At 43.7% G+C, this 70,885-nt stretch overlaps 3 protein-coding genes across 12 annotated transcripts in view; 2 read left to right on the top strand and 1 right to left on the bottom strand.

The window, feature by feature from the left end:
• Positions 1-343: 343 nt before the first annotated feature.
• Positions 344-41,922, top strand: TMC5 (transmembrane channel like 5). 3 transcript variants are annotated; one of them, XM_059038017.1, is made up of 20 exons: positions 344-1,128; positions 3,361-3,533; positions 6,740-6,829; positions 11,428-11,527; positions 14,127-14,214; positions 14,661-14,909; positions 17,079-17,230; positions 18,893-19,037; positions 20,172-20,327; positions 23,083-23,234; positions 27,951-28,029; positions 28,801-28,898; positions 30,316-30,411; positions 34,158-34,233; positions 34,418-34,551; positions 36,141-36,314; positions 38,358-38,436; positions 39,522-39,626; positions 41,100-41,142; positions 41,876-41,922. In XM_059038017.1, the coding sequence occupies exons 1-20, from the start codon at positions 344-346 to the stop codon at positions 41,920-41,922; spliced, it is 3,021 nt and encodes a 1,006-aa protein (XP_058894000.1). The 3 variants fall into 3 exon arrangements, with proteins under 3 accessions (XP_058894000.1, XP_058894002.1, XP_058894001.1); XM_059038019.1 differs by lacking the exon at positions 36,141-36,314; XM_059038018.1 differs by lacking the exon at positions 20,172-20,327.
• A 7,564-nt stretch (positions 41,923-49,486) lies between these two features.
• On the bottom strand, positions 49,487-68,864 carry GDE1 (glycerophosphodiester phosphodiesterase 1). Of its 3 annotated transcripts, none has more exons than XM_059037033.2 (6): positions 68,423-68,864; positions 60,910-61,085; positions 58,751-58,856; positions 55,649-55,741; positions 51,390-51,601; positions 49,487-50,123 (listed from the first exon to the last, which is right to left on the bottom strand). In XM_059037033.2, exons 1-6 carry the CDS (start codon positions 68,681-68,683, stop codon positions 49,976-49,978), a joined length of 996 nt encoding a protein of 331 aa, XP_058893016.1. In that variant the 5' UTR covers positions 68,684-68,864; the 3' UTR covers positions 49,487-49,975. The 3 variants fall into 3 exon arrangements, with proteins under 3 accessions (XP_058893016.1, XP_066868313.1, XP_066868312.1); XM_067012212.1 differs by having other exon boundaries at positions 60,910-61,081; positions 68,423-68,838; XM_067012211.1 differs by lacking the exon at positions 68,423-68,864 and adding an exon at positions 63,238-63,415 and having other exon boundaries at positions 60,910-61,081.
• Positions 68,865-70,646: 1,782 nt separating this feature from the next.
• CCP110 (centriolar coiled-coil protein 110) overlaps positions 70,647-70,885 on the top strand; it is a 27,363-nt gene continuing 27,124 nt past the window's right edge. For 4 of the 6 annotated variants that reach the window (XM_059036953.2, XM_067012285.1, XM_059036949.2 and 1 more), the window contains exon 1: positions 70,647-70,883. The gene's annotated coding sequence lies outside the window, so the exon portion shown is untranslated. The remainder of the gene's footprint in view (positions 70,884-70,885) is intronic. The other 2 variants (XM_067012284.1, XM_067012283.1) reach the window with 1 other exon arrangement.

Below are 70,885 nucleotides of genomic sequence, written 5' to 3' on the forward strand. Positions count from 1 at the left end.
CCCAGAGCGGGGCACAAACCCGCGTCCCCTGCATCGGCAGGCGGATTCTCAACCACTGTACCAGCAGGGAAGCCCGTGTATATCGCTTCTGCTCACATCTCGTTGACCACTCTCACGGCTGTACCTAGATGCATAGGAGGCTGGGAAACATAGTTTTTATTTTGGGCAGCTGTGTACCTAACTATGAGAGAAAAAAAGAACAGATACTGGAAAATAACTATCAATCTTTGCAGAGAAGAAAGGGGAGAAAATTCTGACCTTTCCTTCCTTTTTGTTTTTCAGATAAAGAAAGAGATCCCTGAAGAACTGCAGAGGCGGGAACATTTTAATACTCCAGGGTAACATGTCTGCCTACAGGAATAATGCTTATGAGGAGGATCCAGGTTACCCTGACTATTATGGATCTCAGAACCATACTCGGGGGTATTTGAAAACTCAGGATTATCCAGATTCGCTAGGCCCTCTGAACAACTCAGATGACCCCAGCACCAGGAGCAACCCATACTCTGAAGACTCCAGAACAAGTCCAGACTATCCTGGGTCTCTAGCAGAACCAAATTATCCTGGATCTTGGAGTAATCCATACTACCCTGGCATCAGGAGCAATCCATACTCTGCAGGGTCCAGAAGTCCAGACAATCCCAAATCTTTGGCAGAGCCAGATTATATTGGATCTTGGAGCAATCCACATCACCCAGGCTCACCCAGAGAGCCAGACTACTCTGAATCTCAACGAAATGCTGATTTTGCAGGTTCCAAAGGCAGTGGAAACTATGCAGGCTCCAGAACAAATCCAGATTATCTTGACTCCTTGGGAGAACCAGACTACGCTGGAGCTCAGGGAAACTCTGACTATTCTGGCTCCAGAGCCAATTCCAACCATCCAGACTCCAGAAGGAATCCAGAATATGCTGGTTCCAGAATCAGTCCATACATAGACACTCTGAGAGAGACTGATTATCCAGATGCTGAGAATCAATCTAACTCTCCAAACTTTTTTGGGGAACCAGACTATCCTGGCGCTGAGGACTATAGGAACTCTACAAAGTTTTGGGGGGAGCCTGATTACCCAGGCGCTGAGAATGGTCATGATCATGGCTCTTCAGAGAACCCGGAAATGACCAGGGAGTAAGTGCTGGAATCTCCCCGCACTGGGGATGGAGGATGAAGGCTAGATCATTAAGTCAATTGAACTTGGTTGGCGATGTTTGGGATAAGGACACATATGATTATTACCATGACATGAATTTATGGTGAAACTTTCATGCCTACCTGTATACCGTACCTGGTCCTTGGACTCTCAGCCTGAGGCTTCAAGCCCTTACCTGAACATAATCTTTCATCACTTCTTGCTCAAATAACATCCTTCCCAGTCTCCTATTTCTTCCTGTCTAATCCCTGCAAGACATTTAGATCACCACTGTTTTGACACTGCTACTTCGCCAATGAGGTTAGGATTAAGATGATAGTTATGAACCCAAACATTTTAACCAGAATTCTATCAACAGGAAGTCATTTTAATCAAGAAAGTCTTTTGAAGATCTAACTCCGTGAAATCCATTCAACTCCTCAATTTTTTTATACAAGATGATGGAGCCACTCCTGATTTTTTTCCACTTTCATCTTTATTTTACTGAAATTATTGTCAGAATTGATCCCTTTTTATGTTTAGAGTAGATTTGGCTCATTGATCTTCTGCATTGTTGTTTTCATCAAGTTTTATTGATTAGTTTTTGCCGTGGTTGGTATTCCTCTAAGAAGTTTTGTTTGTTTGTTTGTTTGTTTAAGTCCAGTTTTTCCTGGTTCAGATTTGATAGATCTAAATTTTGTCAAAAAGATTTTAATCTTCCATCAATTTTGGTCATTGACAAATTTTACTAGGTACAGTTTGGGTCATTGAGTGTTAGTCTTGGGTGACAGTTTGGCCAAACTTCGTTTTTCCTCGGTTAAATTTCTTAATGTTCATGTTGCCAACAAGATGTGATTCTTTATTTATTTTTCAGGTTATTCTTAACCTATAACAAATTTACCATGTGAAATTTCAACCAATACAAGTTTTATTTTTTTCATTTTTTTAACTTTTTTGGCGGTACGCGGTCCTGTCACTGTTGTGGCCTCTCCCGTTGCGGAGCACAGGCTCCGGATGCGCAGGCTCAGCGGCCATGGCTCACGGGCCCAGCCGCGCCGCGGCACGTGGGATCTTCCCGGACCGGGGCACGAACCCGTGTCCCCTACATCGGCAGGCGGACTCTCAACCACTGCGCCACCAGGGAAGCCCACAAGTTTTATTTTGTATGTACTATTTCTACTAGTAATAATTATGCATTCAACAAAGACTAATGGCTTTTATTTACCTCTAGGAACAAGGATATGGGATTTGGGTGCACAGTGAGGTCAAATGCCTACAGGAATAACGCTAAATACAACCTAAATAGGTGGATTAATAGGACCATGTCAAAATGTCCTCCTTGGTCTTATCCCCCACTGCCTGGCTCATCATTAAAAATATACCTTTGACCTTGTCACTCCCTTGTTTCTCATCTTCCATTGTTCTTCATAACCTTTGGGAGAAAGACTACACCACTTCACTTGTGAGAACATTGAAGAATGAGGGTGCGCTGAGCTAATGTAAGACGCCAGCCAAAGCCCAGCCTGACTGACCTCCTCCCAACTCTGCTATCCTGTCCCTACCTGAACCCTATACTCTAGGTCAGTGGTTCTTGACCTTGGCTGATGCTTAGAATTATCTGATTACCTGGGGAGACTTAAAAATCATACAAATGCCTGGGCCCAACTTTCAGAGATTCTATTTAGTTGTCTGGGGTGTGGCCTGGGAATAGGTATATACATAAAATTGAGAATCATTGCTCCAGGTTAATTGATCTTCATAGCATTCCTTTTATATATTCAACACTTTCTGGTCTCACATGTTTATTTGTGCTGTTCTTCATCCTTGGAATGCCCTCCTCCTAACTATGTATTAATGTATCCTTCCAATCCCAGCTCAGATGTCTCTTTTCCATGTAGATTCTCCTTCAGACTCCCAGCCCAAATTCTCTTCTCTTTCCTCGGAACTCCTTGGGCCTGTCTTCTTATATTCATCAGTCGCTACTTGTATTATCATTGCTTATGGCTGTGGTTAATAAGCTTGGCCAGACTGCATTGAGAGTTCCTTGAGGGTAGACAACCCATGTCTTTAACTTTGTGTTCTCACCCCATCGCCCATGCCTGATACATGGTTGGCATTCAGTCAGCATTTGTGGGATGAATGAATTGATGGAGGGATGGATGGATGGATGGATGGATGGCTCTCCTTACTATGTATTGGATGACTATTGATCCATCATTTTGGAATTTCAGAATGCTCAGCAGAGCATCTTCAGTCCAGCCCTCATTTCACCGTGAGGGTGACAGCCCCTTGGGCATCCTTGGGAGACAGGATGGAGATTATCCTGAAAGCATTGAAATGAAATCCAGGGAGATGGCAAATCCGTACAGCCCCTCTGTGCCAGGTGCTCCTGGCGATGGCTATGGTAAGCATTTGTTAAGAAGAGAATCATATCCTGGGAAGAAAGTAAAATTCAGTGGGCTTTGGGACCAATCATTAAAGGTCAGCAAGAGAAGAATTGGTTTATTCCTCCTCCTTCAAACACCCACCTTACAAGGGTTGAACATTCAGGGTCTAGAGAAGACAAGCAGTGTCATCAATGATCAAAGCAGGTTGGGCAGGGGTTGTGCCTGTGTGAGGTGACTGATGGTCAGGTTCAGTCCATCGCCGTGATGTGGGAAGATGGGCTTAGTGTGGCCAGATCCTCAGATTTTTCTAAAGAAGCCAGAAATCTGGGTTTTTACATGCTCCAAAATAATTTTTTGAATAAATAAATAAAATCCCTGAGCTGGGCAAACAAAACCACTGGGGGACTAGATTCAGTTTGTGTGGCTGCCAGAGTCCAGCTTTAGTTCAGCACGTTCTGAAGGTGTTCAGATGGTCAGCACTTGTATCTTTGGAACCTACTGGGGGCGCAGGGAGTTAGAAGTAACTCTGTCCTCACGGTTTGTAAAGCCTAAGTGAGTAGGTGACACCAGCACATCAAGACTAAAGAAAATTAGCAAACAGACTGACAATGCGTGAAAAATCACGTCGTTCTCAGAATCCGCTGTGTGTGAAGGTTTAGCTCTAGGAGGTAAAAGACATTCTACCAGTTCTCATCTTCCCGAAGAAAAAAGGGACTTCTTGTCTGATAGAAGAAGCCAGCTCATGGCACAAGTCAATGTTATAGGAATTCAGAGCCCATGAGAGCTGGAAAAAGGAGTGTTCAGTCATGAACAGAGTGAGGGACCCAAGTGTTGGTTGGTGCAAATGGAAGACTGCTCAGCCCTGAGGGTGGGGGTGGGGAAGGGATGGAAGAAGGCAGGGAGGAGGGGGAGGGGTGCATCGCTGGCACTAAGGAAAAACGCGGACTCTTACACATTTGCATAGAGAACATTAACTTGGGCTATGCTGAACCTTCATGCCAGGCATGCTCAGTGGGGCATATCAATCCCAAGGGGCAAACATTTATTGAAAGGCCAGGAAAAAACCTTCCTCTTTTTATGTATAAAGCAGATATGCATACAGTATATGTACATAGTTATACGTATATCTGTGGTATTAAAATATCATGGGGGAGGGCAATAAGGAAGAAATGTCTAAAAAGACTACTTAGGTGGCCAGTAATGAAAAAAAAAAAAAAGATTGAGAAACACTGCCCCACCCCAATGTAAGCAGAGCTAATAACGCCCAGCAGGTTTTGAGTGTTTCCCATGCCCTGGAGACCCTGCCAAGCATTTTACTTTTACAGTCTTCTTTCATCTGTGGCCACCTTTCAGACAGACACTGCAGCTCTCCATGTTACAGAGGGGAAAACTGTGGCTCCGAGAGAAATGTGCCCAAGGTCACCCAGCTACTAAATCAAAAGAGCCAGTATCAGAATCTAGTCTCTCTGACCCCACATTACTTCGGGTAGGATCAGGGCAAATGCGGATTCCTGACCACCAAGCTCCATAGAACACTGGAATTAGAAAGCTATTTTAAAAAGTGGTCACGTAAAGTGTGGCTTCCTTCTCTGGGCTCCTTTTAGGACCAAGGTCGTTGTGCTGCATTCACTTGTCCAGTGCTATGCCATCCTGTTAGACTATGCACTCCTTAAGGAGAAGCCATTTCATCCATGTATCCTCCAAGGCTCTATGTGATTTTCCTAGTGCCTAGCATACAGCTGGTGCTTGAGCAATGCTAACTGAATTAATAGCACAACTGTAAGGGATGTATCAGTTGGCTATTGCCACAGGAATGCTTCATAACAAACAACTCCAAAACACAATGTTGTACAATAAACATCTTTATTTCTCACCCACACATCTATGGGTTGGCTTGGAGTTTGACTGAACCAGGCTGGGTTTGGCTGTGCCTGATTTGAGGTCACAGATTCTATTTAGGTCTAGTGTCCTTCTTGACCCAGTGAGCTAAACTGGCCCATTTTCTTCCCATGGCATAAGCTGGAAGCAGAAACATACGATGTCTCTGAGTCCTTGACTTGGAACTAGCAAACTGTCACTTCTACCATGTTCCACTGGTTAAAGCAAGTCACATGGGCAAGCCCAACTTCAATGGAGGTTTCCAAGATGGAGGAAGTGTAATATTTGCTGAAAAACAATTAATTTACCACAATAGTTAATATATATTAAGAATTTGCTATGTTCCAGGATAATTTTAAGCACTTTACATGTATTAACTGATTCAATTTCCCCCACAATCCTATGCAAAGGTCTTATTATTATCCCTGATTTACAGACTCTGAAGCTCAGAGATGTTAAGTAACATTCCAGAGAGCACGCAGCTAGTAAGCAGCAAAGCCAGGAGCTGATCCTTGGCAAGAAGTTCCAGAACCTCCTACAGTATAATTTTGTACATCTCCATCAAAATGTGCTCCATTTTCTCTGTTGAGGAGTTTAGCCTTCATTGTTTACCATGAGTTGAATATATTGAATATATTGAAATGTGACACTGTCGTGTAGATGCTGAAAGTGGACTCTGTCCCTAAGAAAATCATGCCAAATAGAGTGTCACTTTGATGTATCGTGCCCACATCTAGGAAATGCCTGGCATATAGTAGGTACTCATAAATAGTCATTCATTTATGAATGAATGAATGAATGAGTGATACATCAAATTTATTCATGTGTCATCATAAAATGCTAAAACTAGAAGGAAGCTTTGTAATCACCTAGAAAAGCTTTTTTTTAAACTCAATTTTTAGAAGACTTATTTTTTTACAGAAGTTTTAGGTTCACTGTAAAATTGAGGGAAAGGTAACAGAGATTTCCCACATATCCCTTGCCCCACATGTGCATGCCTACCCTGTTATGAGAGTCCCCCACCAGAGTGGGACATTTGTTACAATTGAACCTACATTCACACATCATTATCACCCAAAGTCCATAGTTTACATTAGGGTTCACCTTGGGTTGTGCATTCTATGGGTTTGGACAAATATATCATGACATGTAGCCATCATTATGGTATCTTACAGAGTATTTTCACTGTCCTAAAACCCTCTGAGCTCCATCTATGCATCCTCCCCCTCCAGACAAGTATTTTTCGAACTCTGATTTGTGACCCATTAACAAGTCTTACTGACCACTGTGTGCTCAGTAACATCTAGTGTGGTGGGATTAATTGTCTCTTGTCTCTTCGTTCCAGTGAACCCTGCTTATGTGGGTGACAATGGCCTCAGCCAAGCTTATGGAGACCCACACTTGTCTGGACATGATTGGCACAAGTCACCCCAAGGTAAGGCTTAAATGGACAGTGACCAAAAATATCAACCTTAAAGAAGGAATGTGTTCAAGGTTGGCCTCTGGTGTGGTAACTGATGCAGTACTTCCTTAATTTATCATAATGGGGTTTTCTTTTAAACATGCAGTTTTTTCTCTTTTGGATATCAGGGTGTCTTCACTAGGACTCTTCTGGTTGCAAGTGACAGAAACCCAACTCAACCAGGCCCAAGGCTTGTGTGGTGGGAAGGATATGGGGAAACAAAGAATTGAAGGTTGAATTACCTTCCAGAACCTAGGACAGTGCCTGGCACAGAGTAGGTGCTCAGAGATATTTGTTGTATGAGTCACAGGAACCAGGACCTCTGAGTCTGAAGCCAGGGGCTCAGGGCCACCTGGATTCTTTTTCTCCATCTATTTTGCCTCTTTGCTTGATGCAGCTTCTCTTTAAGCTTCACGTCATTCATCTCAACCAGCCAGGCTTTCCCTGCAGGCCAGGGAGCATGATAGCAGCAGGCCTGGACACATACACAGCTCAGCAATGTCATGGAAAGTCTTCCTTTCTTTCTAGGCCTGTGAGTCAGTGCTGAGGAGACTCTCTCCAGCCCCATTTGGGACACATGCCTACACATGAACCAATCATTTTTACATAGGAAAGAAGACTGGGTCACATGTCCATCCCGTGCCTAATACAGGTGCTGGTGAGGTGGCAGTGCCTTGAGCCAAATTTTTCTGAATAATCATAGAATTATTATGACAGTGGAGGGTAGGAGTAATCAGATTGGAGAAGGCTTTTTGTTGTTTTTTTTTTTTTTTTTTTTTTTTGAGAAGGCTTTGAAATCAGTTAGGAAGCGCTATAAGGATCACTGTGTGCTGTGGTGAAGGTCTGAGCAGAGGCAGAGGCTGAGAAATAAAAAAGCATGGGGCTTCCCTGGTGGCGCAGTGGTTGGGAGTCCGCCTGCCGATGCGGGGGACGCGGGTTCGTGCCCCGGTCCGGGAGGATCCCGCGTGCCGCGGAGCGGCTGGGCCCGTGAGCCATGGCTGCCGGGCCTGCGCGTCCGGAGCCTGTGCTCCGCGGCGGGAGGGGCCACAGCAGTGAGGGGCCCGCATACCGCAAAAAAAAAAAAAAAAAAAAAAAAAAAAGCATTACAGGAGAGAGGCCAGGGAATCCTGGAAGTTAAAGGCAAACCTGTGAAAAACGAGGAGTAAACCGAAGACGTCCTCTGAGTAACAACGCAAGTTGCGGGGCCCCATGACTTAAAACCATCCCTCACCTTCTGGCCCTCTAGGGTGGATGATATCCTGCAGCCTCATTCTTTTTTTTTTTTTGAAGTAAATTTATTTAGTTTTTGTTTATTTTTTTTTGGTTGCATTGAGTCTTCGTTGCTGCTTGCGGGCTTTCTCTAGTTGTGGCGAGCAGGGGCTACTCTTCGTGGTGGTGTGTGGGCTTCTCATTGCGGTGGCTTCTCTTGTTGTGGAGCACAGGCTCTAGGCGCATGGGCTTCAGTAGGTGTGGCATGTGGGCTCAGTAGTTGTGGCGCACGGGCTTGGCTGTTCTGCAGCATGTGGGATCTTCCCGGACCAGGGCTCAAACCCGTGTCCCCTTCATTGGTAGATGGATTCTTAACCACTGTGCCACCGGGGAAGTCCCGTAGCCTCATTCTTTAAGAGCCTTCTCAAGGAGGCCTGTATCTTTCAAGGGGTAGGTGTTGCTACTTGGGAGAGAAAACCATGGGGATATAAACAGTCATGCTCTCCGTTTGGTTCCCACAAGAGCAGGGAATGGCTTTAACTACTGGGGAAAAAGAAATGCCTTTAAACCTCCTAAGATGCTCTCTCTGGCCAGCATGAAGATTAGGGCCTCTGGGTGGAAGAGGAGTCCCCAGGAGGCAGAGAGAAGTAAAGAAATAGAGGACCCAGAGATGAACCTGGCTTTCTTCACCATTTTGCTTTGCACCAGTTCTGATTCTCAAATCATTTGTAATTAATTGGTGGACAGTCTCCTGATAGAGTGTCACTCTGATGTGTCATGCCCGCATCTAGGAAGTGCCTGGCACACAGTAGGTACTCATAAATATTCATTCATTTATGAATGAATGAATGAATGAGTGATACATCAGCATCTTGTTACAGGAGACGACCAGGGTGAAGTGATTAAAAGGCCCTGCTTTGGGACCAGACAGACCTGGGTTTGATCCCTAGCTCTGCTACTTGCTGGTTTTGTGACCTTAGGCAAATTACCTTTTGGGGCCTCAGTTTTCTTATAAAATGGGGTTTATTATAGTACTTATTTCATAGGGTGATTGTGGAAATTAAATAATATACTCTATTTAAAGTAGTTGGCCTGCAGTAATAGCAGGTATTGTTACTGGTAATTATCGTTGGTGTGGGGAGAAGGTAGAGTTCTAGTCCAATCCTGCCTTTTTTTTTTTTTTTGAGTTACGCGGGCCTCTCACTGTTGTGGCCTCTCCCGTTGCGGAGCACAGGCTTCGGACGCGCAGGCTCAGCGGTCACGGCTCACGGGCCCAGCCGCTCCGCGGCATGTGGGATCTTCCCAGACCGGGGCACGAGCCCGTGTCCCCTGCATCGGCAGGCGGACTCTCAACCACTGCGCCACCACGGAAGCCCCAATCCTGCCATTTAATGAGAGTGTGATGAGGATGGGGGTCAGTTCATTCCTCTGCACCTCAATTTCTCCAACTATTAAATAAACAGCTTGGCCAAGGTGATTTCTAGATCAGGTCTATTGGGTAGGAATTGTGTCCAGGTGCCCAGCACTGAAACAGGACAGTGGTTTAGCAATAAAGGGATTTATTTTCCTCTTGTAGCAAGAAGTATGCAAGGAGGCAGTCCAAAGTTTATATGGCACCTCTGCCCATGATGATCTCAAGGCCTAAGGCTCCTTCTAGAACTTCTTTTCCCACCATGCTTAGAGGGTGAACATTTAACCTCTTGTTTTCAAAGTGGCAGCCTCTGGTCAGGAAGAAGGTGAAATGGTGAAGCGATAAAGCTTCAAATGCTTGGCTTTTTAAAAAATTAATTAATTAGGGGGCTTCCCTGGTGGCGCAGTGGTTGAGAGTCTGCCTGCCGATGCAGAGGACACGGGTTCGAGCCCTGGTCTGGGAAGATCCCACAGGCCACGGAGCGACTGGTACCGTGAGTCTCGGTTGCTGAGCCTGCGCGTCCGGAGCCTGTGCTCCGCAACGGATGAGGCCGCGATGGTGGGAGTCCCGCGCACCGCGATGAGGAGTGGCCCCCACTTGCCAAGACTGGAGAGGGTCCTCGCACAGAAACGGGGACCCAGTGCAGCCATAGATAAATAAATTAATTAATTAATTTAAAAATTTAATTATTAATTAATTTAGTTTTGGCTGTGTTGGGTCTTCGTTTCTGTGCGAGGGCTTTGTCTAGTTGTGGCGAGTGGGGACCACTCCTCATCGCGGTGCGCGGGCCTCTCACCACCGCGGCCTCTCTCGTTGCGGAGCACAGGCTCCGGACGCTCAGGCTCAGTAGTTGTGGCTCACGGGCTTAGTAGCTCCGCGGCATGTGGGATCTTCCCAGACCAGGGCTCGAACCCGTGTCCCCTGCATTAACAGGCAGATTCTCAACCACTGCGCCACCAGGGAAGCCCGAGTCTTGCTTTTTTGAGAGGGAAGAAACTTTTCCAAGAAACTCCTCAGCAGACCACCCCTCACAGGACATTGGCCAACGTGTCACATGCCTGGGCCTGAACAGGTCACCTGCAAGGGGGCTGGGACCATCAAGATAGGCTTGGATTCACTGGGATCTGTCCCCTGTGCCTGGAGATGGGTCCCACCCTGCAGAAGCCCAGGCCCATGGGAGAGAGGGCCGAGGATTTCTGAACCAGATTGGGATTCTGTCAAAAAGGAGAGCTGGGGCTTCCCTGGTGGCGCAGTGGTTGCGAGTCCACCTGCCGATGCAGGGGACGCGGGTTCGTGCCCCGGTCCAGGAAGATCCCACATGCCGCGGAGCGGCTGGGCCCGTGAGCCATGGCCGCTGAGCCTGCACGTCTGGAGCCTTTGCTCCGCAACAGGAGAGGCCACAGTAGTGAGAGGCCCACGTACTGGAAAAAAAGAAAAAAAAAAAAAGGAGAGCTGACTGCAGGATAGAGGACCAGCAGTATCTGCCACGCTGACGCAAAGTGGGAATTTGAGTTCTTGGGAGAGGAGGGGGGAGTCCTCATCTTCCAGGGGATGGGGGAGCACAGGACAACAGTCAAGAAAAGTCAAGAAGATGCTTGGGCCTGGAGTGCAGGGAGCAAGAGAAAGCCATGCGGGAAATTACAGAGGGAGGAGAGCCAGGCTGACCGAACATTCTGGGTCTCATCAGCTTTGCTGACTGTTCCTTGTCATGGGAAAAAGGAAAGCACTGAGTTAGAATTGCGTGCAAACTGTCATTTGCTTTGGCTTCGAGATTTCACATGTGTACGTGCCGTCTTCTTGTTTTTTTTGTAACTTTGGGGATCACTGAGCACATATATTATTCTTTCTTTGTGCTCTTGTAAAAACATGCTCTATCTTCAGCACCATATTTTCATATGCTATTATTCTGTTAAAGGAGAAAAAAATTAAATTCCATTTTTTTTTTCTGCAGGACAAATGTTAATCGCATCTCTGATACCCATGACGTTTAGAGACAGAATTAAAGCCATTAGGAATCAGCCAAGGACCATGGAAGAGAAAAGGAACCTTAGGTATGGACCAAAAGCTTTTCTTCTTGCCGAGATTTCATGGAAACCTCAATCTTCTGCTTTTGTCCCATGTTGGAAAGATAAGAAATAAATAAATGCAAGAGAAGAGACAATCTTCCTACCAAAGAATGCCACACAATCTGTGTTGGTTGCCTGGAGTGTGGGCTGTGCTTCATGACCTGCTTCCTGAGAGCAGAGCATGGAAAGAGGGAAGTAGCTTCCCAGGGGTGAAGTCAGGCTAATTCTACCAGGTGGTCAAGGTTAACATTCCCAGGGAAAGTCATGTGATCAGAAGGAGTTCCCCTCTGCGGTGCTCTCTCCTAAAACCAGCAACCCTAGTCTAACCAGACAAAATAATCAGACAAACCCCAATCGAGGGACATTCTTCGAAATACCTGTGGAGTATTGCTCAAAACTCTCAAGGTCGTCAAAAAGAAGGCAAGTCTGAGAAACGGTCATAGGCTAAAGTGTTCTAAAGAGACATGACAATTAATGCACTGTGGTTTCCTGCATGGGTCCTGGAATAGAAAATGGGCACCTGTGGAAAAACTAGTAAAATTGGAATAGTCTGGAGTTTAGGTAAAAGTTAGACACCAGTGTTGGTTTCTTAGTTGTGACAGACCTACCATGGAAATGTAAGATGTTAAAGGGGGGAAATGGTGGGTAGTAGATGGGAATTTTCTGTTCTCTTTTTGTAATTTCTCTGTAAATCTCAAACTACTGTTTAAAAAAAAAAACAAAGGTGGGGGGGTGAGGGGAGGGAGTTCCCTGGTGGTCCAGTGGTTAGGACTTGGGTGCTTTCACTGCTTCGACCCAGGTTCAGTCCCTGGTCAGGGAGCTAAGATCCTGCAAGCCACAAGGCACCGGGGCGGGGGAGCACAAAACCCAAACAAACAAAACCTCAGAAGCTTTCTAAGCCCAGGAATTCAAAAACAAAAGCAAGGGGCTTCCCTGGTGGCGCAGTGGTTGAGAGTCTGCCTGCTGATGCAGGGGATGCAGGTTCGTGCCCCGGTCTGGGAAGATCCCACGTGCCGCGGAGTGGCTGGGCCCGTGAGCCATGGCCGCTGAGCCTGTGCTTCCGGAGCCTGTGCTCTGCAGCAGGAGAGGCCACAACAGTGAGAGGCCCGTGTACAGCAAAAAAAAAAAAAAAAAAAAAAAAAAAAAACCAGGAAGAGCGAGGGCTGTTTAAGCCTTCAGCCCTTCTTACATTTTACCATTCCTCAGCCTTTTTCTTTCTCTTTTTGCAATTTGTAGTAGTTGGCAGAAACTAGTAGAGCGGATGCAATTGCTAAAAAATAATTCAATGACACAATTGTTCTGAGGTTCCGAGTATGGCAGGGGAGATAGATTGGTCAACAAGTAACTTATAAATGACAGAAAGAAAATCAGGCCAAATCAAGGTGGAAGGAGTTTGCAGGGGGAGGATTAGAAGGAGAGATATAGTTCCCTTGGGCAAAGCAGGGGGCATCTGTGAGCTGAGCCTTGGAAGATGGTGATGTGGTGGTGGACCTTTGGGATGGACAAAAGAGAGCCAGGAAGGGGCCAGAGCAAAGGCGATGCCATGAGTTCATGGAGAAGTAAAGAGAAAACTGAGGCTGGATCTTTTTGAAAACACTCTTCCATTTCAAACTCTGCGTGGCCTCCTCTGTCACAGAGGGCGGGCCTTGTATGGCCCGAAAGACTTCACAGCAGGATTTTCAACCTGACATTTGGGTCTGGATCATTCTCTGTTGTGGGAGGCTGTCCTGTTCACTGTAGGGTGTATAGCAGCATCCCTGGTCTCTACCCACTAGATGTCAGTGCCCTCCCTACCCCCAGTTTGACAACCGCAAAAGTCTCCAGACTTACCCAAATGTCCCTTGGGGGCAAAATCTCCTAGGTTGAGAACCACTGACTTATAGGACCTCACCCACCTACCTACGGTTATCACTCACACCCTTCACCCTTCCCCCGCTCATTCCATTCCAGCTGTCCTGGACTCCCTGGGGCTTTGCACTGGCTGTTCCTCATATTCAGACACTCCCTTATCCATAGACTAACCCCTCTTCTCCTTCAAGACTTGGCGCAAACACTTTGCACTATTCAAATTGTACCACGGTCTTCACCCCAGCATTTCCCACCTCCTTACTCTGTTTTTCCTTTTTCTTTCCCATAGTACAACTCACCTTCTATTATCCTATATCATTTATCCACCCTATTATTATTTATTTTGCGGTACGCGGGCCTCTCACTGTTGTGGCCTCTCCCGTTGCGGAGCACAGGCTCCGGACGCGCAGGCCCAGCGGCCATGGCTCACGGGCCCAGCCGCTCCGCGGCACGTGGGATCCTCCCGGACCGGGGCACGAACCCGTGTCCCCTGCATCAGCAGGCGGATTCTCAACCGCTGCGCCACCAGGGAAGCCCATCCACTCTATTTTTATATTTCTTGTTTATTTTCTTTCTCTTCCAACTAGGATGTCTGCTCCATGAGCTGGGGAAATCCGTCTCTACCTCACCACCTGGGACCATGCCTGGCACATCACAGGCACTCAGGAAATAATATTTGGGGGATGATTGCAATACAACATTGGTGTCTCTCACGTTCTTCTGCCCTTTCCCACAGGAAAATGGTTGACAAAGAGAAAAGTAAGCAGCCCCGTCGTATCCTGGAGCTCAACGGCTGTGCTCAGTGTCTGAATTCCATTTCATTGGTAAATCGGTCTTTACTGCGGTCAGTAAATGGGCACAGAGTAGGGTGAAACCAGGGAGGTGGGGGAGTAAGGATGAGAAGGGACCCACAGGGAGGAGGAACCAAAGTTCAGGGCTGTTTCCTTGGAAGACATAGAAACCGGGTCTGTCTAGGTGTGGGGAAAACAGGCAGGCGTGGGAAGGTCTAAGACGTTGCTGAGTTATCTGGGCAGCTTAGCCACTGTGAATGTCACCTTCAATAGCAAACCTGGGAAGGTAATAAATCATAGCACTCACCTTAGGGGGTGGTCCTGCGGATTAAGTGAGATAACGTTTGCTAATGCGTTTAGCGTGGCGCCTGGCACGTCGTACCGCTCTAGAAACAGTGGCCATTGTCGCTATTATGGAGCCTGCTCAGTAGATATTTGTTGAGGGACGGTCTAGCCGCGCACATTGTGTCTACCCACAGGCATACCGGAGATCCAAGAACAGTCTGTTGGAACTGTTCAATTCCATCAGCCTGTGGCAGAAGACGCTCAAGGTCATCGGGGGCAAGTTCGGCACCAGCGTCCTCTCCTATTTCAACTTTCTGAGGTGGCTTTTGAAATTCAACATTTTCTTGTTCATTGTGACCTTCAGTTTCATCATAATCCCTCAGTTAACCATGGCCGAGAAGAACCGCCTCCGATTCACTGGACTGGAACTTTTAACTGGGACTGTAAGTGCTCCATCCCCTGCCCGGAGTCCACACCTTGGAGACCCAGGGACAGGTCTGCCCGTCACCCTTCCAGGCCTCTCATTTTGCCTGGGAGTCAACTGATGCGGAAAGAGTGTGTTTAAAATGATTTCTTTTTTTCCTCAAAGTAACATATACACAGCCTAGTAGAATTTCTGTCTCCTGAGGTGAGCATGTTAACAGTTTTTGTTGTCCAGAATCCTCTTCTCTGCACACAGATGGACACTTTGTGCGTGGACGTATGCATCTTTTTTTGTAACGGAAGATGAATTATTCCTATAGACTGCCTACGACTTGCTTTCTTCCATCTAATATGTGGTGGACATCTCATATTGGTGTTCACAGATCTACCTTTTCTTTCTTTTTTTCTTTCTACAAAATACAGTCCTCCTTAAAAAAAAATTCCTAGAATAGAAGAGAGCAAACTAAGAGAAAGTCTATTTTACCCTCCTTCTTTTGTCTGACTCTCCACTTTGGAGGGTACCTCTGTCCACCATTTTTCTTTCTATACAGTCATAGATACATAGATACATCAGTAGATAGATAAACTTTTTTTTGTTTTAATAAAAGAAGATGAGATACTACAAATCTTGTTTTGCAGCTTTTTTTTTTTTTTGCATTACTATGAATCTTGAGCATGGATATACATCCATATTATTCTTTTTATTAACAACCACGGTATATCTACCCAGCTTCCTACCTTCCCTGCCTTGTGAGTTTACCTTCTAGAAGCGATTTCTGCCACTGAGATCCTGTGGATAGACAAACTACAGCCCAAGAACCAAATCTATATAGCCTGCAGAATAAGATTGGTTTCCATGTTTTTAAATGGTTGGAAAAAAATGAAAAGAAGGATAACATTTTGTGAAACATAAAATTTATATGAAATTCAAATTTCGGTGTCTTTTCAGTTAAGTTCTTTTGGAACACAGCCACAACCATTTGTTTCTGTGTCTGTGCTGCTTTCCTGCTACAGTAGCAGAGGTGAGCAGTTATGGGCTGTCCAAGCCCCAGATATTTACTATCTAGCTCTTTACAGAGTTTGCTTACTCTTGTAGTAGAGCATTCACAATAAGGTTCCTCCATTCGCCTTTCTTTTTTCTTTTTCTGTTAAAATTTTTTTTCCTTGGGATAGACACATTCAAATGGAATTATTGTGTCAACTTATCCTTCACTTTTTTCTCATTATTCTGTATATTTGTATATATGAACATTTTATTATGAAAAATTTCAAACTTACAGGAAAATAAAGAGTAGTAAAATAAACACCCAAAGACCCACTACGTAGATTTTAAATTGCTACCATTTTCCCAAATTTGTTTTATCTTATTGTTTTTTGAAGTATTTTACAGTAAATCACAGACATCAGCTGAATTTCTTCAACATGCATCTCTGGACAATAAGGACATTTTCCTGCAGGCATATACATTATCACACCTAGTAATATTAAAAGTTAATATCATCTAAAATCCAGACCATATTCAACTTTTCCCAGTTGTCCCCCAAATGTCTTTCATAGCTTTTCGTTCAGGCCAGGATCCAAGCAAAGACCACACTCTCTTTGCGTTCAGTTGTTTTTCTCTGAAGTCTTTATTAATCTAGAATGATATCCTCAGTCCCTTCCTCCTTTTTTCTTGACATGGGCTTATTGCAGAAACCAGGCCAGTTGTCATGCAGATTCCAATGTTCTACCTTCTGCAATTGTCAGATTGTTTCCTCCTGGTCTCTCTAATTTGTTCCTCTAATTTATACAGACTTCTTATTTCCTGTAAATTGAAATTTAGACCTAAAGGCTTGATTTGTTTCGTTTTAAACCTGTTTGACCGTAATACTTGATAGAGGACAGAGCCACATAATGGCTGGCTGTCCTGCTTTTAGTCATGCTTGGCTTGGTCACTGGGTCTGGGTGGTGATCGCTGGGTCCCTCTATTGTAAAGTTATGTTGGTTTGAGATTCCTTTCCACCTCTGAGAGCCTAGTGATACGACGTCTAGGTTCTCAGTGGCCTTGGGTACCTCTTTCCTGGCAAACAAAATATCTATGCTGACCAGTGCAGGCTTCTTGCATATGGAAGAGGTCAACTGTGCAGACCATAGTCATTCATTGTTTTTTCAAGAGATCTACCTGACCTGTGGTTTATTGTCCTTTTCAGGGTTATTTTAGGGACACAGTGATGTACTACGGCTTTTACACCAATACTACAATCCGGCATGGGAGTAGTGGGATCTCCTACAACATGCAGTTGGCCTACATCTTCACAGTCGGAGTGTGCTTGGTTGTCTGCTTTTTCAGTTTGCTCTTCAGGTATAGAATGTTTGCATTTTCTGATTCTAAGCTCCTTTTAGATTTAGGCAAAATTCAAGAGACTCAAAAGTTACTGGAGAAGCAGTTTCTCTGCAATTTCAACTTTCTATTGCTGTCTGATCATTCCTTTATGTTCCTTGAACATAAAGTATAAGTTTGGATAGAGGAAGAGAAATTTTCATGTGCTTTTAAAGAAATTGGTCAGTCTGAAAATAAGGATGCAATGACTCAAGGAGTTTTGACTGACCGTTGTCAATTGACAATTGTCAAAGAGGAGGTACAGATGTTCAATCTGTTAAACCTATTGTTTACTAGGTCTTTGAAACAAAGTACCACAGACTGGGGGGCTTAAACAACAAAAGTTTTTCTTCTCAGATTCTGGAGGCTAGAAGTCCAAGTTCAAGGTGTCAGCAGGTTTGGTTTCTCCTGGGCCTCTCTCCTTGGCTTGCAGACAACTGCCTTCTCACTGTGTCCTCATGTGATCTGCCCTTGGTGCATATCTGAGTCCTAATATGCCCTTCTTATAAGGGCACTAGCCATACTGGATTAGGGCTCACCTAAATGATCTCACTTTAACTTCATTACCTCTGTAAAGACCCTATCTCCAAATACAGTCAATTTCTCAGGTACTAGCGTTAGTAAGTCAACATATTAATTTTTAGAGGATACAATTCATCCCAAACAACCTCACTGCCAGCACGATAATCCAAAATAAAACAAGATTCTGTTTTTGTCCTGTCAAACTAGGAAATGTTTCTGTTTCTTAAGCTGTTATTACTCAGTGGTGGCAAATTTTGGAAAGGTAGTGTTCGTTTTACTCAGCATTTTTTTACATGCCAGGCTTAGTGCTAAGTGCTTCCTGGGCCCGATTTCACTGAATCCTACTGACATCTCCATGATAATAACAGCTGCCTTTATCCTGTGCTTACTGCCCTAAGGGCTACATTGACTCTTGTGGTGGGCTGAATAATGCTCCCCCTTTCAAAGATGTCCATGTCCTAATCCCCAGAACCTGTGAATGTGTTGTTACCTTATCTGGCAAAAGGGATTTTGATTGATGAAATTAAGGATCTTAAAATGGGCTAATGTAATCCCAAAGTCCTTGAAAGTGGGAGGCAGGAGGGTGAAAGTCAGAGAGAAAGTGGAATATGCTATTCTTCTGGCTTTGAAGATGAAGGTGCCACAAGCCAGGGAATGTAGGCAGCCTCTAGATGCTGGAAAAAGGCAGGGAAACATATTCTCCCTTAAAGTCTCCAATACCTTGATTTTAGACCCATTTTCTGATTTCTGACCTCCAGTAAGAATAAATAAGTGCCGTTTTAAGCCAGTAAGTTTGGGGCAATTTGTTATAGCAGAAACTAATACAACTCCCATAATAACTCTGTGAGGTGTGAACTATTATTCTCCCCATTATATAGAGGTGGGTCAGAACAGTTAAAATGACAAAATCCCCCAGCTGGCAATCTAGGATTACAAAGTCAGATCCCAAAGCCAGCACTCCTGACTTTTCTGTTTGCTGTTGCCCCGTTCCAGAAGAACTTGGGGCTAACTCTTCCATGTTGCCTTTCACCATTAATGATGGGACTTTTCTTTGTTATACTCCCTGCACCCCCAATGCCTGTCCTAATAACCTCTGGGTATTTTGGTTTCTGCCTCCCCTAGCATGGCCAGGTATTTCCGGAACAACTTCATTAACCCACACATTTACTCCAGAGGGATTGCTAAACTCATCTTTTGCTGGGATTTCACCGTCACTCATGAAAGCGCTGTGAAGCTGAAACAGAAGAATCTGAGCACTGAGATAAGGGTAAGGCAAGCTCGCTTTACACCCCTCCCCATGGCCAGTCATCTTTCCTCCTTCAATATGTCTGTAACTTTTCTTTTTTTTTTTTTTTTTTTTTTTTTTTTTGCGTTACGCGGGCCTCTCACCGCTGTGGCCTCTCCCGTTGCGGAGCACAGGCTCCGGACGCGCAGGCTCAGCGGCCACGGCTCACGGGCCCAGCCGCTCCGCGGCATGTGGGATCTTCCCGGACCGGGGCACGACCCCGTGTCCCCTGCATCGGCAGGCGGACTCTCAACCACTGCGCCACCAGGGAAGCCCTGTAACTTTTCTTAAAGTACTAATGAATTATTTTTTATTTTCCATGATATTGGCAAGAAAACCCTAAAACTATTTTAAATGCCCAGGGCTGGTGACGGTGTAGGGAAGTGGACATTTTCACACAACCTGATGGCTTTGTTATTGATAGAAGCTTGCCGGAGGGCAGTTTAACAATTTATAACAAAGGTCTAAATGTAAACACTTCTTGACCTCACAGTTCCAGGTTTAAATTTTTATCCAGCGGTTTTCAAGTCGGGGTGGTTTTGCCCTGGGGACACATGGCAATGTCTGGAGGCTTCTTTGGTTGTTGCAGCCGGGGAGTGTGTACTCCTGACACCTCGTGAGTAGAGGACAGGGATGCTGCTCAACATTCTGCAGTGCACAGGACAGGCCCCCCGTCACAGAATTATGAGACTCTGAATGACAATAGCGCTAAGGTTGACAAACCCCGGTTTATAGAAAAAAATATCCAAAAAAACCCCAAAAAACAAAAGAGCAAGCAGAATTTATAAACGAAGGGGCTTTGACAAGAGGGTTCCCTGGCGTAGACACACAACCTTATTCTTCAAGGAGGTTCTGTGCCTCAATGTATTTTCCCAAGATCGTGGTCCCAATCTCTGTTTCTCTGAGATGGAAAATGTATTTAATGAAGTGATGGGGGTCTTGCCCATTAGAGATTTTCCCACAGGTCTCCTAATCCAAGTTCATTGTGCACTTTCCCCCTCTTTCCTGTGGATCTGGGGTGGGTTTGTGTCACTAGGGGCAGCAAGACCTTTTGGGGGAGTCTTTGCTGACAGTGGAGGGGGTCTGCGGGTGAACTTGACTTCCTTGTGTTTACAGGAGAACCTGTCAGAAATCCATCAGGAGAATGTCAAGTTAACACTCAATCAGCGGTTGATTCGCTTCTCTGCCCACCTGGCAGCCTGGGTTGTCTCTACTGGAGCGGCCATTGCCTGCTGTATAGCCGTTTATTACCTGGCTGAGAACAACTCAGAGGTAACCAGAGGGGCAGGAACTCCATGGTCCAGAGCCCAGAGAAGCAGGTGAAGGGACAGGATGCAGGAGGGGGAGGGGAGGGGAGAGCCCGCCACTCAGGCTGGGGTCGTGGCCAGCAGCATCCAGCAGCATCGGCACCAGCGGGAAGTTTGCTACAAAATGCAGAATCCTGGGTCCCTCCCTTGACCCACAATCTGCATTATAAGAACATCCCCAGGTGAGGTGTGTGCACAACTCGGAGTGGGAAGCTGGGCTAGTGGAGAGTTGGGAACTTTGGCTGCAGGCCTGGGAGCAGGTTCTGGTTTCCTCCTTTATTATTATATCCCTAATGTCTCTCATAGCCCCTGGCACTAAGTAGACACTCAATAAGTATTGTGAACCGATGGAATCTGGCAAGTGATTTACTCTTTCCAAGCCCCGGATTCCTTACCTGTAAACTGGGAATACCTGCTTTGTAGGTGTGTGGTCAGGACTAGAGAAAAGTTTTGTGGAGAGTCTACTTAGTGCCTGGTACCGTGGGTGATTGAAGGAATGTTAGCTTTTTCTTTTTTTTTTTTTTTGCGGTACGCGGGCCTCTCACTGTTGTGGCCTCTCCCGTTGTGGAGCACAGGCTCCAGACACGCAGGCTCAGCGGCCATGGCTCACGGGTCCAGCCACTCTGCGGCATGTGGGATCCTCCCGGACCGGGGCACGAACCCATGTCCCCTGCATCGGCAGGCGGACTCTCAACCACTGCGCCACCAGGGAAGCCCCTTTTTTTTTTTGATGATATGAACTCTGAGACTAATTGGCTGGGTGGACAAAGTACTGTTTTTCTGTAGATCTCAGTCTTCTGGAAAATGGGGCTAATTTTAGCCCATTTTGCCAACCCCTAGAATTGTGGTGCAGGTTGGTCTGATTGTGTCACTTTCTTTAATGGCTTCCCATTACTCTAAATATGAAATCTATCCTCCATGGCATGATTGATAGATCTTTTGTGATGTGACCCCTGCCCACATCTCTAGCCTCAACACCCCACAGCCACCCATATCTCACACCAGCGACACTAAATGGTGTGTCCATAGCTCCCTGAACACACCATGTTTTTCCTCATCTCTGGCTGGGAAACATTCATCCTGCACTGCCCTCCCCCACTTCCCTTCATCTGGCAAACTCCTCCTTTTCTTCCTCTAGACCTCAGCGTGAGTGACACTTCCTCCAGGAAGTCTTTTCTCAGAATCACCACCCTTACTAGATTGAGTTAGGTGTGCCTGACTCTGCAGTCTTTCCCTGTGTTCTGGTCACATGCAGCATTGAAAATGCTTGTTTATGCATCTGTCTCTTCAAAAGAATAGCCAGGCACCTGGCCCAATACCTGATACATAGTAGGTGCTCAACCCAATGGATGAAAAACCCAAGGAGCCAGCAAGAAAATGGGTGTGAGATGATGTAAACCTAAGGCTTTGTCATTAACCGTATTAAAGATTGCCCTGAAAGAGACAAAATTGAATCACAGTCCTCTGGGGTCTGGCACTGCCTACCTAGGGTGGAAGCCGTGACAGGGCAGTTGTAGGTATAAAGGAGACTTCTGAGTTTCTCCTTGACCTGGAAGGTTTTCTTCACACTCACCTGAAGTGAAGGAGGGCAACTAAGGAGGAGACGAGGTAGAAGTGGAATCATTCCCATTGTTTGAACATCTGCCTGTATCAGGCAGGATCAACCCTCTGCACAACTCCGGGGGTCGCATTCACTGGCAGCTACAGTTTCTCGTGAATGGTGCCCCCAGCTGTGTCGTTTAGCAGCCCTGCGGCTAGACGGTCCCTTATTTGGTCTCACTTAATTCTTACAATGTCTTTGTGGGTTACATGATAATGTGATAATCTCCCTATCACGCAGACGCAGACGGGGACAGAGGCTCAGAGAAGCTATGCATCTGGTTCGAAACCTGCAGTTTATAAGCATGGGGCGGGGGGCAGCATTTGACCCTAGGTTACTGTGGCTCCAAAGATACTGCCAGAAGTACATGTGGTGCTTTCAGAACCATCCAGAGGTAGATAGAGGCAGAGTCAGGCCTGGGGGTGGGGAATGGGAAATTGTCAGACATGAGATAAATCCACTGGAATCCCTTACCCCAAGGGCATCTGGCAGAGGGGCAGCCCAGGCTTCCCTCCAGCCAAACTCGTGAAGGCAGGGGCGCCCCTCTGACCCTCATACAAATGTGCAGCATGTGCTAGCAGAGGCTCCCCTTGCCCCTAATTCAGCAGCACCTGAGGACAGGCGAAGCCTGGTGAAATGAACAAGGGCATGCAGGAGAGGGGAGGAGAAATTCCCTTGTTTGGTAGCTTCAGTGACTCAAGCTTTTGCTCCAAAGGCCAGGAGCACATTCTTATTCTTCCAAACCTCTTGGTAAGGAAAGTAAAGTCACAGAATGGCTGTTGGAACTCAGGTCCCTGAGTCTGATAGACCAGGGTTTGAACCTGCCACTTCCTAGCTGGGTGACCCTGGGCAAGTATCTTCACCTCTCTGAGCCTCAGGTTGTCCATCAGTTAAGTCTATTAACACCCACCTGCTGGGCTGTAGTGGGAATTGTCATGTGGGTAATTCTCAGCCCAGGGTAAGTTCTGGATAAATGGTACCATAATAGCTAACCTCAGAGGATCTACTTCTACGGTTTTCCCATCGTGACGGTGGGGGTGGGGGTGGGGTCTTCTGAGTCAGGCAGAGGGGGGTCCAGTGTACAGTCGGCATCTTGATTCTCTCCCTCCATCCCCTGTAGTTCCTGAAAAACCACAAGAACCCCGGGGCGGAACTGTTACTGCCTTTCGTTGTGTCCTGCATCAACCTGGTCGTGCCTCGCTTCTACTCCATGTTCAGGCTGGTGGAGCGCTATGAGATGCCAAGGCATGAAGTCTACATCCTCCTGATCCGGTAAGTGTGGCTATCACTCCCCACACCAGCTTCCATTTTTATGGAGGGAAATGGATGGAAGCTAGAAAGGGTTACACTCAAGTATCAAAGTTGTTTTCCAGAAAGAATTTCAAGAGTAAAGTGTGTTTTTATGGTATGGGTTAATAGCCATGAAGTCCAAGGAGCCCTGAGGAAATACAGTTATTGAGTACATCTGCCTTTTGCTCAGAGTAATGGCTTATCTTTCCCAATTGCTCCCAGCCTGAGGATTAACATAGTTCTCAGTTATGAGATGTACAGATGGGCAGGTTGTGCACTGCACAAATGTTCTTGGCTAAGGTGTTGTGTGGGGACTGATATCATCCAGTGTACCCATGAGTTAAACTGTGAGGCCGAGTACCCACTGAACCATCCGGGAGGAACAGGTGCATTTTTGTAGTTCAGCCACCCAAATGGAAGTGGAGGGGTTGCTTTTTGGCAATTCATTGGCTGGGAAGGGGTGCCTTTTTGTGATTTCCACAAAGGCACTATATGTGCTAGAGGTGACCCCACAGTTTTGATAAACAGAGTATAAAACTACCCAAATTGTGTCCTTATTGCTTCTTCCTGGCTAGTGCCCTGACCAGTTCCTGGTTACGGTAGTGTTTATAATGATAAGGCTGTACATGCAGATTGACTTTATTTACTGATCAATTCCAGAGCCGTAACCTTACCATGGCCTCTGAGATCTGGCTCCTGACCAGCTCTCCAACTTCATTTTCTACCTCCCCGCCTCCTTCCTCAGTGCCCACAGCCTTACATGCCTTCTGATTGTTCACAAACTGCATACCCACCTCAGGACCTTTGCACTGGCCATTCCTTGCTCCTGGAATAGCATATCTATGCTTATGTCTATATTTATAGTTTCTTCATACAGATCTTAAACATTTCTGTTACCCTTAAATTTGTAACAAGCATATTTTAACACACGCATACACATATATACATATATATGTTTTAGATCAGCAGTTAGCAAACTATGGCCTGCAGGCCCAGCCTGCCTCCCATTTTCATAAATAAAGTCTTATTGGAGTGCAGCCATGTCCACTGGTGACATATTATCTATGGCTGCTTTCCTGCTACAATTGCAGAGTTGGGACACAGACTGTATGGCCTGCAAGGCCAAAAATATTTACTGTCTGGCCTTTCACAGAAAAAGGTGGCTGACTTCTAAGATTAATGTTCAGAGTTAATCTATATATGTATTATTCTCCTGAAGAAAAAAATCTGAGAAAACCTTCACTTCTACCCACCCTACACATCTGGGAGCCTCCTTTCAATGGTTAGAAACAATTGGGATTTTGTGTGTGTGGTTAAAGAAACCATTTTAACCATTTTAAATGTACAATTCAGGGGCATAAAGCAATTTTTTTGGACATACACATTAAGTTTGACTGGCTTCTTTGCTCACCAGTGTTTGTTAAATGTATCCTACTTACAACTTCCTCGTTTTATAACAGACAGTAAGACATCATTTTAGAGTAGATCTCAGGATGGTCAGCCTTCTAAGTACTTCCACGTTCCCACATGTCTTTTATTTTGCCTTTCTACTTGAATGTGGGTTTGAGTGGGCCAAAGACTCTGTATTCTAACTACCTTCTCTGAGGTCTGCAGGTGTTGCTTTGAGGTTTTCTGACATCTAGCATGGTCAAATAATCACCCAGCTGCCCTTTCCAGACACTTCGTATCTGCTGTCTCTAAGCTCCGGGCATCCTCAGAACTACCACCAGCTCTGAGGAAGTCCTCTGCCAAATTTGTTTTAAACTGGGGTTTTCTCCAACACCCCCCTTTAAAAAAAAAAAATTATTTATTTATTTATTTATGGCTGTGTTGGGTCTTCGTTTCTGTGCGAGGCCTTTCTCTAGTTGTGGCAAGCGGGGGCCACTCTTCACAGTGTGCGGGCCTCTCACTATCGCAGCCTCTCCTGTTGCGGAGCACAGGCTCCAGACGCACAGGCTCAGTAATTGTGGCTCACGGGCCTAGCTGCTCTGTGGCATGTGGGATCTTCCCGGACCAGGGCTCGAACCCGTGTCCCCTGCATTGACAGGCAGATTCTCAACCACTGCACCACCAAGGAAGCCCTCTCCAACCCCTTTTCATATTTTAATCTTTCTTTAATCTTTTCATATTTTTATTTCTGCTTTCTTTCTTTTTTTTTTTTTTTTTTTTTTTTTGCTGTATGCGGGCCTCTCACTGTTGGTCTCTCCCGTTGAGGAGCACAGGCTCCGGACACGCAGGCTCAGAGGCCATGGCTCACGGGCCCAGTGGCTCCACGGCATGTGGGATCTTCCCACACCGGGGCACGAACCCGTGTCCCCTGCATCGGCAGGCGGACTCTCAACCACTGTGCCACCAGGGAAGCCCTATTTCTGCTTTCTATTTTCCATAAATTCCTCTGTATTTCTGGTCTGTCCTTGGTGACTTGTTTTCCTCTGCTTTCTGGGTCTTTTGGCTTTTAACTTTTCTATCATTTCAATGGAATTTGGATAGAGAGGTGGTAGGCATGTATGCTCAGTGTGTCATTTTGGTCTAATCCCTTTATCTAATTTGCATTTTTCTGATCCCAAGAGAGATTCATTATCTTTTAATATATATTAGCCCTATGTATTGCTTCATAAAATATTTAAAATCTTCTCTACACGCAGAGAAAATGAGAAAGCTCAGAAATAGACAGTCATTCTGACCTATGGTAAGCTTCTCTTGGCTTAGAAGAGTGTGTTTTCTAGTTTAACCTGGAGTTATACTGCAGTAAATGTATATAAAGTTCTGACACCAATTCTGATGTGTGGGGTTTTCCCACATCCCTAAGCCATTCTCCACTATCAGTTGGTGTCCTATAATTTAATTCAACTCTGACACTATCTACCTGGAGATAGTGTCAGATCCCACAAGGTAAGGGCTCAAGTCCCACAAGACTGCCCCCACCCCTACTTCAGATGCCAGTTGCAAATCCATGTTGTCACCTGGGCTTCTGACCGACTAGCTAGAGATTGGAGGTTCCAATGAACTTCTCCTCAGGTTTGATTAGTTTGCTAGAGCGGCCCACATAATTCAGAGAAACACTTTACTTACTAAATTACTGCTTTATTATAAAAAGATATAACTCAGGGACAGCCAGGTAGAAGAGATATGTAGGGCAAGGTTTGGGGAAGGGGTGCGGAGATTCCTTGCCCTCTCAGAGATTTCCACTCTCTCCAAATATTGTCCTGTCACTAATCTGGAAGCTCTCTGAACCCCCTCCTTTGGGGTTATTATGGAGGCTTCATTACATAGACACGATTGATTAAATGATTGGCCACTGGTGGTTGAACTCAATCTCCATCCCCTCTCCGCTCCCTGGAGTCTGAGATAGGCAAGCTGAGTTCAGACCTTCTAATCCCAGGATTGGTTGTCATGGCAACCAGCCACTAACCTTAATAGACCTGGGGCTTCCCCACAGTCACTTTATTAATATAACAAAAGGCACCTTGATCGCTCTCCTCATTTAGAAAACTCCAACGGCTTTAGGAGCTCAGTGCCAGAAAAGGGAAAGAAGACCCAATACATATTTATTATTATAAATCATAGTATCACTGTATACTAAGGTGTTAATCTAGTAGCTATTGAGGGTCTACTATAGGCTAATCACTGGGTAAGAGGTTTGTGATCTGGAGTTGAAAAGACAGATCCTGTCCCTTTCTTCACAATGTTGTCTAGCGCAATGGTTCTCAACTTTCAGCATGCACCAGAATTACCTGGAGGGATTGCTGGGCCCCAACCCCAGAGTTTCTGATTCAGCAGATCCAGGTTGGGGCCAGAAAATGTGCCTTTCTAACAAGTTTACAGATGCTACTGCTGGTCTGGGGACCACACTTTGAGAATCACTGGTCTAGTGGTGCATGATTCTTGGGACACCAATGCTGAAGACTTCTTAAAACCAGAAGGTATTGATTTAGGCAAAGTGACTGGTTTTAAGACCTCAGGCTGTTAAATCAGATGGTCCTCGGTTTGAACCTTTGCCATGCCCCTAAACAAATAGTGTGATCTCATACAAGTTATTTCATCTCTCTGCATTTCAGTTTCCTCATCGGGAAGATAGGCATAAAATGCTATCTACCCGATGATAGAGTTGTAAAGATTAAGAGGGATGATTTGATAAAGTGCTTAGCATGTTTACTGTCCATGGTAGCACCTGATGAATAGTATGTATACGTACTACTATTACAGTGAGAAATGAAATCAGGGAGTTTGGAGATACCTAAAGGAAGGTGTATCAGTCAAAATAAATGAGGTTAAACTGTGGTAACAAACATCCCCCACCTCGAACTCTCAGTGGTCTAGAATACAAATGTTTATTTCTTGTCCATGCTACATGCCCATTGTGGATTGGCAGGGGATTTTTGCTCATGTTAGTCACTCAGGGATCCAGGCTGAGATTGCAGCAACCATCTCAAATACTTCTGATTGTCATTCCAGAGGGAAGACAGGGAGTCTTGAAGGGTCTCACTGGCATTTAAATGCTCTAGTCTAGAAGTGATACAAAATGACATGCATCGTTTCTGCTCACAACTCATTTGCCAGATCTAGCCATACAGCCCCACTCAACCACAGGGGGACAGGAATTTCCACCCTACCATATGCCCCAAAGGAAATATTGGCAAACAGCACTAATGACTGCTGTGGAGGGTAATGGTAGTTGTTTTTGCTTCTGTTTTTTAGAAACATCTGTCTGAAATTATCAATCATTGGAATTCTTTGTTACTATTGGCTCAATATTGTGGCCCTGGCTGTTGAAAAGGTGAGATTTCCATGCTGTTTTGCCTTAAGTTTGCCTTTGACCGCCAGAAAGGAAGTGAGTTTCTCAAGAGCTTCTGCTTATGATATAGAGCAGGTATCATGTTATTTTTCCATCCATCTGTCCATCTACTTATCCATCTATTCATCTAATCATCCATCAATTCTTCCATCCATCCTTCCATCCATCCTTGGGCTGTACACCTGAAACTTTCCTCATTCAGCCAAATATAAAATCTCCCAATCTATCAGCTCATAGCACTGACTTACTACAGAGGTAACTAACCACCAGTTTCATAAGCCAATTAATTCAAACTTCCCGTTTGTGCTAGTCTTCTAAACCTCTAGGCCACTTTCTTAATCAAGAAGATATTAATTGATTTTTCATAAGGTTAATAAGCAAAAGGAGTGGAGGCATTATTAGCCATTGACACCTCCTGCTCTCCTTGGCTGAGAAACGGGATCCAGAGGGCATAGGACAAAGAAGAAAAGTGTTAAAGGGGAGAGCTAGCGAGAAGGGAAAGTTTGGGTACCTGAGGAGGGCAAGCCTTAATGGGGGAAGAAGAAGCACAGGAAGAGAATAAACATTCTTGAAAACAAATTCACCCTAAAGGTGCATTTCTGTTGAGAGTGGGTCTGCTTTTCTAGGCGTGCAAAAACTCGGTCAAACTAAGCCACCAGCCACATTCTTATGAGCGCAGGGGGCCAGGAACAGATGGGAGCTAAGTGGAGACAACAGCCTCCTCCCACATCCCAAATCTTGTTTGCCTTCCAGTGTTGGGAAACCCTCATTGGCCAAGAAATCTACCGGCTCCTTCTGATGGATTTTGTGTTCTCTTTAGCTGATTCCTTCCTGGGGGAGTTCCTGAGGAGGTAACTATTTGTCTGTCTCAAGTAATTATATCTGATGCTGTCATCAGAGCCATAGTCCTGGCTGAGCATGAAGTATGGGTCCCTTCTGTACTCTAAGTGTATGTTGTTCTAAGTCTGCCTATTGTCCTTTGAAATATTGTTTTCTTCTGAGTTAACTGAAATTTCATCTTGACCTGACAGTCCTGTTGTCAAAGTTCATTTAGTTCAACTGGCCCTATGCAATCTCCTGAGAAAGTTCTAGAAATTAAACACAGAAACAGAGAGTCATTTGAAATCTTATCCACAATAGACCATTTGAATATTCTAGTCTATGTATATTCCCCCAGATTTGTCTATGCACTGCTTTGTGCATAGACGCACACTGCTTTGTGTGTGTGTATACTATGTAATTTTCAAAGACAAAAATGGGGTCACACTGCAAGATCGCTATGGAGTTTGCTCTTACTAATTCTGTCAGTATGCCTTGTCATCTTTCCATGCTTGTACCTATAGATTTATCTCATTGCTTTCATTGAATTTAATTAATGCACTAATTTTTATTTTCGACTCCAGGTGTGCAGGATTAGGGCAATGTCATCATTGGCCCATGTGTGGTCCTCTTTTATTTATTCATTTATTTTATAATAATATTATGAGCATCTCATTCCTAATAGACATTGACTTATTTTTGCAAGTTGCCCTAGTGATAAGATGGCATGGCACAATACTGATTCCTTCCTCAGTAGGTAGGTTGAAAGCCAAATTTCCTCACTCAGTTTGCCCAAACTCACTTTTAGTTCAGCCTCTGTCCAGGGTCTGGACATAAAGGTGAGAAGTTTTTTGTTGTTGTTGTTTTGTTTATTTTTTACAGCAGTTTTTTACTGGCAATTCCTCCGTAAGAAAAAAAATCAAAGTGGTCTCAAGTTGCTTGAGAATAAATGGGGACGTAGGGGTCCTCCTTGTGGATTTTAGAAAACAGAGAAACACCATTAACTCAATAGCAGTAACTGAAAGCTTTTCAGTTTATTTGGGTTGAGAGTGCTGAGTTTGGTCCCTGGAAAAAAAGGTTTAACAAGCAAAAGGTGGTATAAACAAGATAATAGTTGGGTTAATTTAAATAATTATCTCATTTAAATAATACCTATTTTTAATTCATAATTAATTATGTTTAAATAGTAGTTGGGATAATTTAAATAATGTTCTCTAGAATTTTTTTGAACTACTTTAGCAGGACCTCCATTCAAATGCATTGTGTTAATTCCATTTTCCCTCAATTATTTCTTCAAAAACATGCTCACACTTGGAACTTTCAGAAATTTGCAAGGGGATTTATGACTATTCCAAACTGGTGAGGATTTGTCCTCCTTTGTCGATTGTGAGGAATCTTTTGAAGGAGGGAGTTGATGGTTTGGGTACTAAACTCATTACATTTTCACAGAATCATTGGGATGCGGCTTATCACAAGTCTTGGCCTACAGGAGTTTGACATTGCCAGGAATGTCCTAGAACTGATCTACGCACAAACTCTGGTGTGGTAAGTTTTGACAATCTTTGGCTTGCCCAGTGGTTCCAGCCTGACTGTGGACTTGGAGTTTTGGTGGCAACGCCCAGAATCTGTGGTTTTTCGAAGCTGTATAGGTGATACCAAATCCAGCCAGTCTGAGAACCGTGAATTCATGTCCCAGACTGTTCTTTTCCTTTATGAGAACTTCAGCCAAGAATCAACATAGAGCAGGGATTCCTAACCTGGAGGGCCCCGGGCCGTACCCAGCCTGCAAGTGTGTTTTGCTTGTCCGAAGCAGTGCTTTTTCTAAAAATTTGAATTAACCACCAGTATTTAAGAATCAGGAGATTTCACATAAAATTTAAAATTTCTGGCTTCTCGCCAAGACAGGAAAGATCTAGATCATCTCCCATTATGGTAACAATTGGCTGGACCTTGAACTGGGGTGAGTGGTTCCAGTTTGCTGCAGACCCACCTTGAACTATTGTCTCCCCAGTATTGATTTGCCATTTCTTGTTGCCCTTACACTGTCAGTTTTTTTATGGCAGAAAACTTTACTTTGTATTAATATTTCAACAGAACTGGAAAAATAAAGGCAGAGAAGGTTGCCTTACACTTGATCTGCTTCACTCCCTGGTGGTGGGGCCCTGGTGGCACCTCTGTAGCCTTTGGGGTTTGCCACCTCAATTTTGGCAATTGTGCGTGTGTACACGTGCACGTGTGTGTGCACGCGTGTGTGTGAGCATGCATGTGTGTTTTGAGGATAGCCAGCTAGTTGCATCAAATTTTTTTTTTTTTTTTTGCGGTACGCGGGCCTCTCACTGTTGTGGCCTCTCCCGTTGCGGAGCACAGGCTCCGGACGCACAGGCTCAGTGGCCATGGCTCACGGGCCCAGCCGCTCCGCAGCATGTGGGATCTTCCCGGACCGGGGCACGAACCCGTGTCCCCTGCATCGGCAGGCAGATTCTCAGCCACTGCGCCACCAGGGAAGCCCTGCATCAAATTTTGACAAGCTCACCTAGAAACTCAAACCAATAGCCAGTGACTATTTTTATTTATTTATTTTAACATGATGTAGCTAATGCCAGAATTCTGCATGGCATATTACATTGCCAGGTTCCATCTTTTGGGGGGTTGCTAATCTGAAAGTAGGGGATTTGGAGTTGGATAAACTTGGTTTCTGGGGCTGGCTCTTCTACTCACTGAGGTCGCTGAGCTTCTCTGAGCCTCAGTCTCCTCATCTGTCAAATGTACATATAACAGCTGCCTTTGAATTGTGTTGAGGATTAAATCAGATGATACAAGAAAACTGCTTTGCAATCTCCAATATGCCATACAACTGTAAAGTGCTTTATTTTCCAACTCTTTAAAGTTGCCCCGGGTGATTTGGCTATCTGCAAATAACTCACTAATGCCAATGAATTTATTTTGGGAGGTGGTGAGGACTTTTTCTTTGTGTAGTTTAGGTGATGCATTTGCACACTGCCAGGTCACCCACTGGCAACTGGGCAGTTTACAAAGGCCTTTTACTCACATTATCTCAATGAACAGGATGCCGTTGGGCAAATAACATAAACTCTCTCTAAACCTTAGTTTTCTAATCTGTAAATGGGGGCGATGCTCATACCTGCTTCACGGGGTTTTGGTAAGGATTAAATGAGAAAATGTATGCATTAAGTGCTTAGCGAGTAACTGATTCAGAAATGTTTATAAGTAGGGATATTATATGGCTGTTGTTATCCTTAAGGGCTCTTTTTAAAAAATTGTAGTAAAAACCACATAAAATTTACCGTCTTAACCATTGGTAAGTGTACAGTTCAGTAGTGTTGAGTACATTCACATGGTTGTGTGATCAACTTCCAGAACTTTTTCACCTTGCAAAATTGAAACTCTGTACCCATTAAACAACAACTCCCCATTCCCTCTCCCCTCCAGCCCCTAGCAACCAGCATTCTACTTTCTGTTTCTTTGAGTTTGACTAGTCTAGATACTTCATATAAGTGGACTCACATAGAATTTATCTTTTTGTGACTCGTTTATTTCACTTAGCATAATGTCCTCCAGATTCATCCATACAGTATGTGTTAGTTAGAATTTCCTTCCTTTTTAAGGTTGAATAATATTCCATTGCGTGTATGTACCACATTTTGTTAATCCATTCATCTGCCAGTGGACACCAGGGTTACTGATGCTTTTTAGCTATTGTGAATAATTCTGCTATGAATGTGGGTGTACAAATATCTTTGAGACCCTGTTTTCAATTCTTTTTGGTATATACACAGAAGTGGAATCTCTGGATCGTATGGTACTTATGAGCACTTAATTTTTTTGTTGTTTAATAAGTAATGTGGGTAAGTCATCTGATTCAGTATCCAGGTTTTTGAATCCTAGAGCCTGAGCCCTCATACTATTTGACCATTTGACAGAGATTCCCAAGGGAAGTGTTAGCTTCGAGGCGGGAAAACTTACCATGAGATGCTCATTATTACTTCTGGGCCTTTAAAGTTTTTGTTAATAAATCATAAATAGCACAATCGGAAACACACATATCTTTTCCTTCCTCCGTGGCAATTATAGACTTAATCTCTGTGGCTTTTAGGAGAATATTGCCTTTGATGATGAGCTTTAAAAGAAGATAATAGAATGACAGAAATTGAGTGTATGTTAAGGATGATGGCAGAAAATGAGGTGAGGAAAATGTTTCCCAAACTTTAGTCTTTTGTACTCCAGCCTGCCTATTTTTGGGGCATATCTATCTATCACCTGTATTGTTTCTGACTTAATATTATCTTTTAAATTATTTGCCTTTTAAAAATTTAAATATATTTTAATGAGTCATTAAAATATGCATCATTTCCATTTATCATCATAAATGGAAAATCATATCACTTGACAGAAATTGCAAGTAATTTGAAAAATAAAATCAATCCCATCACAAAAATTCATTAAATTCTAGCTAGATGTTGCTGTCTGTCAAGGCTCTCGGTCTAAAGACTGCTTTTTTTAAAAAAAAAATGGAGGTTGGCAAGCGTTAGGACTTAAAGACATTCTAGCACCAAACTGAGATTTTTTTTTCTTTTGGCCTCAGAAGCACTGGGGAGAGCTGAGTAACTCGATGCAGTTTAATGCCTGTCCCTGCAGGACCTCAGGCCTTCTTGAATGCCAAAGGGAGAGGAGGAGTTCACGTCCCACATTTGGGACACCTGGATTAGGGCTGGCCGAAGGCCTCTGGTGGTTTAATTAAAGGCTGTGTGGGTAGCGTTCTCTGCAAAATCTCTTTTCCAGAGCTGTGGATACTGTGTATGGTGGGATTTGCCTGGTTTGCTGTATTGAAATCAGTCTCCCTCTGTATGAGTTTTCTAGGGTGGCTATTACAAAGTGCCACAGACCGGGTGGTTTAAACCACACAAATTTATTTTCTCACAATTCTGGAGGCTCGAAATCCAAGATCAAGGTGTCGGCAGGGTTGGTTTCCTCTGAGGCCTCTGTCCTTGGCCTGTAGATGGTGCCTTCTTCCTGTGTCCTCACGTGGTCTTCTGCCCTCTGTATGAGTCTGTTAGGGCCCACATGAGGCTGGTGGCCTCATTTTACCTTAATTATCTCTTTAAAGGCCTTATCTCCAAATACAGCAGCATTCTGAGGTACTGGGGGTCAGGACTTCAACATACGGGTTTTGGAGGGACAGAATTCAGCCCATAACACCCTTTTTCCCTGCCCTCCACACGGATTCCCTGTGTCTCCTCTGATCTCTGACACTCATCCCCTTTCTCTCATAGGATTGGAACCTTCTTCTGCCCTCTGCTGCCCTTTATCCAAATGATTACTCTTTTCATCATGTTTTACGTGAAAAATGTGAGTCAGTCTGAAGGTGGAACCAATCGGCTTTGCTCAGTCCCATGTGACCCAGTGGTGGCTGGAATTGGGTGTGGGGATGTGCTGGGAAAGGGGTCAGGGAGCTGGGGTCTGGCCGGGGTCCCTCTGGCCTGCTTCTCCGGCTACAGAAGGGAGGTGACTGCTTCTCCTTCTCTTTCTTCAGATCAGCCTGATGATGAATTTCCAGCCTCTGAACAAAGCCTGGCGGGCCTCACAGATGATGACTTTCTTCATCTTTTTGCTCTTTTTCCCGTCCTTCACCGGGGTCCTTTGCACCCTGGCCATCACCATCTGGAGGTAGGAGATGGCAGGCTTGGGGTGGGTGCGTGTTTTAAAATGTAGGTTTTATCATTCTTCAGGTATGGTGAGGCCAACAGATCAGGAGACGACTGCCACTGAAAAACTAATTTGTTATATACTCACAGACCCCAAAGGGAGGGGGCACGTCACACCATGGGGGTCCACATGGGGAGGCACCAGGGTCCGTCTGAGGCAGAGGGAGAGAATAGTCAACGTGGTCAAAGTCTTTATTGTGGTTTTGGTGGGGAGGAAAGGGAAAGGCAGGGTTAGCAGGCTTAGGAGGGGTGAGTTTGAATAATCTCAGCAGGCTCTGGGGTATAGGGACCCTCTGGAGTTGGCTGGTATGTGGCCCTGGGGTGATGGGGGCAGAGGAACGGGGCCCAAAGTGTGAGCGCTTGAGAGAGAGGAGGTGGAGGTGGGATGGGGGCTCAGGTTTGCATATGAAAGGCATGCTTTGCAGGCTAGCCCTTGGAAAGGCAATTCTCTCCAGGATCAGTAAGGCCCCAGATGTCACAGGTCAGAATAAAAAGACATGCTTAATTCAGTGTTTAACCCAAGTTGCCTTGGTAACCAACAGATGCTACAACCAAGGGAGGCAATATATCCAAGTTGGGTCAACACCCGCCAGGTGCCCAGTCTTGATGGCACAGCTTCCTTACTTCCTCCACGTCCTGCAGCTTCCCAGCTGGGGAGAAGGCAGCTCTCCACATGCAGAACAGAACTTCCTCTAATGAACTGAAAGGCCCTGTCTGGTCAGGCTCCCTCTTACTTCTCCAACCTCACCCCCATGGCTCCATCCTACTCCAGCCTCAAGGCTCTCAGTCTGTTCCTGGGACCCTGAGAGCCTCTTCTCACATGGGATGGGGTTACATCTTTGAAGTGCTCTCCCCAGTCCCTTTGCTTGGTGGCCTTCCTTCCACCCTCATCTCAAAAGTCCTCTTGAAGACCTGACTTTCACCACCATCCTCGTCTTCTGTCAGCAACCCCCTCCTCTCTCTCTCTCAGGGTGGTTTCCTTTGTTCGCTCCCTAGTTCGCGTCAGAAATGCCTTTGAATCTTTGTTTAACTGCATACTCATTGCTTGACCATCTTTCCCACTAGAACCTGGGAGGGCAGTTATCATGTCTGTCTTTTTTACTGTGGACTCTCCAGGGCTTAGTATCTAGCACAGAGCCTGGTACTGATCTTGAGGAGACAGCAGTGAGCGTTGGCTTGAAGCAGGATCTTAGTTCCCTGCCCAGGACTTGAACCTGGGTAGCCTGGCTGAAAACCAGGAATCCTAGCTGCTAGACCAGCGAGGGCTAGAGGCTAGAAGCAAAGTTCCCCTGGCTTTTGCCCCATTTGAAAGCAAGAATATTTCAAGGAGGCAAAAACTGTAAAAACAGGTACAAAGTTTATTATTAGAGACACAGCACAGTAAGTGGGAGAGCACACAGGGAAACAGTTTTTTAAATTAAAAAAAAAAAAAAAAAAAAAAAAAAGAATTGCTGGTTCCATGTTCAGAGCCCAGAAATGACTGGGCTATTCTAGAATAAGCTATACCTGAGTCTGGCACTAGAGATGCTTCTCTGTCCCTTGTTTTATCAGATTGAAACCTTCAGCTGACTGTGGCCCTTTTCGAGGTCTGCCATTCTTCATTCAGTCCATCTACAGCTGGATTGACACCCTGAGTAAAAGGCCCAGCTACCTGTGGGTTGTTTGGATCTACCAGAACCTCATCAGCAGCGTGCACTTCTTCTTCATCCTCACCCTCATTGTGTTGTAATTGGGGCCCCTGGGAAAACTAGGGGGGGAAATACCTCATCGACACGTCATGTGGGCAGCCGAGGGGTGTTTGGTGGGAAGGCAAAGACTGCAGTGGGGCTCAGTGTTCTGGGTGGTCCTGACTCTGCCCTTGAATTTTTCTAGAAGTTATTTAATATCTTCTTATCATTTGGGGGGGGTTCTGTTTTACGAAGAAAGCAATACCTACTCTGCTCCCTCTTAAGAAATAACACGAAAACAAAAAGAAAAAACTGGATCTGAGAGTGCTTAGGAAAATTATTGTGTGATTCTTTCTGAGGCTGTGATTATGTTAAAGTCGGTTGGGTGCTATTGATATGTGGGTTAGTGTACTTTCTTTTTTTTTTTTTTTTTGCGGTACGCGGGCCTCTCACTGTTGTGGCCTCTCCCGCTGCGGAGCACAGGCTCCGGATGCGCAGGCCCAGGGGCCATGGCTCAAGGGCCCAGCTGCTCCGCGGCATGTGGGATCTTCCCGGACCGGGGCACGAACCCGCGTCCCCGGCATCGGCAGGCGGACTCTCAACCACTGCGCCACCAGGGAAGCCCTTCATTTTTAAATTAAAAAAAGATGTCTGACCTCTTGTGAAAAAGTGGAAGGTCTGCCAAGACTGGGCCCATTTTCCTGCATGAACTGTTGGCCGGCTGATGGCTGCCCATCTTTAGAAGCCCAGTCCCGATGGCATTTGAGATTGCAGCTCCTCTCGTAGAGAGACACAACTCAACAGCACAGACTAGAGGAACCAGGTGATTGTCGAGTGACCCCTCAGTTTTACAGATGGAAGTGATAAGACTTACAGAGGAGGGCTGACTTGCAAAGATAGTGTCCAGGTTGCAGAGCCTGTTAATTGCCGAGGGGGCTAGAACCTGCGTCTCCCCGCTCTTGCTCATGCCCTCCCTCCCAACTCTGGGTTGTCATTGGCCCCCTTAATTAAAATGGGGAGTTTTCTTGTGCCTTGCTCCTCTAAACTTCTAATTCACTGGGGCACTCGTTAGAAATGCAGACTCTCTGGCCCTACCCCAGACCTCCAGCATCAGCATCTGCATTTTAACAAAATCCCAGGAAGTCTGTATCACAGTGAAATTTGAACAGCACTGTCCAGATTCACAAACTCTGGCTGCACATTAGAACCATGTGTATTTAAAAAATACTGTTAGGGAGTTCCCTGGTGGCCTAGTGGTTTGGATTCTGGGCTTTAACTGCTGTGGCCTGGGTTCAATCCCCGGTCAGGGAACTGAGATCCCGCAAGCTGTGTGGCATGGCAAAATAAAATAAAATGAAATAAAATTAAAAAACTGTTACATGTTTTCACCACAAAAAAATAATAATTATGTGACATGATAGGGGTGTCAGCTGACACTAATACAAAGTTATATGTCAATTATATCTCAATAAAAATAAAAATAAAGCTAGATTGGGGTAAAGTTTGCACAACTGTATAAATTGACTAAAACTCAGTGAACTACACTTAAACTGAGTACATTTTGTAACGTGGAAACTGCCTCAGTAAAGCTATAAAAAGAAGAAGAGGGCTTCCCTGGTGGCGCAGTGGTTGAGAATCCACCTGCCGATGCAGGAGACACGGGTTCGTGCCCTGGTCCGGGAAGATCCCACATGCCGCGGAGCAACTAAGCCCGTGAGGTGCGTCCGGAGCCTGTGCTCCACAACGGGAGAGGCCACAACAGTGAGAGGCCCGCGTACCGCAAAAAAAAAAAAAAAAAAAAAAAAAAGAAGAAATACTGATGTCTGGCCTTGTGCTCAAAAAACCTCAAATAACTGATCTGAGGAGGGGCCGTGGCATGAGTCTTTTCTCCACCTCTCAGGTGATTTACGTGTAGAATGGTGAGAACCATTGCTATAATGTATTTAACCTCGAACTCACCCAGATACAACTTTGCAGGAACACTGGCTGGGCCAAAATCCATTTGCAAGCAAATATAACAGTTCCTCTGTACCAGCTGAGATTTGGAGCCTGTAAAGCATTGGAGAGAGTGTCTGCCATTCTTTCTTTTCTTCTCTTCCAGAATCATCACTTACCTTTACTGGCAGATCACAGAGGGAAGGAAGATTATGATCAGAATGCTCCATGAACAGATCATTAATGTAAGTCCCACTGGATCCCTTTGTTATTCTCCCCTCCTTTTTAACATTTTGTAATGGAAATTTTCAAACATAGTCCAAAATAGAGAATAGTACAATGAGCCTTCCCACCACCTAGCCCTGACAACCATTAACCTTTGCATACTCTTATGTCCTCTACACTATCCCTTTGCTGTAAATCTCTGGATTATTTTCAAGCAAAATCCTAGCCTTTATATCATTTTATCTGTAGACTCTTCTATATGCCTGAGAGATACACACTTTTAAAAAACATAACCACGGTAGCAATCATCACACGTAAAAGAAAATTTAATAATTCCTTACTATCATCTTATAGTCAGTCAATGGTCAGATTTCCCCAATTGTCCCATTTTTACAGCAGGATTACTCAAGTCAAAATCTGAAAAAGTGTCACATGTTGCATTTGGTTGATGTGTCTGTTACGTTTCTTTCAATCTATAGCTGTTCACACTTCCCGTTTCTCTTGCCATTTATTGTTGGAGAAAGCAGGTCTTTTGTCTTGTAGTCGTTCCCACATTCTGGATATATCTGATTTGTAACCCTGCAGTGGTGTTTAGCACATTTCTTTCTTTTTTTTTCCAGCAAGTTTTAATTTATTTAATTTATTTATTTTTGGCTGCGTTGGGTCTTCATTGCTGCGAGCGGGTTTTTCTCTAATTGCGGCGAGCGGGGGCTACTCTTCATTGCGCACGGGCTTCTCATTGCGGTGGCTTCTCTTGCTGGGGAGCAAGGGCTCTAGGCGCACGGGCTTCAGTAGTTGCAGCATGTGGGCTCGGTAGTTGTGGTGCACGGGCTTAGTTGCTCCGTGACATGTGGAATCTTCCCAGACCAGGGCTCAAACCCGTGTCCCCTGCATTGGCAGGCGGATTCTTAACCACTGAGCCACCAGGGAAGTCCAAGCACACTTATTTCTTTAACCTCTATTTTAAAATTAAGGAAACTGGGCTTCCCTGGTGGCGAAGCGAATGTCCAGGACCCTACCTGCCTAAAAATCAACCTTTCCATCATTTGCTTCCCAACCCCACACCATCATTCATCCTCCATGTTTTTGTTCTCCTTCTTGGCAGGAGGGCAAAGACAAAATGTTCCTGATAGAAAAGTTGATCAAGCTGCAGGATATGGAGAAGAGAGCAAGCCCCACCTTGTTTATGCCAGAAAGGAGAGACGTGGAGGTGAGGCTGGAAGCCGCCTTGGGATCCCTGTGACACAGATGTGCCCTCCTGGGAAAAGTGCATCAGGGAACTAGAATCACATCAGGGCACTTCACTTTCTGTGTTTTAACATTTCTGTATTTTTTATTTAAAAAAATAATATGCATTCACCATGTTCTATGCCTGGCCCCATTCTAGGTGCTGGGGTTATCATGGTACCACAGTAGGGCTCTACCCTCGTGGGGCTTGCCTGCATCTTTTCCATAACCCAACCAAACAGAAATATATCCCACTGAGATGAAAAATGGCTTGAAATCTCACCCCACTAGGTTAATGCTTCAGTGTATATTCCAGATCTTTCCCCCAGGCATCTGCAAACAAGCATGCATCTACTAACATTCTTGTTTATTTATTTATTACAAAAAAGGGGTTATATTTTACACATAACTCCCCCTCTCTCCGCTTAATACTATATCTCAGACATTGTTTCAGTCTGTACCTACTTGGACATTTGGGTTGTTTACAGTTTTGTTTTGTTTTTTAAATACTAAAAATGATGTGTAATGAAACTTTTTAAAATTATAATTGTCTTATGTGAGTGTTTTATCTGCCACAGGCATGCACATGATAATGTCAACAGATATTGCCATATCACGCTCTTAAAAAGATTTTTACCAATTTAATTCTTAACAAGAGATGCCTGGAATCCTGCTCTAATACCAAAGCCTGTGCTGGCTTCCTTGGTGTCCTAGAAAATGTGGATAAACAGTAAACCCACGTTAATTCAAATGCTACTAGTTTTAGAAGTTATGTATGATCTTGTCAGAAGAGACTGCCATGTTGTTTACTGCCTGTGCAAATTAATACCATTAGCACAATATAGGTAAGGGATCTAGAGGCCCATCTCTAAATCCTTTGAAGGCAAGGATCATGAGTGTACCTTTGCAGGTCCTAATATATTACCTGTAAATGCTCAGTAAATATCTGTGAAATGAATGATTAAATGAATGGAATCTGGGCTTCCCTGGTGGCACAGTGGTTGAGAATCTGCCTGCCAATGCAGGGGACAAAGGTTCGAGCCCTGGTCTGGGAAGATTCCACATGCCACGGAGCAACTGGGCCCGTGAGCCACAACTACTGAGCCTGCGCGTCTGGAGCCTGTGCTCCGCAACAAGAGAGGCCGCGACAGTGAGAGGCCTGCGCCCTGCGATGAAGAGTGGCCCCCGCTCGCCGCAACTAGAGAAAGCCCTCGCACAGAAACGAAGACCCAACACACCCACAAATAAATAAATAAATAAATAAAGAGAATGCAATCACTGCCCATAAAAAGTGAAACAAAACATGTTTGATATTTCTATGGCTGAATCTTGGTCTTAATCTGTCACCTGTTAATATTAAAATGGTGAGGGCTCACAGGTCTCGCCACTGATGCAGCAGGATCTGAGGTGTACACTCTCTTCTAGTGATGAGATCTCTTGTTTTCTTCTTTTTTAGCAATCTGGTCCTCTGCGTGTCAGAGAACACGATGCTGCTCGAGGTAAGTACCCGACTGGCACTGAAGAAGGCCTAATTCATCCAGATGACAGGTCCCAAGACAGAGGGTCAGAACTGCTCCTGTGTCAGTCACTGGTTCAATTGCAAGAACTGGCCCAAATTGGCTTTAGCCAAAACTCAACAATAATTCTTGCTTTAGATGTGGCCAGAAGCAGAGGCACACAGTATGTCACCAGAACCTGGTTTCCTTCTGTTCAGTTCTTTTCTTTTCCATGTTATCTCCTGATAATTACAAGACAGCTTTCTTAGCTTCTTGTATCTTCTCAGATTCAAGTCTAGTGTGAAAGAGATCCAGATTCTCATTGTGTTTCATTGGATCTGAACCAATTGCTGTGGCCAGGAGACTGTGATGATTTCATTGGCCAGATCTGAGTCGCAGACCTCATCTCTAGATACAGGTGGTACAAACATACAGATCACAGGGACTGAGAGAGTGTTGGAGGGTGGCTTTCCAAAGAAAACCTGTGGCTGATGCCAGGAGGGGAATGGATGTTGGGGAGGAAACAAACAAATAAACCCATCTACCTTTTTGGAATAGCATTCACTGACAGCATCCAATGATGGGAGTTCAAGGGAGAGTATTGAAGAAACTTAAAAGGAGGAGGCCAGGAAGGCCTGAGAAGCTGTGGGATCTTGAAAGCTCATTTGGTTTTTCCCTTGGAGATACGGGGCACTGTGCCTCTGTGCTAACTTCTCTTCTCCTGTATCAAACCCAGACCTGCGATTTAGGCGATCAGTTCAAGAAGATAATCCAAAGGCCTGATAATTATTGTGGTACCCAGACACCAACCAAATAAGGAAAGAAGATAAAGATGGAGCAGCTTCCTCCATGACACCTGGGCCTTTAGGAGATTCCCAGATGGGAAATTCAAGCCTTTAGCCAGGAGTGGAAACTGACTACAGTGTAAATACAGAAGTAAAATTGGGCATTTCCTGCTGTTTTTTTTACACCTGAATTGCTGATTTTTCCAGACAAAATATTTGAGATTTTCCAGTAAAGACTGTTGTAATATTTGAACTAGTTCACAAAAACCTGGGAAGGGTTGTAGTTTAAGAGATATGCATATGAATTATTGATCCTTTGAAATCTCCCCTCCCAGAACTCCCAGACCTGGCAAAGGTTTGGGGACTGGTGCTAAGACAAGTGGTCCAGCCTGAATAAAAATGTGACCCTCGATCAGGGATGTGAAGCCTCTGAATTGTGGAACGTGCATTTGTTCATGACTTTGAACTAAAAACATCCCCGTTTTTCCCAAAGGTGAAAAACAACCAGAGGGCTCGTCTATGAACTTTATTGCACATTGAGTACATGAGTCTTTTGGATTGGACTGGGGTGGGCTTGTGTGGACTGGGACTCGACCCCTGTGAGGTTTTATACTTGATCATCAGAGTCTTACATTGAACCAAACATGAAATAGGTGGTGATGTGTGGAATATATATATTGAATATGTATGTGTATGTATGTGTGTATACATATGCACACATACATGTATAAAGTATTTTTTTGCAGATTTCCTAAATGATTCACAAGGCACCTGACTCTACTTAAAACAAGGATCCAGCAGAAAAGTGCAATTACCAAATTACTCGGGAGGAGAAATCTCCTCTTGAGTAATCGCCGTCATGAAATCTAATTGGAATTGAATTTAGAAAACATTTAAGACGAATTTAAAACACAAACATCCAGTCAGTGCTCAGTCATTCGTTCACTTCTTCATTGACTTATTTGCTCACTAGTTCATTCATCAGCTGAATTAAGTTCTTTGGGTACCATCTTTGCTAGTGGTTGCTAGAAGTGCTTCTTCGTTCAACAAATATGTACCAAGTGGTGGGGAACAAGATGGTACACAAGTCAAGACACAGCCTCCGCTCTCATGTACTGTCTAGCAGATCACTTTAGGCAGGAACTTAATAATTAAACAGTAATTACTTATAGCAGGTGCCATGAAGGAGAAGCCCAAGGGACGATGGGAGACTTAACTGTGGGGTCAGTGAAGGCAGTCTGTGGAATTGATATTTGAAGGGATTTTTTTCCCCTCTGTGTTATCCTAATGCTATTTGTGCTTTTGCACTGAAATGTGAACTCCCTCTGGAAGCAACATTTTTGCTCACTTCCCATATGCTCAGGGCTTATGTCCGGACTGCTTCTCCATTCACCTCTTATCTTTACTTCAGTGTAGCCCCTGCTTCTCCTGGAGGAGAAGACACAGTAGAAAGATCTAGTCTGTAGGTCTCACACACACATTTGGGTGTGTGTAACATCCTCACATCCTTAGTCTTGAGATATAGGGGATATATTAGTTTGCTAGAGCTGCCATAACCCATAGCACAGACTGGAGGCTTAAACAACACAAATTCATTTTTTCACAGTTCCAGAGGTGGGAAATCTAAGATCAAGGTGTCCACAGTTTTGGTTTCATTCTGAGGCCTCTCTCCTTGGCCTGTAGATGGCCACCTTCTTGCTGTGTCCTCACATGGTCTTTCCTCGGCACGCACATCCGGGTGTACCTTTGTGTCCAAATTTCCTTGTGTCCATAGGGACACAAGACAGATTGGATTAGGACCCAACCTAACGGCTTCATTTTAACTAACTCACATCTTTAAAGGACTTATCTCCAAATATGGTTACATTCTGAGGTACTGGAGGTCAGGACTTCACCATATGAATTTTGGGTCAACACAGTTCAGCCCATGATAGGGGAAACTCACCCCCAGTCCCAATAGGACCTCATCAGGCAGCAGGGCTCTCATTGCTCGCTGCACCCAGGATCACACAGGGAGCTGTTCCAACAGCCAGACCCAGGCCCCGCCCACTCTAGACCAACTAAATCAGGAATCCATAGTTTTCCCTTAAAGCTCTCAGATGGTTTCAGTGGGAAGCCAGGGCTGAGAACAACTGAGCTAGAATCTAGAGTAGTGCTTTCTGAACTTGCTTGACCATAAAAGTCACCTGAGGCACTTACTGAACATGCAAAGAGTGAGCTAAGAATATTGCATCAAAAATTTCTGGGGACATTGTCCATCCTCCTCTTCCAAAGCTTGTCTTAATTAGCTCAAAATGATAAAAGTAAGGTGCTTTCCAAGAGTCACCTGAAAGCTGGATAATCCCTGACGTTTTAAGTATTAAAAAAGGATAGCCTCTCTTGAATTTCTGCAGGATCTGATCCTTTAAGTGGCCGCAGTGAAGGGCCCAATTCATTTTTTATAGGGCAATGAGATGATTTTATGTGAAGTTCAATTATAAAAGGATTATAAAAACATCATGTGACATGTTTTTATAACCTTTGAATTGAGGACAGGTGGTAAGAATTAAGCTCATTAATAGGAATTGTCTCTCAGTAAGGTAAAACTTTTTTTTTTTTTTGCGGTACGTGGGGCCTCTTACTGTTGCGGAGCACAGGCTCCGGACGCGCAGGCTCAGCGGCCACGGCTCACGGGCCCAGCCGCTCCGCGGCATGTGGGATCCTCCCGGACCAGGGCACGAACCCATGTCCCCCGCATCGGCAGGCGGACTCTCAACCGCTGCGCCACCAGAGAAGCCCAAGGTAGCACTTAAAAAATATATTTTATTTATTTGTTTTTGTTTTGGGCTGTGTTGGGTCTTTGTGCGCGGGCTTCTCATTGTCATGGCCTCTCTTGTTGCAGAGCACGGGCTCTAGAGCGCAGGCTCAGTAGTTGTGGCGCACGGGCTTAGTTGGTCCGCTGCATGTGGGAATCTTCCCGGGCCAGGGATCGAAGCCGTGTCCCCTGCATTGGCAGGCAGATTCCCACCCACTGCGCCACCAGGGAAGCCCAGTAAGGTAGCGTTTAATGGTACCTCCCTAAATTCTCACAGTGGGAACTTTTTCATAGCATTTATGTGTCTGATCAACGGTGAGATAGACCATTGGGAGGAGCTCAGGTGTGGAGCAGAGGGCCCTCTACTTTGCTCATGACGGCACCTGCCTGATAAAGTGTAATGCCTTACACTTGTGTGGTGTTCTGATCCACACAATGCTTTCCCCCACTTCCATCACCTGGGGATCTTGTCATAAAGCAGATTCTAGGGAATTCCCTGGCAGTACAGTGGTTAGGACTCAGCGCTCTCACTGCTGGGGTCCTGGGTACTATCCCTGGTGGAGGAACTAAGATCCCACATGCCGTGCTTTGCGGCAAAAAAAAAAAAAAGCAGATTCTAATATTCTAATTTGTGAGTTCAGGGATGAGGCCTGAGAGGACCACACCCTGAGTAATATGGTTCTGGGCTCCTCCAAAATTTGTTTTATCTTCATAACAACAGTATTATCATAATTTATAATACATTTTTCAAAACACATTCACTTTTTTCCCTCATTGGAATCTCATAACATTATTGCTATAAGACAATTGGTGCAAGTATTATGATCTCTATTTGACAGATGGAAACTTAGGCACACACGGGTTAAGTGGTTTGTCTGCGGTCTCATAGCTAGTGATTGGCAGAATTGAGACTTGAGCAAAGATCAGAACCAACTAGAGGGCTTGTTAAAACACGGGTCTTGAGCCTGACCCAGAGTTTCAGATTCATTATCTCTGGAATGGGTTCTAAGAATTTGCATTTCTAGCAAGTTCCCCCTTATGCTGATGTTGAATAACTGTCTCCACGCTATTGTGATTTATAAGAAATACATATTTGGTCTTTCAAGTGACCGAAATATAGGTCTCATATATATTTGGGCTTCATCTACAGTTCCTGGCTCAAAGCTCCCCAAATCCTTGGAATTTCCTAAGCGTTGAGTGATAAAAGTGTCTTTTTGCTCTGAGAAAGGTGACTTTTGGAAAGCACCTCAAGTTGGGGGCCTGGATGTCAATGGAGCCAACCACGTGATTAGAGGGTTGGAACTTGCACTCCTAACCCCTTGATTTCTGGGGAGGGGTAGGGGCTTGAGGTTGAATCAGTCGCCATTGGCCAGTGATTTAGTCAAACTTAACTATGTAATGAAGTCATCTTAAAAACCCCAAAGGACAGCTTTTTGCCCTTCTTTTTGGAGAGCTTCCACGTGGGGGAAACAGAACACTTCTGACGCTTCTGTGTGCCCCCATGCCTGGCCCCACGCTCCGGGAGGACAGAAGCCCCTTTGCGTAGGACCTCGCCCAATGTATGTCTTCATCTGACTGTGGATTTGTATCCTTTTAATAGCCTTCCATAATAAATCGGTGATCTAGTGAGTGAATGGGGTTTTCTGAGTTCTGTGAGCTGTTCTACCGAATTAATCAAACCTGAGGAGGGGATTGTGGGAATATCTGATTTATAGCCAGTCAGTCACAATTGCGGGTGACAACCTGTGCTTGCAGCTGGCATCTGGAGGGTGGTTGTCTGGGACTGAGCCCTTTACCCTTGGAATTGGATTCTATCTCTGGGTAGATAGTGTCAGAACTGAGCTGGATTCTGAAGGACCCTGCCTGCGACTGAGAATTGCTTGTTGTTGATGTGAGGAAGCCTCCACACACAGAACACACTAGAATTGGGCCCAGGAACCCCTTTCAGCCTCAAAGGACAACATTCTTTGAGAACCCTCTGCCCAGCTGATATTCATCCTCTTCTTAACACTTGGTGTCCTGCTGTCAGATTTTGAGCATAATTTAAAGTTTGATAAAAGAACACACAGGTCATTAATCTTCAGTATTTCTGATCAAAGAAATCAAGTAACTTTGCCCTACAGTAACCGTCACTCCATGCTAAAGTTTGAGTGGATGTCTGGAACACTTCATTAACTTCCACCCTGCCTTGTCCTCAAAGCTGTGGTTGACTGTCCTGTTGAAGCATTATTCCCACTTCAGGAAATGGTGTCATTTAGAAATTCTTGTCTAATAAAGAGTATTCATGTCTTAGTGAAATTCTTGTCAGGACAAGATTGCACGCTCATCTCCAAATAAGAAAATGAGTGTCGTTTAATGAAGTAAGCAGTGGGTTTCTCAAGCCTTTTCAGGTAGCCCTTCCAGGTTATCTGTCTCCACCATTCTGAGAACACAGGGCCAGCCCAATGAACAGCAGAGGATGTGATTTTTATCCCTATTGACTTTCTTGGAAAGAACGCTATCTTTGGATGGCTCATTTGTGGATGCTACTGAATCATGACACTCCCAAACCTTTACCTCACTCTAGGTCTATATCCAGGTTCCTCAAGGGACTTTCCAATTGGCTATCCCACAACTCATTCTTCCAACTTTTATTGTCTACTGTGACAGGCGCTGCAAGGAGTGCTGGGAATGTTTCTCATGACTGAGCCCTTGCTGAGGGCCAGAAAGGATGATAAGCGTGGGTTTAGAGTGTGGGCTGTGGAATTATATAATCTGGGCCTGAATCCTTATCCTATTACTGTCCTGTGACTTTAGGTAAGTTACTTAACTTCCTTGGGCTTTGGTTTTCTTCACTGTAAAATGGGATTATAATGGTACCTTGACCTCATGGTGTTGTAGCAGAGTAAACACATAGAAAGCATTTGAAACAGTGTCCAGTACATGGTAGGCAGCCCATAAATCTTAGTTATTAACAAGCATTTTACACACTCTTTCCTTTAATCACAACTACCCCTGCTGTGGTACTAATACTGCCCCTATTTTAGAGATGAATTCAAGACACTAGCTATATGACTTGCCCAAGGTCATATAGCTGGAGATTAGGAATTCAGATTTAAGTTTTTCTGATGTCAAATCCTGTTGTTGGGACTTCCCTAGTGGCGCAGTGGTTAAGAATCCTCCTGCCAATGCAGGGGACATGGGTTCAAGCCCTGGTCTGGGAAGATCCCACGTGCCACAGAACAGCTAAGCCTGTGTGCCACAACTACTGAGCCTGTGTGCTGCAACTACTGAAATCCATGCTCCACAAGAGAAGCCACCACATGAGAAGCCTGCGCACCGCAACGAAGAGTAGCCAAGTAGCCCCAGCTCACCACCACTAGAGAAAGCCCACACGCAGCAAAGAAGACCCAATGCAGCAAAAAAAAAAAAAAAAAAAAAAAAAAAGATCCTATTTTTAACCCCTTTACTAAACCTTCCAAGTAATTAACACCTTCTTTCTTCATCTGAATTCTCCATTCTTCAAGGCCCAGGACCACCTTAGCATAGGATCTCAATCCTTAATTGGCCCTGGCTGAGTCAAGTGCAATATGGATTTGGGACAAAGGTCAAGAGACAGAGAACTTCCGGCTCTCAAAAGGTCTTCACACCACAGAAGGGATGTTGTGAACTCCGTGCTGCCCCCAAGAGAATTTCTTCCCTGTCAGTTGCTGTATAGCCTCTGCAGGTAAGCCAAAGGGGGAATTCAGTCCACAGATGTTTTCTTTGGTCCCTTTCTGTTCCTCTTGTCACTCTAGTCATAACGTGGCATGGAAGTCATGCAGTTTAGATATCTACTCCATTCACTGAATCTCTGTTCTGCTGTTAATTTTAAAATTCAAGAAAATTCATTTGTAAACATCCCAAGCCTCATTTATTGTCCTCCTGTCAACACCAACTATAGCAAAAATCAGTCGGCTTCTCACCACCATCCAGCTGTGTGGGCTGGTGCCGAACTGGGTGACCCATGAGGATTCAGGAGGGAAGCTGTGGGCCTGTGATCAAGGCCAGATAGGGCTGAATGGTGGGGGTGTGGGGCAGCTAGAGGAGAGCGAGCTTTGCAATTTTCTGAAGACTCAACTTCATTTTAAATGATGCCACTCAAGTTCACAATAAGACCCCGGGAAGCTCACATGGGAAGGAGCAAAGCTGGGAATCCAGGGCGCTACGTTATAAAGGCAGACAAGGAGAGTGGTTCTCTGGACCGACTGACCTGGACTTGAACACCAGTTACACCAAGGAATTTGAGAGCTTGGGTAAGTGACTTTAACCTTGCAGTACCTCGGTTTCCTTACCAGTAAAAAGAGATGAATGTCTCTGTAAGGTTTTTGTGAGGGTTAATTAAAATAATGCATGTTAAACCACTGAAGTTCCTGGTAAATAGTACACAGAAATTTTATCATGAGATCAGGCTCTGTGTCACAGCTGTCATTTCTGGGAAGACCCTTCCCTTGCACAGATTTTAGTTTTCTCATTTGTAAAATGAGGCTAAGCCTAGATGTTCCCCGAAGTTTCTTTCAGTTCTGTCTGTGATTATCTGCTGTAGAGCAGCTTGAAAGGGTACAACTCTGCCCCCTAGTGGTTTGTAGCTCTTATTTCTAGATACCAAAAACAATCCCTCAGACTGATTATCAAGACCTCCTTAACATTTTCTTTGCTTCACACCGATGTCTCACCAGGGGCCCCGGCCACTGGATTGGAAGCAGCAGCTCCCTTAAATTCTTTATGTCTTAGAATATGATGCTTGGTACATGGTTTTCCCTTAGTGCTCCTTTTAATGATTTTATTAGTATGGTCACAAGTTTGATGTCTACAGTACATTGATAACATAGCTGGATACAAATATTTTAAAGAAGTAAAATTATGTAAGTGTGTCAAGTTTTAAAACGTCAACTCTGAGTGATCATGCATTTCCCATGCATTTGCATCTGCACCCCCAAATTGCACAATTCAATCTGTGCTTATCTTCACTGGGTTTCAGTGTGTGCCTCAGCTAGGTCGGGGCAGGAGTATTGTGCCTTTTTGCAGACCCAGACTTTCAAGAGCATCGGTTTTGAACTCAGGCATTCCATGGAGCATGGCGGCAACACTGGGTTTTGCTCTGATTCAGGTAAATCCCCAGTTACCGACTACAGCTTGTGTGAGCCTCCTGATCCCCCAGGGGCTTGGGTGTATTGATTTTCCTCCATGAGGCCAGCAGGCAGTTTCTGTACCCGTGTTTTCTCCCTGGGGGAAAAGTCTAGAACTGAGGTGTGCAGTCTTCCAACATGCTGTCGGTGATATAGCTGGAACCGAGATGGGATTCATAGTAACTTTTTTCTTCAAAAGTATTAACAGTCCAAGCAACGACCTGAATGCCTCTAGCTGACCACCTCTTCAAGTAGACCCTGGAGAAAGAGGAAAAACCAACCTTGTTAGAATAATGCCAATTGTCTCAGGAATCTACAATGGTCACTAAATATGGTGGTCGCTGAGTGCTAACAGCCCCCAGAAGGAGCCTCTTAACTGGCCTCCGCACTGCAGCCAGAGGGTGTTCCAAACCCAGCATAAGCACCTCCTCCACGCTGCTGTGGCTTTCAACGCTTCGGCCACTTGCTGAAGAACCCCCCACCCCGAACCCCTACCGGAGGCTGTACCTAGCCTAGTCCCACCTGTCTCTTTGGCCTCATCTTACACCACACTCCCCCACTTTCTTTTCTGTGTACTCTGTGTGCATACTGATTTTTCCTGCAGTTCCTTGAAAGAACCAGGCTCCTTCCTGCCACAGCACTTTTGCACGTGTCTTCCCCTCTGACTTGGACTTCCACCCCCAATCCCCTCATTTCCTACGCACCCTTCAGATCTTAGCTCAGCTGTTACTTCCTTGGGGATATTTTCCCTGACTCCCTTGACTAGGACAAATTAAACAGCATATGTGCACTGTTCTCTCTTACACAGCATTTATCTTAGCTCTAATTTTATGTTTATTGGATCTTTATTTGATTAGCATCTATCTCTCCCACTTGATCATAAACTCCATGAGGGCAGACTCTGTGGCTTTTCTTTCTTTACCACAGCATCTTCAGCTTCTCAATACAGTACCCTGCAATACTGCAGGCATACAACAAATATTTATTGAACTGAATGCACACATGACTGAAATAATATGAAACTTACAACTGTAACCACCTGAAATACACAGCTCTAACTGCCAAAATAAAGATTCAGAGATTGCTAGCAGGTTAGGGAATGCAAAGTTTCCTGGAAGCAATGGAGTAGAGCCTGTAATATATAGGGGAGCAGGAGGAAAGTTGGGATAGAAGAGGTAGGTGCCCACAAGACATCTTCATTGTGGTTCTGCCCTGGATCCTATGTTGGTTTTTAAAGGGAGCCAATCACAAGGAAATAGAATCTTTCTGTCTCTGTCGTCATGGTTCGGCACGTTTATTTTTTCTTTAAAATGTACTAAAACCCAATATTTGATCAACTTGTTTTGGAAACAATGCAATATGCCTAAACTCTTCCCACCTAAGCTAGTGGCATTTCAACTTAATAAAGGCATGGTGGGCTTCGTGGGTGGGAACCAATTCAGGTGTCCACTGTTAATCCTCCCTTGTCAAGAAGGACATTCAGGAAATGTATCAGGAGAAGATAAAAAAAATCTTCCAACTTACGGAGATACAAAATCCTTTTGTATGAGGAAAGCTGAAATTCCACACAAGTACCACAAGATATTATGCATACTCCAATCGAGCAAAATGTCCAATGCCACAAATATGGACTGTTTCCAGAAAGTACCAAAGCGTGGTTTCCCATCTCCTGTATGGCTAAGGCTCCAAGGTCTGTGAATTAAAGCTGTTATTACATTCTGATCTGCTTGTCTCATCTGAAAGGAATTTTGGAAAATAAAGCAATTATCATATCTTAAGGCCAATACTTCTCATTTGTTCGTTAGATTTAGCCAATGTACTCAGTCTGTACAAGGAGGTATGCTGCCCCCCATGTCTACTAAACAAATACTCCATCATAAACCCTTTGAGAAAATAATGTGTTGAATGTAAAGTATTTAATATATAGTATAAATGAGAACACTTCCTCCACAATCCTAAAAGAACTGCAATACTATCTTTAAAATGAGAACATTATAACCTCAGGGTCAAATTTTAATAATGTCACAAAGAGTGACTTTCAATTGGATATTGATTTAAATTATGGCCAGAGATAATTAGAACACAATGAAGATGGAACCATGATCATTTCCAGATGGGCTGGTTAGCTTTTGATCCTTTTTAGAGAAAATGGCTGAAAGAAAGTTGTGGGGCGTGGGGAAATGGGGTGAGAAGGGAGAGAAATGGGGGCAGGGACGAGGACAGAGCAACAGACAAATGGGGGATATGGGTGGAATTCTCTTAGTCTGTGCTCTGTGGTCCTCTGGCAAAGGTATCACACATTTTAAAGTCCTCTGGTCAAGGAAGTTTGGGAAACACTGATCCAAATGTCTAGAAGCCCCAGGACACTATTCATCTCAATGACAGTTTATAGGCTCCACCCTTACTGCAAAATTTTAAATACATGCTGTGTTGGTCACTGTTGAAGAACCAACTCATTATTTTGGAAACTGGTAAATAAAGGACAGGGTTAAGCATTTATTTGCCTATTGGGTAGCTAAATAGTAGATGAGAGATCCTCTTTATAGACGTATTTCATCTAGGTAATACATGAAGAAGAAATGATAGACTTAAAATATTGACACTTTAAAACCCCTAGTAGGGATTTCCCTGGTGGTCCAGTGGCTAAGACTCCGCATTCCCAATGCAGGGGGCCCAGGTTCGATCCCTGGTCAGGGAACTCAATCCCACATGCTGCAACTAAAGATCCCGTGTGCTGCAACTAAGACCCAGCGCAGCCAAAGAAATAAGTAGATAAATAAATATTAAAAGAAAAATAAAACCCTTAGTAAATTGCCAGAGCCGGCCACTGGCATCAGTAACAGCTGCTGACAACATGACGAGACAACCCGACATTATACGCCCCCTGATGGAAGAAGACCCTTGCCTAAGAAATTATCTTGCCAAGAATAATTGAACCTAATCTGATCAAGCCTTCAGCTCTCACTACCAATTTATAGGAAATATACAGAGGAGAAGAAAAAGAAATCAGAGAAGAAAAAAATAAAAGGAATACAAATTGGAAAAGAAGTAGTAAAACTGTCACTGTGTGCCGATGACATGATACTGTACATAGAAAATCCTAAAGATGCCACCAATAAACTACTAGAACTAATCAATGAATTTTGTAAGGTTGCAGGATACAAAATTAATGCACAGAATCTCTGGCATTTCTATACACCAACAACGAAAAATCAGAAAGAGAAATTAAGTAAACACTTCCATTTACCATTGCAACAAAAAGAATAAAATACCTAGGAATAAACCTGCCTAAGGAGGCAAAAGACTTGTACTCAGAAAACTATAAAACACTAATGAAAGAAATCAAAGATGACATAATCAGATGGAAAAATATACCATGTTCTTGGATTGGAAGAATCAATATTGTGAAAATGACTATACTGTCCATAGCAATCTACAGATTCAATGCAATCCCCATCAAACTACCAATGGCATTCTTCATGAATTAGAACAAAAAATTTTATAATTCGTATGGAAATACAAAGACAGCCAAAGGAATAGCCGAATAGCCAGAGCAATCTTGAGAAAGAAAAACGGAGTTGGAGGAATCAGGTTCCCCAACTTCAAATTATACCACAAAGCTACAATAATCAAGACAGTATGGACTGGCTCAGAAACAGAAATATAGATCAATGGTACAAGATAGAATGCCCAGAGATAAACCCACGCACACATGGGCACCTAATTTATGACAAAGGAGGCAAGAATATACAATGGAGAAAAGACAGCCTCTTCAATATGTGGTGCTGGGAAAACTGGACAGCTACATGTAAAAGAATGAAATTAGAACACTCCCTAACGCTATACACAAAAATAAACTCCAAATGGATTAAAGACTTAAATGTAAGACCAGACACTATAAAACTCATAGAGGAAAACATAGGAAAAACACTCTTTGACATAAACCACAGCAAGATCTTTTTTGATCCACCTCCTAGAGTAACACAAGTAAAAACCAAAATAAACAAATGGGACTTAATTAAACTTAAAAGCTTTTGCACAGCAAAGGAAACCATAAACAAGACAAAAGACAACCCTCAGAATGGGAGGAAATATTTGCAAATGAAACAACAGACAAAGGATTAATCTCCAAAATATACAAACAGTTCATGGAGCTCAATATCAAAAAAACAAACAATCCAGTTAAAAAATGGGCAGAAGATCTAAATAGACACTTCACCAAGGAAGACATACAGATGGCCAAGAGGCACATGAAAAGATGCTCAACATAACTAATTATTAGAGAAATGCAAATCAGAACTACCATGACATATCACCTCATGCTGATCAGAATGGCCATTATCAAAAAATCTAGAAACAATAAATGCTGGAAAGGGTGTGGTGAAAAGGGAACCCTCCTGCACGGTTAGTGGGAATGTAAATTGATACAACCACCATGGAAAACAGTCTGGAGGTTCCTTAAAAAACTAAAAATAGAACTACCATATGATCCAGCAATCCAACTACTGGGCATATACCCTGAGAAAACCATAATTCAAAAAGAGACATGTACCACAATGTTCACTGCAGCACTGTTTACAATAGCTAGGACATGGAACCAACCTAAATGTCCATTGACAGATGAATGGATAAAGAAGATGTGGCACATATATACAATGGCATATTACTCAGCCATAAAAAAGAAACGAAATTGAGTTATTTGTAGTGAGGTGGTTGGAGCTAGAGTCTGTCATACAGAGTGAATAAATCAGAAAGAGAAAAACAAATACTGTATGCCAACGCACATACATGGAATTAAAAAAAAAAGGTACTGATGAAACTAGTTGCAGGGCAGGGATAAAGAGGTAGACATAGAGAATGGACTTGAGGACATGGGGTGGAAGGGCAAAGCTGGGGTGAAGTGAGAGTAGCATTGACATATACATACTACCAAATGTAAAATAGTTGGCTGGTGGGAAGCAGCAGCATAGCACAGGGAGATTGCCTTGGTGTTTTGAGATGACCTAGAGGATGGGAGGGAGGCTCAAGAGGGAGGGGATATGGGGACATGTGTATGCATATGGCTGATTCACTCTGTTGTGCAACAGAAACTAACATAGTATTGTGAAGCAATTATACTCCAATAAAGATCTACTAAAACAAACAAACAAACTCTGGGGATAAATGGGGTTATGAATGAAACAAGCTGGATTATGGTTAAAGGAGGGCTTGCTGTAGTATCTATGTATCTGCATATTTCAAATTATGCATATTTTAAATTCTCTATAAGACTTATTTTTTAAAAAGGTATATTCTGCTGTTACTTACTGAGACATAGAAATATATAATTCATTCTGTTCTGAGAATGTTACCAAAGTAATCTGAATGAGCCTATAAACAATATGAAAGAAGGAGCTAAAAAGGAATCATGGTATTTTAAAACAGCGTACAAGTACTTTCCTCTTCCTGAAATTTTGTTAATTTAAAAGAGGAGTCTCTTCACAGATGTAGAGAACAAACGTATGGACACCAAGGGAGGAAAGGGGGTGGGGTGGGGTGGTGGTGGTGGTGGTGGTGGGATGAATTGGGAGACTGGGATTGACATCTATACACTAATATGTATAAAATAGATAACTAATAAGAACCAGCTGTATAAAAAATAATAATAAAATTCAAAAAAAAGAGAAGTTTCTTAATTGATTCAGTTCAGTTTAACAGGCATCTATCTTATGCTTATTTAGCCCACTGCTATTATTACCACCAACTAACATAATATTATATATAACAAAAATCCAGAATTTTACCTTATAGATAACTTCTGGCAAGAAAGAGCAGACAATACTATTATTGTATAGTTGAGGAAACTCCATATATACTTTCTTTAGAGCATCAGTAGCCTGTAAAAGAGATTCATGTATTTAAAATCTATTAAAATGTACTCCCAACCAGTAACTACTATATATAAGTACAACTCTATTAAGTAAATCAGAAGTTTACTAATATATGGGGATGTGTAGAGGAGTATTGGTAGGTTGCATTATCCACTAGGATGCATTTTAAACTCACATCAGCAGATAAGGAAGAAGCTGGGGTGCTGCTGCTTTACTATTTTGTTGAGGGGCTCATCTCCTTTTGTCATACTTTGGAAAAGTATGGCAGACTACAGGCCAGTGGGGGTTGGAAGCAAAATTTGAAAATCTTTTGCTTATACTCTAGTTTAGCCACTAGGATAGGTCCTTTTATACCCATAGCTCTATCTCCCTCTCCCTTTCCTAGCTGAAGTGGGAGTCAACCAGTCTGCAAACTAGAAAGGGTAGATTTTCTCAGTCTAGGCGCCTAAGAGGAAATGTCATCCATCATGAACACGGAGGGAGAAGCAATGGGACAAGGGAGAAACTGGGAAGAGTCTCCCAACTCTTCCCAAGAAGAGCAGAAGTTTCTTTTTGCAGTAGACCAGCTACCAAATGAAGAAGAAATGATAGAATTAAAATACTGATATTTTGTAACCTCTAGTGAATTAACAGATTTGGCCACTGAGCAACAGTAGCAGCTAACAGAGATGACCAGACGTTAGGTGGAGTGTAATGTTGCTACATCATAATCCTTGAAATACCCCTAATTTTTGGAAAGTCACACATAACCTATAACCAAATATAAGCAACTAAATGCATTCCCCAAAATAAAAAAGAACATAGAAATTATTCAGGTCAAGCTTCCCTTCACTAATATGACAGAGCGTGAGCTATAGAGCTGGAGTCGTTTTCTTGCTGTGAACTAACATGCACCATGTGTGATGCTTCATCTACATTCTTTATCTCATTCTCACAACAACCCTATGTGGTCATTTCTTACATTGTTCCCATTTTGCCCATAAGGAAACAGAAGTTTATCAAGGTTAAGGTTACACTGTAGTAGGTGAGAGTTTAATCACAGTCTCCAAAGCCCGTGATCTTGGCTCCTGTACTCTACCGTCTCCAATTTAATGCCAACACTTGCTCCTTTATACTCCCATTTTTAAAATTAATTAATTAATTAATTAATTTTTTGGGCTGCGTTGGGTTTTCGTTGGTGCGTGGGCTTTCTCTAGTTGCGGCACGGGCTTCTCGTTGCGGTGGCTTCTCTTTGTTGCAGAGCATGGGCTCTAGCCATGTGGGCTTCAGCAGTTGTGGTTTGCAGACTCGGTAGTTGTGACTCACGGGCTCTAGAGAGCAGGCTCAGTAGTTGTGGCGCGTGGGCTTAGTTGTTCCATGGCATGTGGGATCTTCTTAGACTACAGCTCAAACCCGTGTCCCCTGCATTGACAGGTGGATTCCTAACCACTGTGCCACCAGGGAAGTCCCTATGCTCCCATTTTGGTGAATTAGATCACTATGTTCTGCCCAATGCTGCCCAAACCATCTGTGAGCACCCAACCAGAAAGCTCAAATAGCTGGAAAAAAAAATTTTCTTCTCCTTCCTCACCCCTCTTTATTCTAAGAAAATAAACATGAAGGTCAGTACACCATGGGTGAAATGTAGGGCCTATCAGGGTTCCCAAACATGGGCTGTTATCATCAATAAAACCCGAGGTGCTCCTTAAAAATCTTGTTCCTTGACCCCATGACCCTGGCCATTTTTAAGATTTAATCTCTGGATGGAATGGCCTAGGAATCTGTATTTTTAATATGTATTCCTGGTGATTCTGATGCAGACCGACTGGAAAACCTAGACATACAGAACTATCAGTTTACCAGAATAATAAATTAGCCAGAGCACCATTCTCCTCTTTTTTCAAAAATGGGAGTTTATTGTACTTAAGTTAGAGGCTCATATTTCAGGTTTTAACAACTGGTTTCAACAATATACCGGGCTAATTAAAAAAAAAGTTGGTATCATCAGAACTCTCCATCAGTAGATGGCCATTACTGATTATAATTATTGCTGGGGGAAAATACCCAAGTTGTACAACTACATTTGTACTTGAAAAATGTATTTGTACTTGAAAAGCTGGTTATGAGAACAAATGTAATCTGAACCATAGTTTACCATTGATTTCCACTGCAATAATGTGTTTTTTTGAGTAGAAGTATATGTTCCAAAATTTAAGCAAAATTTTATTTAAGAATGTAATACATATTTTAAGAAATTATAATAAGTAAAAGTATAACTACTCAAGTCATAGATAACAAAACTATACGTAAGGGATAGAAATCATACAAAAGGGATAAATCCTTGTAGAAGACAAATATCCTCTTAGCTATCAGAAGCTTTAAATATAGGAGTTTTCTTTAAATTCAGTCCAGAGTTGTCTAAGACTCTTATCAGCCAGATGTAACTGGTCTTGTGTCCAACTCCTGGAGCCCTTTTTATGAGGTTACTTAAGTGGTCTGTTCAAGAAGTGCCTCTTGGGCTTCCTTGGTGGCGCAGTGGTTGAGAGTCCGCCTGCCGATGCAGGGGACACGGGTTTGTGCCCCGGTCCGGGAAGATCCCACATGCCGCGGAGCGGCTGGGCCCGTGAGCCACGGCTGCTGAACCTGTGCGTCTGGAGCCTGTGCTCCGCAACAGTAGAGACCACAGCAGTGAGAGGCCCGCATATCGCAAAAAAAAAAAGAGAACTGCCTCTTTACTGTTTATTTTATATCTTTTGTAAATGTTTTATGCAAATAAAAGAAACCTGACTCTTCTATTTTGTGCCAGTTGTCGAATATTGGGAATTGTTAAATGGTTCCATCAAAGGTTAAAAGGTTCCATAATGTAATGTTTCCTTGAAGATGTGGATTTTTGCACTCTAAACTTCCATTAAGCAAATATAATTTGTAAAAATAATTTAAGAACATAAAAAATAAAATATATAGTTAATTTTGGAACAAACTAGCACTTAAATAAAGCTGTCTTTTCCAAAGTGCAGTCTATGGTATGAACTGTACCATATTTGCATGGCCTTTGACATCAAAGAAGATTGTGAGGTTATGGTTTAGGCACTCTGCAACAGCTTCTCTCAGGGTAGGAATCTTTTCATCAGGGAAATCATTCCTATAAGAGAGGGAAAAGGAATAGTACATTGTAGGAACAAGGAAAAGATAAAAGTTTAGTGAAACAGACATTTGAAAAATGTCTCCCAACCAAAGGAAAAGAGTGTTTTCCCCAACTTCCTTTCTCCAACCATACCAAAGTCCAAGGATAATATGTTTTTAAACCAAATTAAAGATATTCTTGGCCACAGAACAGCAACAACAAAAATCTATGTTTTAGGCAGTCACTGGATTTATAATATAATTAGTAACTACTCACTAAAGGGCAGAGTATATGCCATCTTTGGAGAACTCGGAGACTTAAGATTGTACTTTCCCTAATGGAACCTTATGCAGGAGAAATTCCTAGCTATATATAAATCTGTTAATTGTATGGTTGTGCATTTAAGTGAGACTGGTTAAAATAAATAATTTTCTAATACATAAGTCTCTGAAAAAGAAAAGGAAAGTTAAGTGCCTGACACATAAGAAATCAGCTTTTATCAAATAACAAAATTTCACTGTACATGATTTAACTTATGCTAATTCAATGGTATTAATTCAACTGTAAGATCTTGGTTTTAAAAAAGATAAAGATAAATAGTACAGCAAATTCTGCCAGCCAGCCACTCTATTCAGTGACTATTCCCTGGGAATCAGAGATGTGAACGTGCTGTTCCTCTGGCTAGTCTTAGTTGCCATGCTCCCCTCTCAGGATGAGCATTTTACTCCACGGACAGAAAGTTTTCCTTCTTTTCCAACAGCATGGTCTCTAAACACAAGCCAACGGTTTGGTATTTAAGGAAAGAAAATGCAACCTTTCAACTATGGAACAAAGACTGCTTGGGTTAAAGACATTAAGATGGTATATTGGCTCCAATACCATGCCTTTTTTTTTTTTTTTTTTTTTTGGCCATACGCGGGTCTCTCACTGCTGTGGTCTCTCCTGTTGTGGAGCACAGGCTCCGGACGCGCAGGCTCAGCAGCCATGGCTCACGGGCCCAGCCGCTCCGCGGTATGTGGGATCTTCCCGGACCGGGGCATGAACCCGTGTCCCCTGCATCAGCAAGCGGACTCTCAACCACTGCGCCACCAGGGAAGCCCACCATGCCTTCTTAAAGTATTTTAAGGGTGATGCTGACCCTAAGCATTTTTTGCATTAAGTGTTGACTTTGAATTTGACATCTCATTAGCTACAATGTCACTGTAATACTAAAACCAGCCTTCCCCTTGCCTACAGGTGAGCAATGAAATATCTGTAACAGCAGAGAGCAATTCCAGCAGCTTGGACTCAGAACTTTCAAGTGTTATCAATATTCTTTCTAAAGTATGACTTCCTTTGGCTGACTTTTAATTTCTTTCCGTTCCTAGGAAAATAAAGTCTGAATCGTCTTTTAGGGAGGACTACAGTTTAATCACTGGGTCAAATAAATTGACCAGAGAATTGATACGACATGAATTACAGTAAGAACACATTTTTCGGCATTACAGAGACAAGAGGAGAGGGATTTAAATAACCACGTTCCAAAGTATATTACCCAGATACGAATTCCAAGGTGTTTATAGTTGTTAATGGTGGGAAGGGCATGGGTTCTGTGGTCATATACATTTTAGAAACAATAAGTTAAAGGCAAGAATTGATTGACGTGAACTGTTTATCCCCAAGGGGAACATCTAAAGTATAGTGTTTGATCTTATTTGATCATAGAACCCTTTTCTTCTGGAACATCTTATACAATAAGCTCTGATATACATACACACACACCCACACACCCACCACATATACATATATAAATTTATATGACAGTACAAAGTAATTGTCACATTAGAGTATTATCTTGAGAATAATTCTGAAGCCAAATTTGGCCTCAGTGGGAAAAGATGAAAAACATTCATGCCATATTTCTGTTGTTCCTGGCACCTGCCCATTACTTGGGAAACATGTATATAGCTGAAAACAAAACACAACAAAACAACTCTTCTGGAGCAGAAGATGTAATTAGAAGGTGCCAGTGTCTTTCTGTGATCTCCAACACAAGTTGAAAGATATGTTTAGGTGACAATACACCACTTACCTTAATCTGTGATTTGCTGCAGGATTAAGCTTCCTAATTTGTTCAAATGTCAAATCACACAATCGACCGGTGCCATCAGTTGTCCTATCTACTGTGCTATCATGCATTAAGACAGGAATCCCATCAGAAGTAAACTCAATGTCCAACTCCACGCCCGTTGCTCCATTCTTAGCTGCCTTAACAAAAACACCAACGATATTAATGTCAAGTGGCCACAGATGACATTTTGCAATCTAAACACTAAAGATGACCAACAGGGCTGGCTAAGTAGACAGTTTCTCTTACTGATTCTATTCCCTTCCTATACCAAAGAGCAACCCAACCTATTTCTCTTTTTCATGGACGTTAGCCTTACTTCAGTGTCCACTTATGGATTCCTTAAAAACTTCAATTTCCCCACTTTTCTCACTCATAGAGTGGCAGATGGGGAGACTTCTGGAATTTGTTTTCTCTGGTTGCTTTAACTATACAGACCATTAATGGCTTACAATTATAAATATTTAGTCACATTTCACTGTTTACCTACAATCTCTTTGGTGCAGTATCTCTGTTGATTCCCCTGTGTTTGTTGATTAGTTGGATATTGCACTACCTTGGCATAAACAGGATGAGTCAGGTTTTTGCTGGTTTAATTCCATCCTCTAGAGCAGAAACCCCAAGACTGCTTCTAGAGGACACTAGATTTTGTTTATGTGAGCAGCACTGGCTGTTGGCCAACAAGTTGGTAAGCCCAATAAGGCACACAAGAATTTATATAAAAAGAGAACATGAACATAAAGTTTGAGGGGCCATGCTCCTCTGAGACACACTATCCAACATTTGCTTCCTTGGCTTCTTTGTCACAATGAAGACGTGAAACACTCATTATGATCGAGACCTTAAAGTTAAATTTTTTAAAAATTATGCGAACATACATTGCAAACATACATAGTAGTATACAGCAAAAAAAAAGACTTAACGGATGTTAACATTTTGCCATATTTGCTTCAATCTCTTTTAGCCCTAAAACAATAATAGCCATATTATTTATTGAGCCTTTTATATTTGTCAGGCACTATTCTAATTTCTTTAAATGTATTAACTCATTTGATCCTCACAACCCTTCAGGAGGTACTATTAACATGCTCATTTTCAGATGAGGAAACTGAGAGAGATTAAGAAACTTGCTCTGGGTTACACAAACTAGGACGTGGCAGAGGCTACACTCTTAACCACATGACTTTACTATCACACTACAGATACAGCTAAAATCCTCCCCCTTTCTTCTCCAGAGGCAACTGCCAAGTGGACGTGCATAATTTCTGTATCATTCCCTTACAGGTCTTTATATATTTACTACACAAGTAAGTACCCATAAACAACATACAGCACTGTACTAGTGCATAGTAAGCATTCAATAAACATTAGCCATTGTTATTGTGTTTTTTTAACATGTTTTAACTATAAAATAGTCAAATTTATTAATTATGTCCTTTATAGGTGGAGATTTGTCTATCTTATTTAAATCCTTTCTTACCCCCACTTATAAACAACTATTTTCTTCTAGGCTTCAAAGTTTGATTTTCATATATATGACCAAGATTTCCCCCTCTAAAAATTCCAATTCCATCACTAACTGGCTGTGTCATCTAATTACAAATATTACTCTAGCCTCCGTTTCATCATTTTTATGATGATACTTCTTTAATGATCGTAAGAGTTGTGAGGATTTAGAAATAATGTATGTAAATCACCAAGCTTGCTGTCTGTCTCAGAGGTGGCACTCAGTATAGGCTATTATGACTAGAAAAACACTTATGCCTCAGTGAAGAAGTCATTACATAAGATGTAATGCTTACATTTACACTGATTAAAAGGTACATCTTTAAAAAAAAAAAAAAAAAAAAAGGTACATCTTTTTATAAGATTAAAAGGTATATCTTTTCTAAGTTTAATAATGCACTGGTAAATCAACATGGGTTATATATTTTATAACATAAAACAAGAGCACATTTCCAGTATTCACAGTGCATCTCTCTCACTGTAATACAAATGTTAACCTTATTCCTTGATACTAGTAATTCGGTTCAATTATACTTTTAACCATTAGGGCCATTTTTACTTGGCTACAAAACAAAAAATAACAATGGTGAGACACTGTATTTTAGCAAGAATACTAAAGGTAATGAGTTCATTTATTTGTCTTTTCTGTGTAGTTTATTAAGGCCAAAAACAAAAGTTCTATACAAGAATCACCATACTAGAGCTTCTTAGACCAGATCTTCTAATAACTGCATTCAACTTCCTTTCCCAATATTTTTTTTTTTGCGGTACGCGGGCCTCTCTCACCGTTGTGGCCTCTCCCGTTGCGGAGCACAGGCTCCGGACGCACAGGCTCAGCGGCCATGGCTCACCGGCCCAGCTGCTCCTTGGCATGTGGGATCTTCCCGGACCGGGGCACGAACCCGTGTCCCCTGCATCGACAGACGGACTCTCAAGCACTGCACCACCAGGGAAGCCCCCAATACTTTCATGTAGAGGCAAAAGGATAAACCCCTGAATCTGATTCACATATTAGTATATACTTCATACTCTTATTTCAAGAAGTTTCTTATGATAGTATTTTTCTTCTAAACATACACACTTCACATAAACTAGTCTACATAAATACTGTAATTTATTAAAATTTTACTTAAGATGTTAGTTTGAAACTAAACTAATAGTTTAGTAATAGAATAGTATAGTGTAGTATAGTTATAGAAATCAGATCAATGATTGCCTTGGGGCAGAGGCAGGAGTAGGGGTTGACTCCAAAGAGAACACAAAGGAACATTCTAGGGTGATGGAAATGGACTGAGGTGGTGGCTACCCATGTGTAAATATTTATCAAAACTCATCAAACTGTATACTGAAAATGTATCTTTTATTGTATGTAAATTATACTTTGACAAAGTTGATTTAGAAAATGTCTGCTTTAATAAAGTCATTATACTTATATGGCTTTTGACATACTATTCACATACCATAAAATTCATCCATTTAAAGTAAACAATTCAATGGTTTTCAGCATATTTGCAGTTGTGCAACCATCACTACAACTGCTTTCTGAACATCTTCATCACCCCAAAAAGAAACCCCATACCCATTAGCAGTCAGTCCCCACTTCTCTCTCCAACCCTCCCAGTCCCTGGCAACTACTAATCTGCTTCTTTCTCTATGGCTTTGCCTATTCGAGACATTTTATTTAATAGAATTATATAATATGCAGTCTTCTGGGACTAGCTTCTTTTACTTAGCATACTGTTTTCAAGGTTCATTCATGTTATAACATGTATGGGGACTTCATTTTTCTTGCTAAATAATATTCCATTGTGTGGCTATATCACATTTTATTTATCCTTTCATCAGCTGATGGACATTTCTGTTGTTTCCACTTTTTGGCTATTATGAATAATGCTATGAACATTCCTGTTCAAGTTTTTGCATGATGCATGTTTTCAGTTCTTTTGAGTATATACCTAGGAGTGAAATTGCTGCTTCAGGTGGTAATTCTATATTTAACCTTTTTCTAAAAAATTAATTAATTAATTAATTTCTGGCTGTGTTGGGTCCTCACTGCTGCACGTGGGCTTTCTCTAGTTGCGGCGCACAGGCTTCTCATTGTGGTGGCTTCTCTTGTTGTGGAGCACAGGCTCTAGACGGGTGGGCTTCAGTAGTTGTGGCTCACGGGCTCTAGAGCACAGGCTCAGTAGTTGTGGCGCATGGGCTTAGTTGCTCTGCGATGTTCCCAGACCACGGCTCGAACCTGTGTCTCCTGCATTGGCAGGTGGATTCTTAACCACTGAGCCACCAGGGAAGTCCTATATTTAACCTTTTGAGGAACCATCAGACTAGTTTCCCACCATCAGTGTATGAAGGTTCCAATTGCTGCATAATCTTGCCAATACTTCTGTCTGTCTTTTTGATTATAGCTGTCCTAGTGGGTATGAAGTGGTATTTCACTGCAGTTTTGAATTGCATTTTTCTGATGGCTGATAATGTTGAGTATCTTTTCTGATGGGCTTAATGCCTATTTGTACATCACAATTATTCCAACAAATATCTATCGAGTGTCTACTATGTATCAGGCACTGTTCTAAGCAGTGAGGAGAGAGTGGTGAGCAAGAAAGAAAAGGAACAGGGATCTTACACTTTAGTGGGGAGAAACAGACTATACACATGTTACATGTATTATGATAATGATAAATGTTTGAAAAAGAAAATAGAGGGTAATGTGAAAGTTAAGGCAAGTGGGGGTCACTAGACAAGGCAATTAGGGAAGGCCTCTTTAAGAATGTGACATTTGAGTTGAGACCTTAGTGATAAAAGGGAGTCAACAATACAAAGATCCAGGGGAAGAGTTTTCTAAGTAGAAGAAATGGCAAACATATACAAAGGCCACAAGGTAGGAAGGAGCCACAAGGTATTGATTGCCTACCCAGATCTATTCCCTTTCTTCTTCCCTGCTGGTAGAGAGCTGTTCTTTCCCCAGTGTTCAGCTTTCTCCTCTGCTGTAAGTAGACTATCCCCAACCCCTCCGTGTGCGTCTGTCAGAGGGAGTGAGAGAGACTGACTGACTTCTGGGAAAGACTTATGGAAGAGTAGAGCTTTTTCTTGAGGCTGGATGCTGATATGTAAGAATGTGAGTCCTGGGGCTGCAATGGCCACCTGGCAATTACAATGAGGGCTACTAAATATGCTGCAGGTGGCAGAGCAGATAGATCAGTAGAAACGGTGTCCTCCACAATCACAAATTGGACAGCTGAATAAACCATCCTGGAAGTCACCTCTCCCACACACACCTCTTGCTATGTGAGATAGTCCCCTTATTGTTTGAAATATTTTAACGTTGATTCTCTATTACATGAAGCCAAAAGCATCATTAACGAACACCCAAGGTGGTTTAAACAGAGAGTTGGGGCTTTGAGAAAGGTCCAAAATGGAAAGGTGTTTTGATTTTACCTAATTGCAATAGAAAAACCACTGGAGGGTTTTAAATATGGGCATGATATAATCTGAATTATACTTCAAAAAAATTTTATTTATTTATTTTTGGCTGTGTTGGGTCTTCGTTTCTGGGCAAGGGCTTTCTCCAGTTGCGGCAAGCAGGGGCCACTCTTCATCGCGGCTTCTCTTGTTGCAGAGCACAGACTCCAGACGCACAGGCTCAGTAGTTGTGGCGAGCGGGCCCAGTTGCTCCGTGGCATGTGGGATCTTCCCTGACCAGGGCTTGAACCCGTGTCCCCTGCATTGGCAGGCAGATTCTCAACCATTGAGCCACCAGGGAAGCCTCTGAATTATACTTTTAAAGCTGCACTCTGGCCCCTCTGTGGAGTGGACTGATGCTTCTGTCACTGTTTATAATCGTTACTCTGTTTTTGAAATGCATTCATTTCACCTCTCTCAAGTTTTTCCTTCTCTATTCTATAATCTACCAGAAATTCTACCACTGTCAGAATGTCTTCCCTGACTTTTTACATAATAGAATGTTTAAGAATATAAATTATGAGCTGCAAACAAGCAAAGTGAAGAACAGGACAAAAACCAAACTTTGAAGGAAGTAAACTACATATTTCTTTTGAAGTCAAGAGGGAGGACGTGACCTTGTCTTCTGCAGCTAAATTCTGTCATGGCTAAAACGTTCATTGGTAATGACCTTGTATTTGAACACGCTAAATTACATCTCATTTCCTCTTAAAACCAGGAATCAGCTTGGCGCAATGTTATTTATCATAATTACATATATTAAACACATGTTCAACCTAAACATACAAGACATGAATGGAGTTTAGCTATAATTCCCTTGCAACACAACAGGATATGACACACTATATGTATATGTGTATTTCACATACATACTTTCTCATTTAATGTGAGGTAGCCTATTTCATCGAATCACAACCGATTAGGTGGATATTAACATTATTCCCAGTTTACAGATGAGTAAACTTAAGGCCAGAGCTGGGACTAGAGTGAGGAGCGGTACCCTAGGGTGCTTTGCTTGCCACATCCTACCCATGACTCTGACTGGGACACAGAGCGCTTAAGTAACTTGTTCATTACACAATACTGTCTGTCCCTAGCTGGACAAAGAAAGGACAGTCCAAATTTTACTTCCTGGAACATATTCTAATCTATGACAAAGAGCACTGGGACTTGGAATCGGAAGGCTGAATTTGAAAAGGAGCTGTGTGTGTTTAAGCCAGTTTTCCTACCCACTTAATGTTAAAATAATGTTTCAGAGAAATGAGAGGATCAGCTATATTGCCACATATGCCAAAGTGCCTAGACAACGGCAAAGCTCTCTTACTGTGCAAGCTGTTATTATGATGAAGTCTGGAGACTGCCAAGAGAGCCTTGTGAAAAGGGGAGGCAGAAATTATCAGGAGTCCCGCTGCTAGTGTTGTCTGACCATGGGGAAAGGTGATAAGGAGATGATTTGGATAATTTGGAGGACAAGTAAAGACAGCCGCTGTGAAGGTGATCCATTTAGAATATGTTAGCTAACCACTGACCAAGGCTCTACTTAACCTGGCCACATTTCCTACTTCATTCACACACCAGCCTTTGTTTTTTCCCTTGAAGTCAGGCCATATACTGTCTATTCTGTTACATGAGGATTCCAACATCATTCCCACCTCAGGACCTTTGCACTTGCTGTTCCCTTTCCCTGGAGCACTTTTCCCCCAGATCCATGGAGGGCTCCTTATAATCCTGGTCTCAGTTCAAAGGTCACTTCTTCGGACAGGATTTCTGTCTAAAATGACCCTCCTGTCATTCCTTATTCGGTAACCCTATTTCTTCATTGCACTCAATTGCTTTCTTAAAGTACCTTATGTATGTGTTTGTTTAAGACCTGTCTCCCCGGGGCTTCCCTGGTGGTGCAGTGGTTGAGAATCCGCCTGCCAATGCAGGGGACACGGGTTCGAGGCCTGGTCAGGGAAGATCCCACATGTTGCAGAGCAACTAAGCCCGTGAGCCACAACTACTGAGCCTGTGCACCTCAACTACTGAAGCCCACGCGACTAGAGCCCATGCTCCGCAACAAGAGAAGCCACCACAATGAGAAGCCCGCGCGCCGCAATGAAGAGTAGCCCCCACTCGCCACAACTAGAGGAAGCCTGCGTGCAGCACGAAGACCCAATGCAGCCAAAAATAAATAAATAAATTTATTAAAAAAAAAAAAAAAAAAAGACCTGTCTGCCCTACTCCAATGCAAGCTCTGTGAAAGCAGGTACCCTTTCTGTCATGTTCATGACCATCCTCAGTACCTGGCACATAGCAAATACGTTAAGTATTTGCAGTGTTCTATAAATACTTGAAGTCTGGAGATTTTCCGTAATTCAGAGGGATCGAGGGACACTTGAATGTATTCCTTGTGTCCAAATGGGGAAGTAGTAATGCTATCATGAAAAGGCTGGGGAACCTTCGGAAGGACAGGCAGAAGTCCAAGCTCCCAGGAAGAGCGCAGGGGCGGGAGGAGTGGAGGACTCACCTGCCGAATGGCCGCCAGCGTGTTCTCGGGCGCGTCGTGGCTGCCGCCGCGGTGGGCTATGACGGAGACGCGGTCCCGGGGCTTGAGCACCTGCATAGCCCTGCGGGAGGGCACCGGCTCAAAGCTGATGAGGCGCAGCAGGAGGTAGAGGCTGCCGGTGAAGAGGCAGGCATTGAAGGGACTGCGCGTCACCAGCAGCAGCATCATCATCAGGAAGGAGAAGGGACCCATGAGGCCCCCCTGTTCCTCCCATAGCCACATGCCAGCGCCCGCACCGGCACGGACGGGAGTCCCGGTCCCGCCGGGCTCCGCAGACAGGAGACCAAGAAGCTACGACGACAGCCCAAAGCGCGGGCCGCAGCTGCCACCCTTTGAGTGGACCAGCGCCGCACAATGGCGGCCGCGGCTACTTCCGTAGAAGGAGCCTGAGGTCCAGCCAATCAGGCCCGAGGATCTCCAGAGCTCGGGGCGTAGCAGCTGCCAAGGCAACGGAGGCTGGTCCGAGCTCCCGGCTGGCGTTCCAAAGTACGTTCCAAAGTTTTGCGTTATTCTGTGGTCCGGACTTCCACCGGGGCTTTCAAACTCTACAGGCAAGGCGAGGGATGTGACAGCAGTCTTAAGGTCGTAGGACTGAAAACGATCTTAATGACTCCATTTTGCCGTCAAGGAAACTTTGAAGGGGCAGGACGCTTACAACAGCAAGTGAACAGGACTGACAGGATTCCTGCTCTCATGGGGCTTACCTTCTCGTGGGGGCAAAATAATAGTGTTAGAGAGTACAGTTAACATTTATAGAGCACATAACCATGTTCCAGGTTCCGTGACTGCAACTGCTTTGTGTGTTATTCTCACAACAGGCTTGGTTGGGTATTACCTCAGGAAACTGAATTCAGTCGACTTTAGAAGGATTTTTTCAGATTCTGAGGGAATGAAAGAACATAGCAAAGGAGGCATAATTGGATTATAAAGCTGGAAGGGATTTTAATTATGTCCTCATTTTATAGATGAAGAAACTGAGGCCAGGAAAAGTGAAAGGACTTGAGAGGAGTCAATGAAATGTCAGATTCAGAGCTGACATCATGACACCCCAGTTTTATGCCATGAATTTTCCACTGCTACTCCTTCTAACCTTCTCCACCTACTCAGGGCTAATGACGGGGCTTCTGTACAAGGCACTGCAAGAATAATCTCAGTTGTTCCTCGCAACCGACCTTGTGATAGGCACTTTTGAAAATCTTATTTTACATATGAAACAATAGGCACGGGAAAGAGGGTCAGTAAGAGAGGCAGAAAGTAAGGCCGATTTAGGAAATGGAGAGTGGCTAGCTGCTAAATCGTATTTTGGAAATGCCAACAAAAAATTGGCAGTTGCCATCTGCCTCTACAAGGATTAAGTTACTAGCCACTGCAGCCACTGACCTTCAACACACCCTGAAAGGAGTTCAGGGAGATAGATATTCTCGGAAGATTTTATGAGCCCAATTCTTGCATCTCCTCATATCTAGGAAAGCACTAAAATCGTTAACAGTGACATCTGCTCCTGTGACTAGCAGCAAGCCTCTTCCAAAATGTGTGCTTGATTGCACGGATCCCTCTTCACTAAAACCATATATAATACTGGCCTTCCCCCTTACCTCTTCAGAGTAGTTTCTCAGAGCTATCTGAAATGCTGTCTCCTGGGCTATAGCCCTCATTTTGCCCCAAATAAAACTTAACTCACAACTCTTATGTTGTGCTTTTTTTTTTCCAGTTGACAAAAAGTTGGTAACATGTTTCGATAGAGAACTTTGGCAAAACATTCTGAGCTTTTCCTGCCATCTTGAACCTGTTAACTACCTTTCTTGGAGCTATTTTCTCACTGATTTGCAGGCGGGTTTGGATGTGTTGAAGCTTAGAGTTGGCATCTAGGATTCAGTAATTTTTTATTTACAGAGAAAAAAATTTTGGTGACCGTTGCATGTATTACAACGATTATACAGAAAGAAGTTACCTCTATACAGGTAAGGGAAAATAGCAGTTTCAAGGAATATTTCAGAGGGCTTCAGACCTGAGGAGGGTTCTTAAAGAAATAAGATTTGCGAGCTGGCAGTGAAGACTACGCCTCCCAGCTTGCACCGCGCCTCCAGCAAGTACAACGCCCTCCATCGCTGGGCGTGGACGCGTACCCAGGAGCGCAAAGCACCTCGGGGGTTGTAGTTTTCTGGAGACCCAACCGGTCCAACGGCCCGGAAGCAGCCACCGGAAGTGCCGGCCCTAAGAGGTGGAGTCCGGACGGCGGCGGCAGCGGCGGCGGCGGTTGCCAGGAGCCCGCGTTGCCGCCTGAGCACCGTAATATGGCGGGGAGGAGGAGGAGGAGGCGGCGGTGGATGGAGCTGCTCTCAGTCAGTACCAATTGAGCAGTTTGTTTCCTGCCAAGGCCCGGGGCGAGGGGAGGAAAGCTGCCGCGGCCGTGGGAGAACAGGT

Source organism: Kogia breviceps, chromosome 14 (genome assembly GCF_026419965.1).
Source record: "Kogia breviceps isolate mKogBre1 chromosome 14, mKogBre1 haplotype 1, whole genome shotgun sequence".
NCBI classification, from domain to species: Eukaryota; Metazoa; Chordata; class Mammalia; order Artiodactyla; family Physeteridae; genus Kogia; species Kogia breviceps.

What these genes read in the sequence shown, in the direction of transcription:
- TMC5 (XM_059038017.1), top strand. Translation starts at nt 344, where the DNA reads ATGTCTGCCTACAGGAATAATGCTTATGAGGAGGATCCAGGTTACCCT. An exon ending in TCATGTTTTACGTGAAAAAT is followed by an intron (nt 34,234 to 34,417) that starts GTGAGTCAGTCT and finishes CTCTTTCTTCAG; the next exon opens with ATCAGCCTGATGATGAATTT. An exon ending in AGAACACGATGCTGCTCGAG is followed by an intron (nt 41,143 to 41,875) that starts GTAAGTACCCGA and finishes TATCAAACCCAG; the next exon opens with ACCTGCGATTTAGGCGATCA.
- GDE1 (XM_059037033.2), bottom strand. Translation starts at nt 68,683, where the DNA reads ATGTGGCTATGGGAGGAACAGGGGGGCCTCATGGGTCCCTTCTCCTTC. An exon ending in TCAAAGGCCATGCAAATATG is followed by an intron (nt 55,742 to 58,750) that starts GTACAGTTCATA and finishes TCTCTTTTACAG; the next exon opens with GCTACTGATGCTCTAAAGAA. An exon ending in CAAAAGGATTTTGTATCTCC is followed by an intron (nt 50,124 to 51,389) that starts GTAAGTTGGAAG and finishes CTCTTTCTCCAG; the next exon opens with GGTCTACTTGAAGAGGTGGT.